Genomic DNA, 72089 nt, shown 5'->3' on the forward strand with positions numbered 1-72089 from the left:
CAGAAACAAATAATACATCATTCTCAAATATACCATTCTTTTATTTTATTTTTAAAAAAACTACATCACGGTCTGAAAAATCACGTGCCCATCCCAATCCCCGAGCCATTCAACATTCCAGCGACATTTTGGCGATGACGGCGACATTTCGGCGACGATAAGACTGTATTTGGACGACATTGACGACAGAGAAACTCAAATCTCAAACAAATTAAGGCTTTGTGTTTTATGTAAGCAATTCATCAATGAAATTTTTATAGTTTAGGATTTGATACTCTTTTTGTTGTTTTAGATTGAGAGCTTTGTTAGATTTGAACCAGAAAAATATGTATCTTACTCAATGAAACCCTGGTTTGAATTTATTTTCGAATGTTGAAGATGAACGTCAAACTCTACTAAACTGGGTAAATTGCAGTAGATTAGTAGAGAAGTAGGGTTGATGTATGCAGTAGAGCGCTAGAGTAGACCTGTAGAACAAAATAGACCTATACAATAGAGAGTAGTAAATATGATTTATCTACTAAATTTCTATATTAAATTTATCACTAGTATTTTAATTTTTAATTATTATATTGTAGATAATGACGGAGACTACGATAACGGTTTATTACAATGGAAAGTGGAAAGAATAAGAAGGCTTGCATCAATGGGAAGAAGAAGGCTTGCATCAATGTGAAGAAGAAGAAAGTTTGCATAAATTGTTCTAATAAAATTTGTCATATGACTTTATTATTCTATATGAAACTAATTAATTCTAGAAAAAGTACACGAACTGAGCCATTTAAAACGTTAATATTGTAAAGTAACCAACGTTTCACTAAAGTTTCAATTATAGCCATTTTAGATGATGTGGACGTTTTACTAAGAAGTAAATTTACGTGACTAACCTTTGTATGCTTTCTATAAAAATTGGCAAAAGTATGCTGGAGCCAGCGTTTGAAACAGAACAAATAAGGGATATAACGCATTACTTCTTAATCGTATAGGTCTGACTATTTTATTACCATTTAAATTCAATCACTTACGCTGAGATGATATATTGATTAAAGGAAAGTAGTTATTTATAATTTAAATGAAATTCAAGCTCATGTAAAATAGGCAGTTATGTATTTTTTTTTTCAAAGAATAAATTTTATTGTGTAAATATCGAATTGAATAGCCGATTTTCTTCTATGTGTTCATCTTTTTTTGAATTTCATAAGCGGTTCCTTTGCTTTTCTGGTTTGTTTATTTTATGTGTTAGAGTAAACAACACGGAAACTGGAAATCGCACAGCTAAACAGATCAAAAATACAAACAAAGAAATAACTTCCTGCACAAGCAATCTAGAGTGATTGAGCGCCAAGAACAAAAAAGAAGAAAATGGACGCGAGGATTTATCCTGGTTCGGATCAATACGATCCTTCTCCAGCTAGGACACGAGAACTCAAACTCCACTATGCTCAGAAACAATTACCCGCAAGAATCCACACACAAACTGAGTCCCCAAAGAATAAAACCCCGAGTTCGATCACAATCCGATCGTTCCTCAATACAAGAATCACTTAAGTGTTTTCCTAAGAACCGGGATCCCAATCTCGTTCTTCTCTCTCTAGAAAACTCTCACAAGTAATTCTCTCACTTATTCTTTCTATGTTTGTTTCTCACGAATGAATCTGATGACCGTCCAAGTCTAAGCCTTCTAGTACTTATAGCGCATATCTATATCTGAGACGGTTATTTCTAACTGTCTTGCTGATGTGGCTCTGACTTGGGCTAAACACGTGTGATGTAGCTGACCACAGATCTCACATTATGCTTAGATATTTATTTAGATTTTTAATACGCCACGAGTCCTCGGCGATACTCCGGCAGATTCGTGTGGTGGACAAAGGCGGCGTCGCGCGTGGCGCTGAGATTGAAGACAAAGGTTAGAGCTGTAATGTAGGGTTTTTTGTTTTTGTTTTTTTGTTTTTTTGTTTTTGTTTTTTTTAGAGAAAAGCCACGATCCTCAAAAACATGAGATAAGCAATCGGACCTAATCATCCCTTCGATCTCATCGTCGATTTCGTCGAAGCTCTTCTAGATCGAATCAGACGAGTTAATCAGGATGCCAGCGTCGGAGTCATTGATAACCTCCCAGTCGTTGATCTCGCCGATGTGTGTTTTTATAGATTTTTGAAATGTTTAATAATACTATGGTTAAAATATGTTTATTTCTGTTATTTTGAAAAGAAATCCAGATTAACCACATTTTACAAACTGCGGGTTGATCAGGACGCCAGCGTCGGAGTCGTGGAGAACCTCCCAGACGTTGAACTCGCCTCTGTGTTTTTTTGTTTTTAGGATTTTTGGAATTTTAATAATAATATGGTTAATTTATGTTTATTTCTGTTATTTTGAAAAGAAATCAAGATTAACCACATTTTACAAACTGCAGGTTGATTAGGACGCCAGCGTTTGAGTCGTGGAGAACCCCCCGGACGTTGAACTCGCCGCTGTGTTTTTTTTTATTGGATTTTCAGAATTTTAATAATAGTATGGTTAATTTATGTTATTTTGAAAATAAACCCAGATTAGACACAATTTACGATGACTTTGTTGACTGTCTTATTAGTAGGACTCAAACATTGGCTACTGTTTTATTTTCACTAATTTAAACCACACAAGGGTATATTCGATATTTCATAGTCGTAAATTTCAGTAAATTGCTAGATTACAAAATTTACTAAACGCGGGCTAGATCTTAAAAACCATGTTTCAAAATGGCTACGTTGCTAATTTGCTCTTAATTCTAATTAATTGCTCACTAGTTTTAATTAAATATATAATATGACATATTATATATTAAACTCATTAATTTTAAATTGTTCATATCACTTTTTTATTTTATATGAAACTAACTAATTATATAAATTTGTTTATTAATGTTATAGATTTGTTCACTAATTTTAGGGCCGGCTAAACAATTAGCCAAAATAACAACCCTACTTTAAAATTATAGTCCAACTATTTATATATTTAGGAAAATAGCCAATTTATCATGACAACATTTCAATATTTCAATAATACCCTTAGATTAATATTATTAACTATCATAGTAAATAATATCATCCATAAAAAAAAAAAATTAGTAAATCTAATTAACAATAACAAAAACTACAGTAAATCTTATTTGTCGTAACAAGAATAATAGTAAATCTTATTTACCGTAACAAGAATAATAGTAAATCTTATTTATTGTAACAAGAAAACAATAAATCTTACTTACCGTAACAAGAACAAAAGTAAATCTTATTTACCGTAACAAGAACAATAATAAATCTTATTTACCGTAACAAGAACAATAGTAAATCTTATTTACCATAACAAGAACAATAGTAAATACGATTAACCGTAACAAGAATAACAGTAAATCTTATTTACCGTAACAAGAACAATAGTAAATCTTATTTACCGTAACAAGAAAACAATAAATCTTATTTACCGTAACAAGAACAAAAGTAAATCTTATTTACCGTAACAAGAACAATAATAAATCTTATTTACCGTAACAAGAACAATAGTAAATCTTATTTACCGTAACAAGAACAATAATAAATCTTATTTACCGTAACAAGAACAATAGTAAATACGATTAACCGTAACAAGAACAATAGTAAATACGATTAACCATAACATTTTTTAGTTAATCTAACAAGAAAAATATCAAAGATGAGGACTAGTTAATCTATCAGTAAATACGATTTATTAATTATATCCGTGAACAATCGATGACAATAAATCCGACACTAAATTATATTAACCATTGAGTAAATCATTCCTTATAAATTATTGTCTTGCTTTAAAAAATTAGATCGATATAAATTATGGGTTGGCTAATGATTTTAACAACTTTTTTTTTCTAGACAATGCTCGTGTAATTGGGAGAAATCTCTCTATCCATATTCAATAGCGTAAATTCATTTTCATTACACATTTAAAAAAAATGGACTTTAGAAAACGCAAAAAGTGAATCATACTAATTACGAATTTACAATACAGTAAAAATTCACAGTAATGTTACAGTTAAACCTATAATTTTACAAAAATATACACATATAGAAACGCAAAGAAGAGAACGCACAACAAACAAACGCAGAAAAAAGGCGTTGGTTGGTTAGGGTTTGCAGATCATCAAAATTCAAAGCAATGCGCCGCCGTAGCTATCCTTGCACTGCGCCAGCGCTGCCGCCGTCTCCTCATCCGTCGACTTCGCCGCCGGCATCCACGAGATCACCGCCATCGCCGCCGCGGCGTGGTGCGACGCCGCCTTGATCGCCGTCGCGAGGAGCGACGACGGATCGTTTCGGCCGGCGAGGATGAACGGCGAAAGAGACGAGAGGCACAGCGCCGGGTAGTCTTCTTCTTCTCTGAATCGCCGATGTTTGATTTAGGGTTTCGGAGAGAAACCTTCGTCGACAGAGAGAGTCGATGAAACAGAGAGCGATGTTGAAGCTGACCTTGCAACAAAGCCGAAGAAGAAAGAGACGCCATGTTCGAAGCTCTGTTTGGTGAAGAATCCGGCGGGGAAACCCGGGCAGTGAGAGTCCATCGCGGAGAGCTTCCATGGCCGGCACGGCGTCGAGAGCGTGATCAGGGAGGTCAAGGAGCTCGGGGAGAGGAAATCCGATGCCGATTCTTACTCGGAGTTTCTGAGGCGGAGAAAGTCCTCGGAGAAGAATTGCATTTGGAGACGTCAAGTAATCGAGATCTTGTTCTTGGTGCGTTCTTTGTCACTGTGAATTGGGGGTAGGTATATTTTGGGGAATCCTAACTAACGTGGGCTATTCCTCTAAATAAAATAATAGTCTGGCTAGTATTTTAAATTCCCATTTATAAACCGGCTATATGCTAACAAATCTCCTAATTTTAATTAAATATATGACATATTACAGATGAAGCTCATCAAATTTTAAATTGTTCATATGACTTTGTTATTCTACATGAAACTAACTAATTCTAATATATTTGTTTATTAATGTTATAGATTTGTTCACTGATTTTAATTAAATATATCATATGGCATATTATAGATGAAGTTCATAAATTTTAGGATAAGTTACACCATTACCCCCTTCAACTATGATTCTGATAACGTTTCAACCCTTAAATTCTGAAATCGTACATGACAGACCTTGAAATTCTATATCGCAACAAATTTAATCATTCTGTTAAAATTTACTTCTTCACGGTGTGAAACCATTAAAAGTAAAGAAGTATTTTTTTCTTCATTATTTTTTTTAGTTTTTATTATTATTTTGGTTATATATAAATAATTAATAATCAAATATTTTTATTAGTATATCTCTCTCCAAGTTTTCATGAAATACACAAAAACATATGTATACATATGCATAAACACACACATACAATTTTTTTTTATTTATAAAAATCGGTAAATACACAAACACACACATACATATTATTTCCAAGAAAATCCAGCATTTCGCTTTTAGCATATTTGATTCACACATCTCTCTCTATATATCTCTCCAATCTACAATTCACCCAAATAAAAAAAATTTATGAATCCATTGTTAGCTTTTAGCGAATCCAATCTATCTCCGTCTTCGACCAAGAAAAACCAGAAAATGAAAAAATTCAAAATTTGATGGCGACATAACTAAGCATAAAGAATTTGGGAGGGAGAATTGACGGTGAGAGAAATGATGAGGCCTTCTGATTCTATTCCGTCGGCGTTGGTGAAGAGAACGACATGATTTATAGTCAATTCTCAGTAGCAAAGACGATGACGTTTTTCTTGTTATGGCAGTGGAAACTTGGGGACAACGAGTTTGAGTATGGAGGAGGCAAGAAGGTTGGGTTCACCATGGTCGTCACTATAGAGAAAGAGGAAATTTAAAGCTCTATTGAAGAACTTGGTTGATGAGAATGGGATTGAGGGATTGGAGACCGAACATATGAAAAAAAAAATATGAGGGATTTGATGGGAAAATATTTGGAATTTTGATTAAGTCCAGTAATAGAACTCCATTGGATATTTCTCTATGATATTAAACATCATGGGTAATAAAATCAATAATAAATGAAGGAATAAATATATGACAACACATAATTTTTGTTTTTAGCAAGTTTAAATAAGGGTATTAATGTAATTTCACTCAAATATCAATTCACGTGCTTGAAACGTGATCCAAGTAAAGACTTCCATTAATAAAACTTGACAGAAGGATATGTTTATTACAATGTAGGATTTCAAGGTCTATCATGTAAGATTTCATAATTCAATGGGTGAAACGTTATCATGTTATAGTTGAATGAGCAATAGTATAATTTATACTAAATTTTAAACATATATTTAGCGATATAAGTCACAAAAACATAAGTATTTGTATTTTAGCCAACGTTTTGTAAATTTTTCGTAAATAGCCATATATGTTTCATAAATAGCAAAAAAAATGACGTAATTTACACATATTTACTAAAAATTTACCCTGCGTAAATAAATTTACGTTGCTATTTACCAAAAATTAACAAAACGTTGGCTATTTAAAAATTTCTAACATTTCATATGGCTATATAGCCATTGGACCCAATTTTAAATTGTTCATATGACTTTGTTTTTCTACATGAAACTAACTAATTCCAATAATAAATTTGTTTATTAATATTATAGATTTGTTCACTAATTTTAATTAAATATATCATATGACATATTATAGATGAAGCTCATTAATTTTAAATTGTTCATATGACTTTGTTATTCTACATGAAACTAACTAATTCTAATAAATTTGTCTATTAATGTTATAGATGAAACTAATTATAATTAATTGCTCACCAGAGAATTCCTTAACCAGAACCTACAAAATCAGAGGACCCCTCCATCAGAATGTTCAAAACCAAAAGATCACTCCGGGAGAATATTCAAAACCAGAGGATCTCTCAGTCAGGACTCCCAAAACCTGAGGATTCTTCCGTCATAACCCGCAAAACCGGAAGACCCCTCCGCCAGGACCATCAAAACCAGAGGATTCCTCTGCTTGAACCCACAAAACCGGAAGACACCTCCGCCGAAATCCCCAGAATTAGAGGATGCCTCCGGTAGAACCCACAAAACCGGATGATCCATCCGGTAAAACTCACAAAACCGGAGAATCCATCCGACTAAGTTTTCGTAACTTTCCACACTCAAAATCCTGTAAATACCCCCGCCCCACCCCCCCAAAGGGAGAATGAATTTTCAAGGGAACAAAAAACTCACAAAAGCTCTCAAAACATTCAAAAGATCGGAAAAGACCAAGAAAATTAAGAAGACAAAGACGGAGAAAAGAGAAGAATGAATCAAGACCAAGAGAAGAGAACGAATAAAAGAAGAATCCAAAGAGAAGACGAAAAATCCGAAAAGAAGACGAGAAGAACATAATCACCAATCCGAAGGACTCTCAAGAGGAAGCAAGCCTTCACCACTCTTTCGAGATTCAAGGAAACGTGACTCCCACAACACGAGATCGAGACACGTTGCAAGCTCGCATCCCGACGCGTGTCCCATAAATGTAATCCGAGAAATCTCATTAACAATGTTCACCTACTTAAATACTTCAGTCAGTGATACGGTATTTCAAGAAATAATAACTTCAGTTAATTTCGTCATGGTAATTACATCGCCTTTGATGCTAACTCTTACGTTCTAACAGACGGAGATAAAATGTATGTACGAAATAAATAATTTGCTAGACTAAGGTGCTTAAAATGCAAAAAAAAAAAAAAAAAAAGACAAGAAAGGTTTTCACGGGCGATTAAAACCCTCGATGCTCGATTACACTGGTGTATAATGTATAAATATAATGCCAAAAATCGATTATTTTCTCACGAATTGTACTGCTTAAAGAAACAGAAATCTCGGAGCTTCGAGTCTATTTCTTTCATTTACTTGAGAAACTTCTGGGTAATTTCCATTTGACAACATCTAAGAATTGATTGCTGGGCCTAGTTAGTTAGCTTCTCAAAATTTTGTGTGATTGAAAATAAATAACGTTGTCGTACTGTTTGTTGTTCTACTTTTCTTGCTTCTTCGTGTTCCACGTGCACAAAGTTTTTAATTTTTGTTGGGGTTGGTAAGTAATTTTTTTTTAATTTTTTTTTTTTATTGAATAACAATACAATATTTGATCTGATTAAATTTTAACCTAATTTAATAACAAATCACGCAATAAAATCATGAGCTTATTATTTGTTGGATAATCTTTTTAAAGTATATCTTTTTATGTAGAAATCATTAAAAAAATATCTGTGTTAGTAAATCATTAAAAATCGAAACTCAACTATACGCTAGCACCTATAATATTATGTAGAAAATTAAAAGCATCTACATGTAATTTATTGTAGACAAGGGTTTAGACGTACGTGTCTATTTTTCCGAAAACAACAAAGAGTATTGAGTGTAATTCATTCCTACTTCTCATGGCTATCATAGAAGATACTCTTTTTTAAGGCTCTTAATCATTAGCTCCATACTCTCTCACCAAAAAGCATTGTAAGCTTATTACAGTTTTGAGTTAAGTTATTATATGTTTATCATGATCATGTTGATCATCATCATCACTGCACATAGTAGCGATTTTCATTTCATCCACATGTTTTTAAGTGTTTAGTCAGCTTCGCCTTATAACGTTCTTGCTTAGTTTCCATGTCTTGAAATGTTCTGATTCTCAGATCATTATTGTTTGTCTTTTTTGTATGGCATAAAAAGATTTGAAGCCGCGAAAAATATCAGTGACCGAGAATGAATTTTTTTTTTTTTAAGTCATTCTCGGTCACTGATATATTTTTGCAGCTTCAAATCTTTTTATGAAAGAAGGAGTAGTGATTTGTTATCCTCTTAGTGAAGTTTAAGAGATGATTGTTCCTTATTCCAACCATGTAGAATTTACACATGGCTCAGTCTGTAAATACAGTCTCTTCTTGAGACTATCATCAATTCATTCATTACTGATAATTTTTTTAAAAACAGGATTTAAACTAATCCAAACCATGTGGAACAAGTATCTTTTGGTGGGCATTTACTTGTTGGCTTTGACGTGTTCGCTCGTTCCGGCTTCCTCGGATGGCCTGAAGAGAGTCAACTTGAAGAAGCGAAGCCTCGATCTTCACACCGCCAGGCTCAAGAGAGAAGAGGCTCGGTTTTCCGGCGATAACTCCGGCGAAGATATCGTCCTCCCTCTGAAGAACTACTTGGGCGCCCAATACTACGGAGAGATCAGCATCGGATCGCCACCTCAGAACTTCAGCGTCGTTTTCGACACTGGAAGCGCCAATCTTTGGATCCCATCTTCGAAATGCCTCTTCTCCGTGAGTCACTCGTTCATCGGACTAACTGGAACGTCAATTAATGGCCTTTCAACTTATATTTAAAATGATGTTTTTTGTTATACGTAGCTCGCGTGCTATTTTCACCCGCGGTACAAGTCGAGCAAGTCGTCCACGTACACCAGTATCGGTAAGAACCCCTGATTTTATTAAGTTTTTTTTATTATGAAACTACGAGTTGAAAAAAAAAATTATGTGTAAATCAGGAAAACCTTGTGAGATAAAGTATGGGACGGGATCGATATCTGGTTTCGTCAGCCAAGACAACGTTCAAGTTGGAGATATTGTTGTGAAAGATCAGGCCTTCATTGAGGCTACAAAAGAAGGCAGTCTCACGTTTTTGCTGGCCAAGTTCGACGGGCTAGTTGGGCTTGGGTTTCAGGAGATTTCGGTTGCGAATGTCACTCCGATCTGGTATGTTCCAACATTATTTAAAGAGCTTTTGATAACCATGCTGTGAAGAGAGTGGATTTATTCTTGGAGTGTACTGCAAGGTACAACATGGTTCAGCAAAACCTCGTGAGCGAAGACGTGTTCTCATTCTGGCTCAACCGCGATCCGAAAGCCGAGTTCGGAGGAGAAATCGTTTTCGGCGGCGTTGACGAAAAGCATTACAAAGGGAAACACACTTACGCTCCAGTCACCAAAAAGGGCTACTGGCAGGTAAGTCAAAGGAACAGCCACGATAATTTTCCATTTTTATCTTGAAGGATCAACAGAAAAATCCCTCTGATCTGTGACTTTTTTACTTCTTCTCTTTCTTCAATGGTTTTTCAGATTGAGATGGGAGATCTTCTTATTGGGAACCGGTCAACAGGTGATGAATCAATGTCTATTAAATGAAACTGAAAAAAATGGGCTTCAGATACTAATAATCGTCGGCTATTTCAGGTGTTTGTGCCGGCGGATGCGCTGCCATAGTCGATTCGGGAACATCCTTGCTCTCTGGTCCAACGGTATCTTCGCAAGTCCTTTACGAAAAAAATGTCGGTATTATCGGAAGTAGAGCAGCTTTAACCCACTATTTGCAAAGCAGAGTATTGTGGCGGAGATCAACCAGGCAATCGGAGCAAAAGGAGTGGTGAGCACAGAGTGCAAACTGATTGTCTCGCAATACGGAGAGCTGATGTGGAATCTACTCGTTTCGGGGGTGAGTTTCTCTCTGAATTATTCTCTTGACCGGAAAAAAAATATATCTTGAAATCCTAATGCTTTGCGGGCACGAATTCAGGTCGCGCCCAACAAAATTTGCGCCCAGATTGGCGTGTGCTTGATCACAGGCGACGACAAGTACACAAGGTTTGAAAAAGTTTTTCGCCCGGCTGAAATGTTCTCTTTGATTTATTAAGCTATTTACTCAGTGAAAACCGTCAAATTGACAGTACCGGCATCGAAACTGTGGTCGAGAAGAAAGACCGAGAGGAGAGCGTTTCAGCCCGTGCAGACCCGGCACTGTGCACGGTCTGCGAAATGGCAGTTATTTGGTTCCAGAATCAGATGAGACAAAATGGAACAAAAGAGAAAGTTCTGAGCTACGTGAACAAGGCGTGTCCTTTAATACCACTTTGGAATCCTCTTTTCAACGCTTGTTTTTGTCTGATGATGACCCGTGAGCTGTGTGTGTGTGTGTGTCTCAACAGATCTGCGAGAGCCTTCCGAGCCCAGCCGGAGAATCAGTGATCAATTGCAACCGCATCTCGAGCATGCCAAACGTCACTCTCACCATCGCTGGAAAGCCTTTCCTTCTCACTCCCGAGCAGGTTAGACTCTGAAATCACCCACAGACAATGACAATGAGCAAAGTAATTCATGATCTTAAGCCGATACTATTTTGGATCTTTTTTTTTTCTTTTACTTTCTTTCGCAGTACATTCTAAAGACCGGAGCGGGAATCACTAGTGTCTGCATCAGCGGGTTCGCAGCTTTCGATGTTCCTCCTCCGAGGGGTCCTCTCTGGTATATATAAATATATATCATTGAAAAACAGAAACTGTATTGTGGTTTGATGTGATCACATCATGGCTGATAAGAAATGGTGTTCTGTTGTTGCAGGATTCTTGGAGATGTGTTTATGGGGGCTTATCACACGGTGTTCGACTACGGCGATCTCAAAGTGGGCTTCGCTGAAGCTGCTTAAGATTAGTTTACTGCTTTTTACCAGCTTCTTCCCCTATGTGGTCTTTGGAAACTTGTTATAACTAGCTTGGGATTTCTCTTAATGCCATGGCATAAATGTGACCGTTTATGTTGGTCACAGAACTTCTATTGGTATAAATAATGTCCGGAGATTATGTTGTAGATGCCATTTTGGGGATCTTAAGCTATCATGTCAAGATATGTAGATACAAGTGAGAAATGATTTTCTTTAGAAATACCACACCCACAAGAAATGATGCGCTAGAACGAGCTTTCATATATTAAAAACAGTGGCACTTAAAAATATCTGCCATAACCAGCTCTAGTGGCTAATTTGCAAAACCTTTCAGTTGGCCATTCAAACTCGAAATTAGTACCGAGAACCACAGGTACATTTGGCATTCAACTTACACCAGGAAAACAGTCAAATACAAGCCAGCTCTACTTTAAGGTATTAATAGACACACCGAGTAAAAAAAAACACGCATTTGTTCACTTTTCTTCGTCACTGTCGTTGCCAAAGATTGAGGCAACAACCTTTTTTGGCTTCTTTGCAGTACTTCCGATTGAGATCTGTGTCAACATAGATGATTCGGTATATGTGAAATTGGAAGACTTGCGAATTTTATATTGATTGTTACGAGGTGTTGATCAAGAGGTAAATAAACACGCTTTAGCAGGGACTGAAGATTAACCTTAGAAGAACCGCCTTTCGAAGAAAACCCGAATTTTAAAGCCTTTCGTTGATCTTGAACGGCAAGTACGGACGAAGAACTTTTCGGTTCAGCTGAAACCGGGGTCAAACCGGACTCCTCAGGCTTCTGCTGCTGCTTCTGAGAATCAGCCCTAGTTGGTTTCGAAGAAACAAAATCATAACAAATTTGGTTAGGCAAATGTAACACAAAATAGAATTTGCATGGGCTAGCATTATTTTCATGTCCTTTTCATCCACTCCAATCCTATCTATTCATGGGCTAGCATTTTACTGTTACCCTTAAACTAACTATTATGTCATGTCCTAGGTTAGAACACGCAATGCTTATATGAAATGTATAATGGAAATAAAAATCAAGAAGAACCCATGTCGTAAAAGAAGAAGGAAAAAAAGAAAAAAAATGAAATGAGCAGAGCAAGTTAGATTGTAACATTTGAGCAAGCTTAGCCATTTCCCTTTCTTGCCGTTGCTGCTCTCGTTTCTGGCGGTCGTCCTTGCTGCTTGCTCCGTGCATTTCTCTCATCTCTTTGAAGCGCTGCCAATAAAATAAAATAAAATAAAACTCTGGTAAAATAAGATACCTTGGCAGGATCAAAAGGAAATTTAGTAAGGATCCAACATCGGAAAGAAACATCACGTATAAGTTGATGCTTTAATGCTCCCATTGCCAATTGATTTCGTGATGGAACATTGTGATACTTAAACAAGCATCCGATTAAAAATTAACGAGATTTGACTCAAGAAGAGTAAGCTTAAATAACCAACGTCTTGAGGGGAAACATTAAGGATACTTAAACAAGGTCACTCCTACAATCTATTACCGATTGGAACCTCGTGACACTCAAACAAGATTAACACTGTTCGAATTTGAATTCGAAGTCACTTTACCTTTCTGTGATTGTGGTCGTAGGAACTAAGGTGGGCCTCAAATTCCATGGCAAGTTTGTACTGCTTGTGGCAGAGCTCGCAGAAGAACACCTTTCGGATCTCCTTCACCTCCGTTTGAATCTTCTGCTCGCGTTCTGCTAAGACCTGGATTTTCATAACGTGCACGAAGCAGGCAGTGGAAAGCCGCCAGGTAATAAAAACTGCACAAATTTCTCAAGACGTTCCAAAATCCATGGTCCGTTATGAGGATTCATTTCTACAATTCTCTCCTAAAAAAATACTATTCATATGATATGCCTTCTGTTACTAGACTCAAATAAGTTATCATCCCGATACATTTTTTTTTTTTTTTGCAGATTATGAACATACCTCTCGTTTCTTTACGTTTTCCTCGGTCTCTTCAAGCTCCACATCGAGCTTTCTTCGCTGGATATTTTCTTCGGAAGTAAAATAGTCGTCCTCCTCTTGCTTCCCGACACCAAGCTTCGCGTCTCTAATCCCTGATCTTATCGGCTCGATAATCCCTACATGATCAACGTGGAAACAGGTCAAAGACTGAATCTTTGCTCAAAATGTAAGAGGCTAATTGAATGATGTGTTCTAGCCCAATAATTATAGTACCTTGCTCGTCCTTCCCTAGACCTTTGCCTTTCCAGCCCATCTTCTGAAGAAGGCGATACCCGACATTCGAGGAATTCAACTGCGTGTCCATCGAAGCCCGTTCAACGTGTTCTAAATCGACGTTCTCGGTCGGTCTGTGGTTGATGGGCAACCGAAACTCGCCGGCTAGATCTTCGATGATTGATTCCTATACACAAACCAACTTAGTCAGGTAACCCAAAAAGTGTCCTTTCCTTGACAAAACCCATAATTTGAAATGACAAAAAAACGAAAAGAAAAAAAGAGAGAGAGTATACCTGATCCTTCATGGCTTGTTCATGTCTACCATTGAACCAACGGTTTTCCATTTTGTTACACCTAAAAAAAAAAAAAAAAAGATTAACAAGAGCTCGAATCAGTGAAGAATGCTCTAGCGGGATATTTTTATTTTTTATTTTTTTTTATTTAGGTGACAAAGTAAAATTTACATACAAAAAAGTGACGGCAGACCAGAACTCAAAGCGCAAATGATCGAATGTGGAATGATTAAACAAAGTCGAGACAGATGAAAAATAAAAACCTCGGAGCCAGAAAAGTGATCGAATTCACTTACACGAAACAAGAGCATACAAATGAAAAAAAAAAAAAATCATAAATCATTCCTTGGTTGCACTTGCAAAGGAGTCCAATTTTACCTTTGACATGGAAGAAAAAAGTGTTCGTTTTTGAGATCTCCACACCGGCACGCTAAACTTTTAATGGTCGATGCGAGAAGACGATGTAATTCTGGCTGGGCTAGCCCATTTTTTTTCATTATTTTATTTGGGCTCAACCTCCCTTTATTTTCAAGGAAAATCAAGTGTTTAAAAATTGGGTATTGTAGCGAAATAGCCAAAATGAAACTATGAAATTTGTTTTTAGCCTATGTTTCACAACTTTTAGGGAAATAACCAATAGACTTATGTGGCAATAATTAAGGTCTGATTTACCCTTATTTATTAACAAATTCGTCACTTTCTCTCTCTTACTTTTTCCTACACTTTTTTTTTTTTACATAAAAACTTTAAAAAACCATATATATCTCATATGAACTCGAAATTGAGTGATTTCAAATCCTACGGATTCGTGACGCCGAGATCTTCAAAAATAGATCCATTGTGTTTGATGAAAAATCATGTTTAATACCATAGATGTAGAAAAATCACGTTACTACCTTAAATATAAAAATAACTGGAAATTTTTTAAAGTATCAAAAAAATAAATGGAAACGTAACTATGATGCATTAAATATAATTTTTCATCAAACACAATGGTCTATTTTTGAAAATCTCGACGCCACGAATTTGTAGGATCTGAAATCACTCAATTTCAAGTTCGTATGAGATAGATACGATTTTTTGAAGTTTTGATGCAAAAAAATTATTTGAAAAAAAAATAGGAGAGAGAAAGTGACGAATTTGTTAATAAATAAGGGCAAATCATACCTTAATTATTGCCACATAAGCCATTTGGCTATATCCCTAAAAATTGTCAAACATAGGCTAGATCCAAAATCACATGTTTAAAGTGGCCTAGTACTTACAAATCTCTTAAAAATTAGGTAAATATTATATTAAAACGTTTGAAATTGCTATATAATCAACGTTTCGTAAATTTTAGATAAATAGTTATAAAGATGACGTGACTTAATAAATAGAAATGTCTATTTACCTAAGATTTACGTATGTAAATATATGAAAGTAGTTATTTATCTAAGATTTACAAAACGTTGATTGTTTAATAATATCAAACTATAAAAATAGTTATTTATCTAATGGACCTTTTTTAAAATATCGAAAGTTTTAAATAGTTAATGAAATTAAAGAACCATAAAACAATAGACAGATTTTCATAAACGGTTTTGTAAATATCAAAAAGCATAATTGTTTACGCGAAAATGTATTTTTGCAATAAATATTTAGATGCTTGTTGGATGGTATGCATAATATTTCCATTTCCGTAATAATATAAGAGTGTCAACAATTACTTCCAATAAGATACATTGTTTGCAAGGTTCAGCTTACCGTTACCGTTATCATACCGGGACTTCAATTTTGGAGATGAACCATTTACTGGAGGGAAAACTGAGGGGTATTCAGACAAAAAAAAAAAAATCGGTACCAGCATGAAACCGCTTATCGTAGAAAAAATCGGCAAAAACTGTAGAAAACCGATAGGTATTCAGACAAATATTTTACAAAAATAAACATATTTTTCATAGTTCATACTTCATAGTTCATACAACGAATACATGATATCAATTCATCATCACAAATCATCAAATCATCATATTCAACTCAAGAACATCATCTCATTAAACAGCATAAGCATCTTATTCATCTCAAGAGCTTCCACTCAAGAACATCATAATCATCATATTCATCATCTACAACATAAAAAAAAAAACTCAGATTTGGATTAAAAATCAACATTTTAATTCGGATTAAACTTAAAAATACATAGAAATTCATACAAAACAACCAATAAACTCATATTCATTACTAAAACCCTTAAAATCATGGTTTAAAATAAAAAATTATAAAAAAAAATGTAAAAACCTCAAAATTTGAGAAACCCCCGAAACTTACCTACCGAAAATCAAGGAAAGTTGACAAAAAAAAGCTGCGACGAACGAAAACCACCGGAAAAACATTGAAAACCAATAGAAAGTACTGAAAACTATCGGAAAGCCTCGATAAATTGGAACAGAAACGGTTACTAGCGAACCGGTACCAGTCCTCTTCGGTAAGGCGGTTGTTGGTCGGTTTCCGCGGGAAGTCAAACCTTGTGTTACTCGTTTTTATTGCATTCTAATTGTTTAATATAAATAATTAACTTTAACAATGTTAACAACTAAATCTGCTGTAGTATAAAGAATTGCGATTTGAATAATCCGGGTTCGAACCCCAGCATCGGAAATCTTCTGTTACAAGTTCACTCTCAGACTAATTAATTTTGCATGCCTTTAAATATTGGTCCATGTTATTTTATTTTTTTTTAGAAAATAACGCACATATATGTGTTTAAGTGAAATGTCGAGTTTAACATTTGATTTTCAAAAATGTCGAGTTTGTACATTTCGTTTATTTAAAAAGACAAAATTATACCGCAAAATAAATAACTGTGCTTCAAATCATCACTTTATTGATTTTTTGTTTATTAATGTTGACTCTGATATTTATATGTAAACCCCATTTTACAGTTATTCATTCACGCCTTATAGCCCCCCATATGCAATTTATTTAAAAATAAAAATAAAAAACAACCCCCGATCCCCAATTTTCAAATTGAATTAAATCAAAATAGACTAATAAATTCGTACATTATTAAGATTAGGAGTATTAAGTTGTTGTCGTTTATCTTGAAACGACTTGTAGTTTTTTATGTCTCACAGTCTGATTGCCTACGTGGATGTAAAATCAGCTGAGAAGGTTTATATACTGTTTTGTTCGTTCGTTCTTTCTTTCAGTTCAATAAAATGTTTTTCAGTTTTTCAAATCTTCTTCCTGTTGTTCTTCGCTTTCTCTTCCAAGAACTCAGGAATGCGATATGGTATCAGAGCAATCTTTTTCCGCTGCTTGATCACTCTTTTCTCTTGACTCTTCGATCCAGATCGTTTTTTTTCGATAAGCGACCATGGAATCGAACCAAGAACATTCAGGGATTGTTGCGAAAACAGAGCAGATCGTCGATCCGGTGGAAAATCCTTTTTACCTACATCACGGCGATAATCCAGGTGCTGTTCTCGTTCCACAATTACTCACCGGCGACAACTATCCTGGTTGGAGTCGATCGATGCTAATCGCTCTCAGCGTCAAGAACAAGTTGGGATTTGTTGACGGAACGCATCGGAAACCTCCGCCAGAAGATGCAAGATTCAACTCGTGGAATAGGTGTAACAATATCGTCGTCTCATGGATCCTCAACTCTGTGACTAAAGATATCGCTTCGAGCATCCAATTTGGGGATTCCGCGGCCGCCATTTGGAAGGATCTTCAAGAACGCTTCGAACCTCGCAACGGACCAAGGATCTTCAAGACGCTTCGCGAATTGGTCAACACCGTGCAGGATTCGAGATCGGTCACGGCTTACTTCACTCGCATCAAAGCACTATGGGAGGAATTTCAAAGTTTCAAGCCTAGCTGCTCTTGCGGAAAATGTACGTGTGGAGCGATCAAGAACCTGGCTGCCTTCAATGAAAATGTCTACGTCATGATCTTTCTCATGGGATTGAACGACACTCTCGCCAACACTAGGAGCCAAGTGCTTCTCATGGATCCTATCCCGCCAATTAACAAGGTGTTTTCTCTTATCACCCAAGAGGAAAACCATCGAGAGGTTGGCATAAATTCACAGCACACAGATCAATCCAACATGATGGCCATGGCTGTGAAAGATGACTCCAACGCCAAGAAAGCCAACAAGAAAGATCGGCCCTACTGCACGCACTGTAAGATTCTTGGACACACCGTGGATAAGTGTTTTAGGATTCATGGATATCCGCCAGGATACACACCGAAGTCCAAGAATCAATCAAGCGCGGGAGAAGGCAAATCAGAAAATCGAAGTGGCTCCATCAATGCCCTGACAGATGATCAGTGTCACCAGCTCATTGAGCTGCTCTCAAACAAGCTCACCAGTTCCAACAATTCGTCTCCACATGAAAGATCCACTGCATAGGCAAATCTCGCCTCATTCAATACAGGTTTTTGTTGTTCTGTTGAAACATTGAACTCTTCTAGCATTTTCAGTAGAACATGGGTTTTAGACTCGGGTGCTACAAAACACATCTGTAGTCAAAGGTCCATGTTCAAATCTCTGACCTATACAGCTAGATCGTCGGTTACCCTACCTAACAACAGTATCATTCCTGTCCATTTCTTTGGAGACGTTGAAGTAAACTCTAACCTTATCTTGCGCCAAGTCTTGTTTGTTCCAAATTTTAGATTCAATCTGTTGTCAGTGAGTGCGCTAACTGAAAACAGCGATTTATTTGTATCCATCAATAACAAAAGCTTTGTTATACAGGATTCTTCCAAGGAGAAGATGATTGGCAGGGGTAAGAAGGTGAATGACCTATATGTGCTGACCAACAAGCAAGAAGGTGTTGAAGCACGAGTCAACACAGTCTCGGCTAAGGTCTGGCACAGCCGCCTGGGTCACCCATCACTCAAGAAGATCATCTTGCTCAAGGATGTCCTCCGGTTTAATTCTTTACCCTCTATATCAGATCCCTGTAATGTTTGTCCTTTGGCAAAACAACACAGATTGCATTTTTCCATTTCTGAACACAAATGCAATAAAGTGTTTGATCTCATTCATGTTGATGTATGAGGACCTTTTCACACCATTTCTCATAATGGACACAGGTTCTTCCTCACCATTGTTGATGATCACAGTCGTTTTACTTGGGTTTTTTTGTTAAAAGCTAAGTCTGATGTCACCAGGATTATTCCAAATTTTATTGCTATGGTTGAAAAACAATTTGATAATCCTGTGAAGTGTTTTAGGTCTGATAATGCAAAGGAATTGTTATTTGTTGATTTGTTTGCTTCTAAAGGTATTGTGCATCAGTTTTCCTGTGTTGAGACCCCACAACAAAACGCTGTGGTGGAGAGGAAACATCAGCATCTTCTTAATGTTGCTCGTGCCCTTTTATTTCAATCCAATTTACCCATTGGTTATTGGTCTGAGTGCATCCTTACTGCAGCCTATTTAATTAACAGAACGCCTGCTAAGAACTTAGACAACAAGGCGCCATATTCCCTTTTGTTCAATCAACAGGTTGATTACCACAATCTCAAGGTTTTTGGGTGTTTGGCCTTTGCCTCCACCCTTAAAGGCCACAGATCAAAATTTGAGCCTAGAGCTCGAAAATGCGTTTTCATTGGTTATCCCAATGGAATCAAAGGTTACAAGCTTCTTGATCTCAACACTCATGAAATTTTTATTTCTAGAGATGTCATATTTCATGAGTTGATTTTCCCTTATCATGATGCAAATACTAACCTTAACAGCTCCAATCTTGCTGTTTTTGACACTGTTGTTCCCCCTAACCTTAGTTCATCTACTGACAATCATTTTGATGATGCCACCCCTATTCGAACTAACATTCATAGGGAAGAATTCACTCAGTACCCTACGGATACAGAGTTGCAATCACATGAGTTAGATGACATTCAAGAGTCAGATGACACAGAGCTGCAATCACATGAGTCAGATGACACTGATGTTGAACTCAGACGCTCGTCAAGGCCCCACAAAACACCTTCATACCTCCAAGACTATCACTGTGCCCTCATTGATGCAATGACTGCGTGTTCCCGTCCCAACATCACCTCGCCTCATCTTCTTAGTCATGTTTTAAGCTATGACAATTTAAGTCCTTCTTTTAAAACTTTTGTTTTGTCTGTCTCTACTTGTTTTGAACCAGAACACTACCATCAGGCAGTCAAACATGAAGAGTGGAGGGCTTCTATGGATGAGGAGCTGGATGCTATGCGAGCTAACAACACTTGGACCTTGGTGCCTCTTCCCGCAGACAAGAAAGCGATTGGCTGCAGATGGCTTTACAAAAATAAGTTCCATTCTGATGGGACTCTGGCTCGGAGAAAAGCGCGTTTAGTAGCTAAAGGATATACCCAACAAGAGGGCCTGGACTACACCGAGACCTTCTCTCCAGTGGCCAAGCTTGTCACAGTCAAAACCCTCCTGGCTGTAGCAGCTTCACAGCAGTGGCACCTAGCCCAAATGGACGTGAACAACGCGTTCCTCAATGGAGACTTGGAGGAGGAAGTCTATATGGCTCTGCCACCCGGACTTTCTGCTCAGGGGGAGTCTAGCAAACTTGTTTGCCGCCTCCACAAATCCATCTACGGTCTCAAGCAAGCTTCGAGACGGTGGAATCTGAAGTTTACTGAAGTATTGATGGCTTTTGGATTCTCTCAATCGAAAGCCGACTATTCCCTTTTCACAAGAGGCAGTGGTAACACGTTTGTGGCCATTGTCCTATATGTTGATGATATAGTCATTGTCGGTCCCAGTCATAGCGTCATCGACTTGGTCAAAGATCATCTCCGGGCCAACTTCAAGGTTAAAGACCTAGGTGTACTCAGGTACTTCCTAGGTTTAGAAGTTGCAAGGTCAAAGCAAGGGATACTCATCACTCAGAGACAATATGCACTCAACATCCTCAATGATGAGGGTCTCTTAGAGTGCAAGCCTGCTAAGACGCCCATGGATCCCAAAACTGTCCTCAACAGTTTTGATGGTGACTTACTGGATGATAGGTCGATTACTGCTTACAGGCGCATGGTAGGTCGATTACTCTACTTGACCATCACTAGGCCGGACATCACGTTTGCCGTTCATCAGCTGAGCCAGTTCATCTCAGCGCCACGTGTACCACACCAACAAGCTTGTCATCATCGCCTGCGTTATCTGAAAAGTCAGCCTGCGCTTGGTCTGTTCTACTCCGCATCTTCTTCCCTGCAGCTTCGTGCCTTCTCGGATGCGGACTGGGGGAACTGTCCGGATACTAGGAGGTCGATCACTGGTTACTGCGTGTTTATTGGTGACTCACTTGTTTCATGGAAGTCTAAGAAACAGGCTACAGTATCTCGGTCTTCAGCAGAGTCCGAGTATCGCGCCATGGGAGCAGCAACAAGCGAATTGTTGTGGCTTCAACAGCTTTTGCGTGATCTCAGTATCACACAGACGCAGACGACCTTATTGTTCTGTGATAACCAAGCGGCCGTCCATATTGCGTCAAACCCAACCTTTCGTGAGCGAACGAAGCACATAGAAGTATTGACTGCCATTTTATCAGGGATCAGCTGAAAAATGGAGTCTTGAAGCTCATGGGTGTTCGTTCTGCTCTGCAAGTTGCTGACATCTTCACAAAACCATTAGCGTCTCCGAGTCTGAATTCTCTTCTGGGCAAGATGGCTCTTCGCAATGTCTACGCGCCGTCTTTGAGGGGGAGTATTAAGATTAATTAGGAGTATTAAGTTGTTGTCGTTTATCTTGAAACGACTTGTAGTTTTTTATGTCTCACAGTCTGATTGCCTACGTGGATGTAAAATCAACTGAGAAGGTTTATATACTGTTTTGTTCATTCTTTCTTTCAGTTCAATAAAATCTTTTTCAGTTTTTCAAATCTTCTTCCTGTTGTTCTTCGCTTTCTCTTCCAAGAACTCAGGAATGCGATATACATACCTCTCAAACGGAGATTTTGATTCCTGGATTTCACGCTCGAATCAGTGATTAATGATTTTTGAATGTCGATTTTTATCATTTCCTTTGCATGTGCTCTCCACGATATTTTAGAGATCGTTATTTTTATTTGTTTATTTTTTACAATAAATTACGGGCCGGCTAAAGAACTAACCAAAATGACACCCCTACTTTAAAATTATAGCCAAACTATTAACATATTTAGGAAAATAGCCAATTTATCATGACAACATTCCAATATTCCAATTATACCCTTAGGTCAATATTATTAACTATCATAGTAAAAATATTAACTATAACAAAAAAATTAGTAAATCTAATTAACAATAACAAAAACTATATTAAATCTTATTTGTCATAACAAGAATAATAGTAAATCTTATTTACCATAACAAGAACAATAGTAAATATTATTTACCATAACAAGAAAACAATAAATTTTATTTACCGTAATAAGAACAACAGTAAATATTATTTACCGTAACAAGAACAAAAGTAAATTTTATTTACCGTAACATTTTGTAGTTAATCTAACAGGAAAAATATCAGAGATGAGGACTTGGTTAATCTAAAAGTAAATACGATTTACTAATTATTTCCGTGAACAATCGAGGGCTAACAATCCGACAATAAATCATATTAACCATTGAGTAAATCATTCGTTTCTATGGTAAATATGACTAGTTAATCTAACAGTAAATACGATTTACTAATTATTTCCGTGAACAATCGAGGACAATTAATCCGACAGTAAATCATATTAACCATTGAATAAATCATTCGTTTCTATGGTAAATATAACAGTAAATCCGATTTTATTTAGAACGAAATACCTACGATATACGCAACATTACAATTCTATTTTTCACAAAAAATTCTATATATTTTCTCATATCAAAAAATTCTATATATTTTCTCATATCAAAAGAAAATTCTATTTTTCACAAAAAATTCTATATATAATTTCAAAAGTGGTTCAGGTCCCTTAACCTCCCTTGACCGTCCGAGCGTGTAGCACGTGGGCATGATGTGCTGGTAGTTAACGATCTTCACGAAAGCCTTAACCTAGATTTCTTAGCCGTCTTCTTCGCCGAGTCGCGACGAACCACCTTGGCTGGGTATTTCTTGATCCCAGCAACAAAGCAGTGACCGTATGGACGGTCGCGAGTTCCATCGTCGAAAGTGTGTAAGATCATCTTAACCACCTCGCTCTCCTCCGTCGCCGCCGAGATCTCACCGGAGCCGTCGCCTCTGCCGATATCCGCCGGCGCGCGGTCGTAATTCTGCTGCGGCGGCGACGGAAGACCAGGAGAATCGCGACTCCGACGATCTCCGCAGCGACTCGGCGGAGGAAAAATCCAGACTCGACCGGACTCGCGCTGAGAAGACGAAAGCCGCCATGGAACACTTCTCCATCTCCGTCTCTGAAGACGCCGAGACCGATCGATGATTTCCTCCGCGCGAAACGGAAGCGGTCCAGGACAGCAGTCGCCGCTGCTGCGGCGGCGCCGCCGGAGAAAGCTAAGCCCGGCGATGGATCGGCGGTTGATCAGCGGAGGCTGTGGGTGAAGGATCGATCGAAAGCGTGGTGGGACTAGTGCAACGGACCGGACTTTCCAGAAGAGGAATTTCAGAAAATCGTTCAGAATGGGGAAATCGTCGTTCGAGCTGATCTGCGAGGAGCTAAACTCGGTGATCGCCAAGGAAGACGGCGATGGAGTTTATGACCGATTGCTGAAGCCCCGCGATGGCGATCATCCAGATCGGGTGGTCGTGTTGGTGCTCCGCCACCGACAGAGATCTCCAGCGAGATCGGGCAGAGAAAAAATGGGGGGTGAAGTTAGAGAAAGGGGCATTTTTGGTACTACGTGTAATATTGGCTATTTAGCTAAATAAACTAATAGATTGGCTACTATTTTAATATCACCTCTAACTACAAGCTAGTTATTAACAAATCTCATAAATTACATATAGGGCTATAATGAGCTACTGAATAAGGATATGATGAGGTTTATATAAAAATATCAGAGTCAACATTAATGATAAATCACTATAAGAAATATTTGTGACATAATTATTTATTTTAAGATATAATTTCGTCATTTTAATTAAACAAATGATGCAAACTCGATATTTTAAAAAATAAAAGGTTAAACTTACAGAGTATGTAATGTGTGTCATTTTCCATTTTCGGAATATTATTGAAGTGTCAACAATTAGTCCAAGAAGTTATAGCACAAAAAATTGCGATTGGAATAATCCGGGTTCGAACCCCGGCAGCGGAAATCTCTTTTTAATTTTGTACGTTTCGTTTTTTACACAAATTAATATTGATCCCTTTTGGTCCCTGTTTTTTTTTTTTTAATCGTTTGTCACCTAAATTCGTAATTCTTTTTTTTTTTTCACCCTTAAATTTGTATTTGTAATCTTCAACATTTTGCTACACTTTACACAGGACTATATATTGGAAGATATAATAATAATTTTATTTATTAGTCAAATAAATCATATATCAAAACCATTATTAAAAAAGATAAATGCAATCTGTTCTCCAACTCTCACCGTCAAATTACGACAGCAAAAACCCAACCTTCAACTCCAGCATCAAATTGCTACTTTGCAAAATAGTAAATCACATAAATTGAATTTTTATTTGAGGTTTTTATTCGAATTCATTGAAAGCCGATGAGGTCCAAATACGGGGTTCGATGTTTCTTTGACTTGCTATGATTTATTTATTTTTTATTTCTTTTATGTTAACAAAACTCGCTACGAGTTTCACGCCCACTTTTTTCTTGCTAAAGATTCTAGAAACATCGATTTTAATATTTATTTTTATGTATTTACATGTGTAAATTAACGTAAGTATTCCACCTTTTTTTATTTAAATTATGAAATAACAAACTAAGAATGTCATGCCATGTTTCTGACCATTTATCTAGTAATTACGAAAAAATAGTTATATAGTAATGTGAAAGTATAAATATCACTAGTTACCTAATTATTTGTTTATTTAAAAATAATAAAATATAACGTTGTTCAGGTCTCCGCCAAAGAATACCTGCATTGATGAAGAGGTATATCCATATAATATGTGATGTTGCCATGTTTTTGCATTGTTTCATCCATTATGCTTCATCTTTTGCAAGGTTTTTATTTTTATTTTTTTATTCTTTATTTTATCATCTTTATTTCATATTTGCGGTTTAAGGAAATCCTATTTTCATGCTCTATTATTTCAGGGTCGAATGTTACATATTTCCTATATTATTGTTAATTAAGCTCAAGAATTGAGACATCCCTCAAAATAAAGCATGGGTAAAGTGAAATGTGGGACAAGTATATTGAAGTGAGATTATAATTTTGAGCAAAAAAAAAAAAAAGATGAGATTATAATTACTTAAACTGAACTTCTTATCATGATTGATAATAGGGCACTGCGACACATATGATCTTTAAATACGGGTCATTTTGGATTCGACTAATCGAGTCGCATCTAAACAGCCTTTCGATACGATTTGTCGATCCAAAGCGATCATCAAGCTTCAGTAAAATCAAATCAGTTTAAGTGAGATATTTAACTTTTGGATGTGACGTAGTGGAGGCGCTATGAGAATTAATTTGTTTTGTGATAGTAGACTGGATCGAGAGGTAGAGTAGAATCGTGTTGACTATCACATTCACAGTTATTTATGAAGTTGATAAAAATAGCTGGTTAATTTCTAAAATATTAGCTGGATTGAAATTTGTATGTCTAAATTCAACTATTTGCTAGAGTGTGCAAAAATAATTTAATTTTAGTAGTTAATGTGATCAAACAAACGTTTGTATGATATGCATAACTTGCCATTTCCGTAATAATATTAAAGTGTCAACCATTAGTTCCAATAACTTAAAAACACGGACTCTTTTCTCTCTCTTTAAAAAAAAAAAAAAAAAAACCAGCAAACCCTAGTTTTTAGAGGCGCCGCCGTCGCCCCTCCGGGACCCGGCCGCCGCTGCGGTGGTGTGTTCCGACCTGGAGGGAGCTTACAAAGTTTTTCTTCTTCTTTTTTTTTTTTTTTTTTTTTTTTTTTTTCAGATTTTTGCTTGTTTTTTTCAGATCTTCTCTGCATCTTTTGGGTCCTTGCTCGGACGTTCCTCTTCGCCTTGGTCGGCGCCTCACGGGCTCGCATCCGTCCCTCCGACGCTCTCCTCGGGCTTCTGTCTTTGGGTGGCTGTTTGTGGTCTCAATCTCCGACGACGGTAGTTCTTCTCCGCCGCTCGTGTTGGGGATTTGGCTGCGATTGGGCTCTTTGCGGCGTCGATCCTGGACGATGGGAGTTATGCTCCACCTTTCTGTTGCTTGGTTTTGTGGTGCGGGTTCTCGGAGGCTGAGGCATGGCGGCTCCGTTTCTCGTCAATGGAGCCTCGTTCCCTCGGCGACGCCCATGCGGCTTGTTTCCCCTGCGTCGTCAACGGTGCGCCTTGGAGCCTCGACGGTGATTGGGGCTTCGCTCCCCATCGACGGTGGTGCAACTCCTTCCTCGACGACAACAGGGCGACTCGGTGCCTCGACGACTACGGAAGGGCTCGGATCCTCAGCAACAGTGGTGCTACATGGCTCTTCGGCAACAACAGTGCTACGTGGCTCCTCGTGGTCAGCATCCTCCCATCGGTTCGGTGTTGAATCTCGTGTGTTGGACTCTGATTTTGATGTTAGATTTTCTTTTTAATTTCAGTTTTAGTCTGTGTGTGAAACTTGTTTATTTTTCTGTCTGGTTTGTTTTGGACTTGGATTAGCCGTAGTCTCATCTCCCGTAGTGGATTTCCTGTTAGGTTTTGATCTATGCAGGTTGAAGAGCCATCTTATTCGTGATCATCGGACCGAGGTTGGTTGGATTTTTCCATCGCTAATTTTTGGGTTTTTGAACGAGCCTCTTGTGTGCTCTATTTGTGCTTGTAATTCTTCGGAAGTTTGCACATAACGTACTTTTACCGGAACTTAGTGTTAGATTCACTTCGACTTAGGTCTTGGTGACCCTTGTATTAATGTGTTTTTCTCATGTATTGATGAGTTTTTTTATTCAATTTTAATGGAAAATCCGTTCTATTAAAAAAAAAAAAAGTTCCAATAACTTACATTTTTGTCGTTTCCATTGCGTACCAATTTGTTAATATAAATAAAACAGTTTAACAGCTTTACTACATAATGATCCGGGTTCGAACCCCGGCAGCGGAATTCTCTCTCTCTCTCCTTTTTTTTTTTTTTTTGATAAATCGGAAATCTCTTTTTAATTTTTTAAGTTTCGTCTTACATTAATTAACATTGCTTGCTTTTTATATTTTGGTCCCTGTTGTTATCTATTGCAAGGTTTTTGCATTGTTTCATTGCAAGGTTTTTATAATTATTATTTATTTTATCATCTTTATTTCATATTTGTGATTTTAGGAAATCCCATTTTCTTTCATGCTCTATTATTTCAGGGTCGAATTACATATTTCCTATACTATAGTTAAGCTCAAAAATTGCACCGACCCTCAAAATAAAACACATGTAAAGTGAAACGTGGGACATATATATTGAATTGAGATTATAATTACTTAAGCGTTATACGCTTCTTATCATGATTCATAATGGAGGGAGGCGGTACGAGAATTAATTTGTTTTGTAATAGTAGATGGAATTTAGGAGAATCGTGTTGGCCATCGCTTATACTTTTTTGTTGGTCAACCTCAAGCTCTCGCGCGAGCTCATACACACACACACACACACACACACATATATATATATATATATATATATATATAGATATATATGTTCTTACACTTGATTAAGAACGCTGCATACATACCACATTACCACCATAGCAGTACGTGAGAGCGAAACACAGACTGTACCAATGAAGCGTAATGGTCAATGTGAATTTATTATAAAACTACGTGCTATATAATACGCTTAATCGTGTTTAAATTGATAGCATAGCATCACCGAATATCCTAATATAGTTAACTTTAGCGAAATATTTAATTACCTGAAAAGATATCAGGTGTGACATGTCGCACTTAATACCATTTCACACCATAAATGTGAATTTGTAATAGTGATTTAAATGATATAAAGCCGAATTAAAAATGATATTAATTCATTCGATAGAAGTAATATTGTTAATATTGTTGGATCGCATTTAAGATTATATAAGCACTATGGAGAGAAGTGGTAGAGGAGTAGGAGACGTGCAACCAGAGACGAAGTCAGGAATTCAAGTGGGAGGAAGAGCTAATGTGCGAGAAAAAGTTGAAGGAAGACTAATTTGTAAATTTTTAAGGTAAAAATATTCTCTTTATTTCATATTTTTGATTTAAGGAAATCCCATTTTCTTTCATGCTCTTTTATTTCAGGAGCATATTTCCTATATTATGGTTAATTAAGCTCAAGAATATTGCATCGTCACTCAAAATAAAGCACATGTAAAGTGAAATGTGGGACAAGTCACTACTACAAATTGTGGATTTTACAACACTTAAAAACTGTTGTGAAATAATTCTACAACACTTATGTACCGTTGTATAATCCAGTGTTGTAGAAATATTCTACAATACTTAAATAACCGTTGTAGAATCTTTGGGATTCTACAACGCTTAGCTAACCGTTGTAAAATACTGGATTACACAACGGTTAGCTAAGCGTTGTAAAAATCTTTACAACGGTCTTAGACTGTTGTAAAATTCCTAAATTATTTCACTTCTTCGTCGCGGCGATGTATAACTCCCGCCGCGACGAGATCTTTTACAACAGAACCAGTATGGGTTGTAGAAGATCTCGCTGCGACGAAATTCTACATAGCCGCAGCGAGGAAGTGAAAATACAAGAGAAATTTCTCGCCGCGGCTACGTGCTATCGTCGCCGCGCGAGATTTTCTACAACGGAATTAGTATGCGTTGTAGAAGATCTCGCCGCGGCGGGAATTATACATCGCCGCGACGCGGAAGTGAAAATAAAAGAGAAATATCTCACTGCGGCCTCGTGCTATCTTCGCCGTGGTGAGATTTTCTACAACACATACTGGTTCCATTGTAAAAGATTTCGTCGCGGCGGAAATTATACATCGCCGCGGCTAAAAATTCCTATTAAATATCCAATTTTTCGCCACGACGACGTGTACATCTCGCTGTGGTGAATCATTATACAACGGGATTAGTCCCGTTGTGTAATGATTGAATAATATTTTTTAAAAAACTCGCCGCAGCGAAAAATTCCAGAAACTAGCATTAGAAATCTTGCCGCGGCTATACAAATATCTCCGTTGTGTAATCCACTTGTTGTAATACTAGTATATTGAAGTGAGATTATAGTTACTTAAGCGTTACCCTTCATCGAGGCGCTACGAGAATTAATTTGTTTGTGATAAAGAGTAGAATCGTGTTGACTATCACAGACGCGCTTATTTATCTATTCATTTTTATTCACTTGATTAAGAACGCCACGTACGTACCACCATAGAAGTACCTGAGAGCGAAACACAGGCTGTACCAATGAAACGTGATGATCAGGGTGAATTAATTATAAAACTACGTGTTATATAATATGCTTAATCGCGTTTAAATTAATAGCATAACATAGCATCACCGAGTATCCTAAAGTTGATGAGTTGAATTTTAAATAACGATATTAATTTATTCGATAGAAGTAATATTGTTGGATCGCGTTTAAGATTATATAAGCAATATGGAGAGAAGTGATAGAGGAGTGGGAGACGTGCAACATCACTGCGTGTTTATTTATTTATTTTTCTGGCATGGCATCGTCGGCTCTATAAATAAATTTGAATAAATAGTATCAGAGTGGTCCTCGAGCTTCCTAATTTCAATGGCGATATCATCTCTCTCACTGATCCGATTATTATTCCTCTTCTCTCTTTCACTCTCACGACCAGCTTGCTCTCTCAAACCAGGAACCCCTAAAGCCAAGCCATCGGATCTGATCTCTCTCCTGGGGACCCACCAGCAGTACACATCGGTCAACTCCAACGTCGCCGAAGCACTCCGTGACTGCTTCAAATTCCTGGTCCCTTTCGAAGCCGACGAGCAAATCGCATCGGTTTCTGGTTCCGGCCAAGATAATCGGAGGAGGTTGTTGACGGAGAGCGAAGAGAACGAGCTGATCTGGCGGCCGCCAAACTCGGTGCTCGACCTCGCTCATATCGGCGTTAACTCCAGTGGCAGTCGCGCCGCCATCAGAGAAACTCTCAACCACACTACTCTATTTCCCGTTAGTTTCTCTCTCTTCTCACTTCTCATATATAACCTTGTTTTCTTACTCTATATTTATATGTCTATATAAGCAACTGGGTGATTCTTTTGTATATTTCATAACGCTCTTTTAAGAAAGAAGATTTTTATATAATATATAAAATAAAACGATCGTGTATATCTACGTAGGTGAGTGACTGAGATGTGTTTATGTTATGTTAATGAAAGGTAAAAGTGATGAATATCTACCTATGTATTATAGGTACGAATGAAGATAATATAGCCAATCAGATTGAAATTTTTTCTATGTTTGTAACTTGATTTTTGTTGAAAGTTGCATTATTAATTACACAAAGATTATAGTACGTATATAATATAGCATAAAATATGTTATGTAGGCTCTACATATTTCATTATTTATTTAACTTCTTTGATATGTTAGTTAATTTTTTTTATGTACACTGCCACCTGGATAAAAAAAATTAGACAATGAGTATAAATCATTTACATATATATTTTTCTATAATATTCAATAAATATTATTATTATTTACTTTGTTACACCTATAATAAAGCGCGAGTCTAATATCTAGTATCTATATATACAATGCTATATCTGGTGGTTGTTTAAAGGTACCGGATATTGAAGGATGCAATGCAGACGGTTGCAGCCTCTGCCCACAACCCAATGGGAAACACTTCATAAGTGAGGTATGGATTGTTTTAGGCTTTATTGTTTAATTGTTTTATTTATGAGAAAAATAATCTTAATAATTGTATACAATTTGAAAATAAAATACTATTAATGTAAGGATATAAAAGTAAAACAAGCACTGTTTTGAAAATGTTACACTATTTTCTAGTCTGATAGTTAAAAATTATAACTATGTTTTTAAAATCATTATTTCTTGTAAGACCTACTTATAGTGTTTGCTTAAGGCCTCATAATTTATCAGCCCGGTCCGAGTCCTAGTCAGAAACGATTTTTTATTTTTTTTTTTATTTTTTTTTTTTATTTATTATTATTATTATTTTTTTTTTTTATGGTAAATCGAAGGAGTTGAATTCGTATATGCGGTTCTTGTTCGAACTCATTGTTAGACGAGGTCCTTCTGTTGAGTTAAATGTTGCGCTCACTCGCTATGATTTATTCCATGGCCACCTTTTTCTCGCTAATGACACTGGAAGGCCTGGTATACTGTGAGTCTCATCTTCATCTTCATTCTCTCTTGATGATTTACATATCTTTGGATTAATTTTATTTTATTATATGTATTTATTAACATTATTACAAGAAAATATATAACAGATTAGGCTACTTATTAAAACATTAACATTGCTATTTAGCCAACGCTTCAAATATGTTTTAAATATAGTCATAAATCTGACATGGCAAGTTAATTTTTGTTATAGTTTGGATAGTTGTTTACTATTAATTTCTGTTAATGGTTATTTTCACAAAATTAACAAAACGTTGGCATCAAAATATGAGTTTATACATTAGCTACAAAATCTTTATTACAATCTAATATTGTTCAGGTTCCATGCCAAAGAATACCCTGTATTTAATGACGGTGCATGGCAGGGAAATTGCCAAACGGGTAAGCCTTGCAATATATCATCAATCATGCGTTATTGTTTGTTAGGTTTTTAGCTAATCTACTTCAGTGCAAATAAGTGAGTGTAATTTTTAGTCGAAATAAGAAGATTGAAAGCTCAACTTTTGAATATTTTGAGAGAGAAAGAACGCGACGGTTAAGATTTAATTAGTCACTTATCCCTATAGTCGAAATAAGACCGGCATTTTTTAATCGTGATTAGTGTAGAAATATGATATTGATTGATTATCTACATAAATGGGTAACTCACGGATTTATTTTGTTGTATTTATGATTGTTTGTGGTCCACTTTTCATCTTCTTCATGAAGAAGTTTTGAATTTCGTTTGTACTATTCTTGTAAATTAAATCTCTGGCTTTTATCAATCTATCCATTTGGTGATCCCTTTATATAAAAAAAACAGAGACTATAAAATTTAGGTTTCCGGGGAAACTGGCCAGTTCTTTGCAAAAAACTGCTATCTTTCACATAAATTGCTGCAACTTTTGTATGACCTAGATAAAATCAAACAGTTTCTTTTTATGATAATGCTAGATAATATACTTGATATTGTTGATTTTAATTTGAGACAATTAGGTCAATGCCCAATAGTCCACTCTCATTTTAAAAAAGGTCCATTATGTAAATAGTCACATTTACAGTTTGACATTGCTAAATAGTCAACGTTTCGTAAATCTTAGGTAAATAACCATTTTCATATATTTACAGACGTAAATCTTAGGTAAATAGTCACTTCCATTTATTTGGCCACGTCATATTTATGGCTATTTACCTAAGATTTACTTGGCCATATAGCAATTCCAAACGTTTTGGTTGGTTATTTACCTAATTTTTTGTTTTAAAAAATAGTTAAAGTTTCATTTTATTAAAAAATTAGCACACCAAACTGAAGTAAATTAAATAAGTATATTAAATTAAATGTTTTAATTAATTTAATTTACTTCGGCCTGACCAAAGTAAATTCAATTAACTGTTTTAGTTATTTTAATTTATTTTTTAATAGAATCTAAAAAAAACTAAAAAATTGGTTAGTTGTAACAAGTGCATCTTAATATTAAGTGATACGATATTTATATGTTAAAACTTGTTTTTTATTTATGTATTTTTTTTCTTTTTTGTATTACCCATGGGGTTACGTTGGACGTTAATCCGGGTACCACTAAAATCAGAGTTACTGCGTGATATGAGGGACACTTATTATGGACATTCACTTTATCAATGGTAACAGTTCCAAGCTATTCACATGTTTTCAAACTCTGTGATTTCAGGGAGTAACATTCCAGACGATCGTATGGTGAACTTGCGGAATATTCTCTGGTTGGCTCCATTGCCCAACATCCAAACTAGAGAAATTGAAGCACCGGGTATCACCATTCATCTAATCAATTTATATGTTTATTTATTTTAGCCATTTAAAGATGGATTGAAACATGGTCAGATTAATTTTATGTGAATTCATCGGAACCAATCGGATCTCATCGGAAATTTTAATCACGATCGGAAATTCTAGGAAATTATCGGAAATCTTTTCTATTTCAACATGATTTTCATCGAAAATAATAGTTGAATTTTATCTTAAACTATCGTATTTCATCGGAGATAACGTGAAATTGCAGAATTTTTTTCAAGTTTAAAATATGAGAAATTTCCGAAACGTAGTGTGATAAGTCTTCAAATTATGTTACAAGTCAATAGTTTCATATATTTGATTTATATGTATATTTTGACCAAAATACTCTTAAAACATAGAGAACAAACTTAAAGGTTAAAAAAATAGTCTTTCACACTATTTGATTTAGATATTTTTGTAGATTTTGTGAAGGTGTTTTTTCTCCCACGGGTAAGTAAATTATTATATGCTTTGAATTGTTCTATACACATTGAAATTGAATTTTTGACACTATTAGGTCATAGACAGAATTTCATGATGTTAAAAAGGATTCGTATTTATATTGCATAGGATTTGAAATTTTATACGTTTGTCTTCGTATAAGAATAATATGACTGCTAACTTTGGAAACCATCCAAAATAATATCATCTTACTAATGATAAGCTAATTATAAGGGTAATTGACAACTAATTATATTTTGTGATTATATTCTTATTATTATTTACATATAGTTTAGTTTGTGATATGACCTGTTTAGTATTATACGATCTTCAACTCAAATGATTTTTAATCAACTTGGAAATTTAAGCTTTATGTTTCCGATCCAAGTTTGTTTCCTCTCACTTGATATTTTATAAAGATGACTTGTTATATTGTTTGTATAGGTGTGTTGGTTGTGCTTGATGCTCGTCCGGGAGGAATAATATACAGAGATATCATAAATCAAGAGTATCGTAAAGCGAGGGCGGTATACGAAGGTTTGGATTAATGTTTTACCTTTATTTAATGGCTTGTTTATGTTTCTGCAAGTTCTACTATTCTACCACTTCTAATACATTGAAAGTAACACACACTAATTCTTTGTTACGAGCAGGGAAGTTTGGTGTCGTCCCATTGAATATCGATTACTTGAATGTCGGAGATGGAGTCTATGAGCTCTTTGTAACCAGCTAAGCTTCTCATGGCGTGGCGTTACTTCTCCAATTATATATGTTTAATTTTGTCACTTTTCGTTATAATTAATTATCTTGGGGAATTCTATCAAGAACTTGTTTGTTGTTCTTCTCAAATCTCAATCATTTCAAGTGCAATGGGGCATAGTTGTAAGCCATTTCGTCCCCAAAATAAGGAGGTGATGGATAAGAAAATGTTTAATATACTTTAGTCTAAATGAATTTCTGAACAAAAAAGAAAGTCAAGTTTACTTTATAGCAACCTGATTAAAATAATAACTAAAATAAATTACAGTGACCTGACTTTTTTTTAAAAGCCAAGCTCTTAAAGGAAGGCTCTTGGTAAAAATAATTTCATTTAAATTGTTGTTTGATCAATCAAACGTTTGAATGATAGGCATATTGCCATTTCCGTAATAATATTGGCTTGTCAACATTAATTTTGATTACTAATAAATTAATTATTAATTACACATCACCTCCAAAGTGGAGATCGTTGCTTCAATCTCCACTAACAGCGAAGTTGTTTTAAAATAATAATAATAATAATAATAATAATAAAGCTTAACAACATTAATAACAAAATATTCGTCGTAGCAAAAAGAGATGCGATCCTTGCTTAAGATTAATCTGGGTTCGAATCCCGGTGCGAAAATCAACTTTTTATTTAAATATATGAAATATTTTGTTTGTTTCGTATTGCACACTTTTAAATTTTGGTCTCAACAACTCTTTTACTTTTTAATTGTTTGACCCTAAATTTGTAACTCTTTTTGTTGTTACGTTGTGTGCTGACTTATTTTTTACTACAAGTTGTTAAGTGAAGATGTTGGACAACATGTCTCAAGATTTGTGAAGACATCTTTCTCTTTATGCGCATAGTGTAATTCTGGCAAGTTTTATGTTTTGCCAGAACTTATCGTTGAAGACTTTCTTTATTGATCTTCACGCGTTTATGGGTAAGGAAAACCTAGATTGACTTCCAGACTTGTATGACTGCTATAAAATCCGAGTGCTACCCCCTTAGCAATTCTTTGACGCTTTATCAAACATTTAGAGTTCATAGACGTGCATGATTGACGGATTGAGAAACTATTTGTTTAATAAGAGCAGTGTAATTCTACAAACACTATTCCAAATGTCTGAGTGTCTTTGAGATTGAGTTTTGTGATTGCGTGATTGAAATCTTCACGCGCGGTGATATTGAAGCTGACCAAGCATCGGAGCGTGCTTGAAGAATGAAATTAAGAGGGGTCTCAAATTCAGGGGGAATCCTTGTTTTGGTAATAACTTGTAGTAATAGTTTTAGGGCATTGATTTCGGGGTTGATCATATAAGTCCTTTGTTTGTACTATTGACTACTTGATAGTGAAATCTTTTTCACTGGCTGAGAGCTCTCAAATGTAGGTGACATTGCACCGAACTAGGTAACCATATTGTGTGTCATTTACTTTACGCACTGTTTATTTTACAGAAAATTAGGAAAATAACCAACTTAAACATTTGACATTGCTAAATAGCCAACGTTTGGTAAATTCTAGGTAAATAGCCGTAAATAATGACGTGGTCTAATATATGGAGGTGACTATTTATCTAAGATTTACGTCTGTAAATACATGACAATGATTATTTACCTAAGATTTATCAAACGTTGGTTATTTAACAATGTCAAACGTTAGTTGACTATTTCCTAATGGACCCTTTATTTTATTATTCATTATCTATATTAGAGCAAGTTGTCGGACACATTGACTTTACTTTGTGTGCGACATCTTACCTCTCTCTCTAAACATAATTTCATTTTTTAATCTTCATTATTTAGTTACGTAACACTAAACATTTTTTAATCTTCATTATTTAGTTACGTTACCCCTCTCTCTCTAATAGTATTGGGTGCGACAAATGTCACACCTAAAAGTATTAGGTGTGTAATTTTTATATCTGGTGCGACACTGTCGCACCGAATACTACTAAACATTAGCGAAATTTTTAGTCATCTGGATGAGTTTCCGGTGCGACATGTCGCATCTAATATGTGCTTAGGTGCGACATGTCGCACCTAATACCATTCCGCACCAGAAATGTGAATTTGTAGTAGTGTACAATGTATACACGAATGTATTTTGGAGGATATCATAATAGTATTATTATTTATTAATTAAATTATTTATTGAAATCATTAGAAAAGATTAATTATAATTCTTTCTCTATCTCACTTGTTATCCTTCAATTCTCATCATAAAACATGATAGCTAGTTTCGGCTAGTGATTATCCCACACATAACTCGGTTGAAAGGTCCTAGATTCAAGCCTCATGATTCATAAACTACAGAAATGCATGTCGGTCTCCTTACAATTGGAAGATTTATCTTTCAACTTGATGCTAAAAAAAAAAAAAAAAAACTCTCATCCACAAATCCGACATTTAGCTCCGTCATCTTTTACACCTACTACTTATTTTGCTTTGTGTTTTTTTTTTTTGAATAGTACGGATTTTCCATTAAAATAGGGTAAAAAAACCCATCAATACAGGAGAATAACACCTTAGTACATGGATTACCAAGACCTAAGTCAAGGTGAATCTAACACTAAATTCCGGTAAAAGAACGATATGTGCAAACTTCCGACAACGGGAAGAATTACAAGCACCAATAGAGCACACAAGAGGCTCGTTAAAAAACCCAAAGAATGGCGATGGAAAAATCCAACCAAACTCGGTCCGATAACCACGAATAGGGTGGCTCTTCAACCTGCATAGATAAAAACCTAACAAGAAATCCACTACGGGAGATGCGACTACAGCTAATCCGAGTCCAAAACAAACCAAAACAAAACAAACATAATAAAAATTAAAACGATCCATACTCCAACCAAGAACCCTGTAGCTAAACTGAAAACAAAAAACCAGCCACCAAAACAGTAAACCAACCACAAAAATCGGTCCAAACAACCCAGATCTGCGAACCTTCGTCACTCCTCGAAGCGCCCCGCGAAACTTCCCTGGACCCCGCCGCAGAAGTCGGCTTCCTCTTCGACCACCGTCACGATCTCGGGGTTGAGCGCACGCCGCGCCGCCACGAGGGCGTGGGGAGAGCGCGCCCTCCTCAGCGCCCCCGCGCAGCTCACCGCCAGGGCCTCCTCTTGGCAGAGTCCCAGGGCTCGGGGGGTGAGGTCGGAGGCCACGGCGGACTGGAAGGGCACTCCCATGAGCCTGGCGAACTTTTCCATGCGGCGGCCCACCACGGCGGTCAGGGCGGCGCCGTCTGCGGTGGGATCTAGCACGGTGAGCCTCATGGCGGGAGTGTCCTTGTCGGAGGAGCGCGTGGCGAGGGCCTCAATGAGGGTGGGCCACTGGGTGCAGAGGGTGGCGCCCAGGTCGAGCACGTGGAGGGCCTCCAGGAGGGCGGCGTTGGAGGCCGCGTGGCCGAAGGTGGTCCAGGGCGTGACCTCCTGGAACTTGAGGGCCAGGGCGCGCGCGGAGTGGGCGGTGGCGGAGAGGGCGCGGAAGCGCGTGGGCCCGCAGGCGGTGGCGCGGCACAGCAGGGAACCGGGCGGTGGCGAGCGGGTTCGGCGGCGAAGAAGCGGAGAAACGGCATCCACTGAGAAGTGGGTCACGTGGAGAATCGCCCTCCCCTCCGGACCGGAGCCGCGACAGTGACGGCGTCCGAACTCAGAGGGGCGGCGGCGGCGATTTAAAATTAGGGTTTCTTTCCCTGTTCTGTTCCGAAGAGAGAGAGCGACCTGGTGCGAATAATTCCTATTTGCTGTTTGTTTTTGCTTTGTGTTTTTTTTTAAACGTGCTTTATTAAACCCTCTCCGAACGTGCTTTAATAAACCCTCTCCGAATTTTCATGAAAGGGAAGATTAGTACAAGAAAAAGTACCCAATGCATCTTATTAATCACCGCCATCCGCCTCAATTTGGTATTACTTTGATATAATGAAAAAATTGCCCTATCTAATTGACAAAATATATCCTTAGCCATTCGAAAGAATTATTTAGAAATTCTTAATTTTCAACGATGATTAATTATCTTCTAAATTTCAAGATTGGAGAAAAAGTATTTCATGTTCTGTTGTCAAAATAAGAGGAATGTACATCTTATCCTCAAATAAAAATAAAATTATTTGTGTCAATGCACAACAGTGGTCCACAATTTTTTTTCGTTTTTTGTTTTTGTTTTTGATTTTCGTTGGTTTTTTTTTTTTTTGTTTTTTTGTTTTTTTGTTTTTTGTTTTTTGTTTTTGTTTTTGTTTATTTAGATAATAAAGATTGCACATGTCGTAGCACAAGGCCAGGTACATGTTCTATTGTCGAGACAAATAATAAGCACATAAATATGTTGATGATGTAAGTTTATTTATTTTATATCTTAAATATTGTACATTTTATGCTTAGCTTCTTTATTATATAATTAAGAATGATTTTTTTTTTTTACAGATAATTAAATAGTTATATATTCTATATTATTATCGTTTTTCATTAAAAAAAATTACATTTGAGCCTCGAAAACTTCTATTTCAATAAGGCTCCGTTTGTAACCCGGAAAATAAGAGAGAAAGTGAAAATAATAGAGAAAATGAAAATGTGAGAGAAAATAATATAAAAAGTTAAAATTCTAATTGTGTTTGGAAGTCATGAAAAATATGAGAGAAACTCGACGGGAAAGTAACGATGAGACCAATGACGGAGCTAACTCAGGTCCATGGTGGGTTCCAGCCCCCCCTCAAATTTTTTTTATTTACATTTTTGCCCATTTTTAAAAAGTTTTACATTTTTTACCCTAAAAAATTTACACTTTTGACCCATTTAAAAAAAAAATTCATTTTTACCATGAATTTTTTTATTAGCCCCCCCTAAATTTTTTTTATTTATATTTTTTGCACATTTTCAAAAAAATTTACATTTTTACCCTAAAAAATTTACACTTTTGACCCTTTTAAAAAAAAAAAAAATTCATTTTTACCATGAATTTGTTTAATTAGCCCCCCCTCAAATATTTTTTATTTACATTTTTAGTCAATTTTTAAAAAATTTTACATTTTTAACCCTAAAAATTTACATTTTTGACTCATTTAAAAAAAATCATTTTTACCATGATTTTTTTTAATTAGCCCCTCCAAATATTTTTTATTCAAATAAGCCCCCCTATTGAGCTTTCTGGCTCGGTCCCTAGACGAGACACACAAATGTGATCCCCTCATAGACAAATTTGGAGAGATTCTCATTTTCCATTTGATTTTCGAAGGAAAATGAAATCCTCATTTTAGTTATACATTTTTACTCGCATTTCCAATCATTTTTTTTTCTACTCTATTTTCCTCAATCCAAACAACCTAAGTAAAATAGGAGGGATTTCCATTTTCATTTCCCTCTTATTTTCCGGGTTCCAAACGGAGCCTAAAAAACTACAAATCAAATAAGAATACGAAAAACAACATAAAAAATATCTACCACTTTGAACTATTAATTTAAAGTAAGTGATAAGTGTAAATGAAACGGAGGCCACCATTTTCATGAAGTGAATATGGCAAGATTGAAATAAAAATAGTATAAAATTTAATAACTTAAATTTGAAGATAAAATAAACAAATTAGGTGGGTTAGGAGGATAAACGCTCTATGTGAAATTAAATGTTTGGCATATGGATTCAAAATTAAGTCAAAAACCACTTTCACTCAAAGAAAGTGGACAAGGTCAAAACTATATAGTCAAGCATTTTAATACTGAAAATTAAATTAATAAATAATGAAAATTAAATTGACCAAGAGTACATGATATGAGCATAAATTACACAATAAAATATATATAACCTAAAATGAGCCGGGTTGAAAACTAATCGAGCATAAATAGAAACAGGTCAAGTATAAATAAGATTGGACTAACCCAATCGCTTCTCTCGAAAAGACTCGAAAAATGCCAAAATTACGTTGTCCAAAATTCTTCTTTAGAACACTATAAATAAATTTTTAAACACCTATATACAAGCAATTTACTATTGTAGTAATATGAGTGACAGTTAAAAATTATTGACACCATATATTTGGATAATTTTGTAAATTTTGTTGATTTTACACAAATTTTGAATGTTAAAAAAACCTATTATTTAGCCATATTATATAAACAAAAAAAAAAATCAAGTTTAATTCACAACTTAAATATCTTGATTGTATCCGCTTTCTAGATCAAGGTGCTGATTTTAATATTAATTACTCTAATACATGATAAGGAAAGACAATAGCGGCTAACTTTTTGCTAAACATTTTTACTCCTAAAAAAAATACATGAGTTGGAATCAGTAAGAAAAAAAGATGATAAGAAAAGGCTTAGTTTACTTGTAGTCTAGATTAATTTACCTTAAAAAAAATTTAAAATTTCCTTTATAGACGAGACAAACCGAGGCCTGAAGCGAAAATTAATTATTAAGCCTTAATTTTTTTTTCAATGCAAATAGATTTTTTTCGTATAGATAGACCCATAAAAGACTAAATAAAGATTAAAAAAATAGATTTTTTTAGTGCATTGTTCTATTTTAATGATAGTTTTAAGAATTATAAACAATTTAAAATAAATATGTTTTAATAGGTAGAGGGGGCAAAATTGTCTGAATAAAAAGATGAGAAATCAAGATACCATAATCATAAAAGATGAGGATTATTTGCGTCAAAAACTTTGAAATATTATGATAAAAAATACTATAATCTTTAATTTGGGTAAATTTCATAACTAACCTAAAACATGGCTCACTTTTCATATTTCACTAATATTTTCAAAATATTTTACTAGTAATCATTTCTCTTTGTTTTTGACAAAAATACCCTTATGTTTCAAAAATTTAGTCAACAATTATTGAAATTTGATCACCAATTATTGAAATCTGATAAAAAAGTATTGAAATCTAATTAACTGTTATTAAAATCTTATTAACTATTATTGAGATGTGGTTAAAAGTTAATGAAATTTGGTCAATAGTTATTGAAATATGGTTAACTATTGAAATCTAAATAACTGTTATTGAAATCTGGTCAACAACTATTGAAATTTGGTACTCTGGTTAACTGGTATTGAAAACGATTATTTATGAAAATTAAAAGGTTCACCGGCTAATATTGAAAAAATTTATATAAAAAAAAATTACTTTCGACTATTTTCACCTTTAATTTTAATTTTGACTAATATAATCCAACAAAAAAAGTAAATGATTTTTTCTTTTTATGAAAAATATAATGGGCCTTTTATAACAATTCACTGATTTTGGGCCTTCATCCAAATTCATTGAATCCTTTAGGAAAATGGCCGGATCTACTACTCAATTCAATGATTTGGACCAAAATATAGAGTTTCTTGTTTTGGACACTTTTAGTAGTTACTTAAGTGAGCAAGTACATATTTCCCTAACCTTCATTCTTCACGTTATCTTCTTCTTCTTCTCTCCTCACCCGCGCGACATTGGAGAGCAAACAGAGCAAGGAAAAAAAAAATTACAGACCACATCATCCAAGCTCTCTTCCCGGCCGGCCACCCAAAATCATCACCACCACTTTTTCTCGCCTTCCTTCTTCCTTTCCTATTCTCGTGCGCCACCACCGAGTCTCCTCCATCGCGCGACTCATAGCCACCGATCCTTCACCGCGCGCGCGCCGGCCGAGAGAAGGGAGAACGCCGCTGCTGCCGAGGCCCAGCTTGGACGCGCACCTCGACCACTCCGATCATCTTCTCCTTGCTTAGCTCTCTCACATGGATCGCTGCCAAGGAACGAGCCCAGGCGCGCGACCACCGAGTCTCCTCGAGCGCTCGACCGCCGTGAAGTGTGCGCCGCCGCGAGCTAGGAGAAATGTCGGGAGGGAGAGAGAGCTTGTGGAGGAGGCCGGATTTCAGGAACATAGAGAGGTGATGAGATTTCTTCAGATTGGAATCCATGTTGATTAGGGTTAGGTTTTGATTTGGGGGTTTTGGTTGTGAACGTGTTTTGATGATTTTAGTTGAAGATTTGAATTGCTTTCGGTGATGATTCTTCTGGTTATGGGTTTGTTCTTGGTTTTGGACGAGTGTTGTTTTGGATTGGGTCTTGGCCGTGAGCTTGGTTTGCTTGTGTGTTTTTGGCTGTGAGCTAAGGTTGGCCGTGAGCTTGGTTTGCTTGTTTTTGGCCGTGTTTTACGTTTTGGCTGTGTGGTTCTTTTGGTTGGGAATTCTGAAATGTGTTGTTGTTGTTGTTGTTGTTGTTTAGTGTCTTGTGATAGAAAATCTGAGCCTCGGGAGTTCTTTGTGTTTTAGTTGATGAATCGCTCAGTTTGATTTGATGATTGATTTGGAAAATGGATTTGGGAGTTGAGATTTTAATCGAGATTTGATTTGAGATTTGATATTTCATTCGGGCTCGGGTTTCTGTTAGTTAATTCTGAGATTGAAATGTGGTTTTTTTATGACGAGTTAAGTAATTTAGAAATTGACTCGATGTTCATTTCTGAATTTCACAGCTCAGTCGCAGATCAAGTCAAAGCGAGCGAAAATCGGCGGAAACTGAGCGCGTCGAAGCCAAAGAGTAGTGAATTCAGAAAAAGATATTAAAGCTCGATCTCACTCGTGAGTCGTTTATCGCTTTATAGCGTTAGACTCGAGTTTTAATTTTTGGATTTGAGATTGTATTCAGGGATTATTAATTATTTATTTAAGAATGTTCGAGAATTTAAATTCTGGTTAATTAATTCAAAATTCCCGGTTTGTATGATTTTTCGGATTATTCATTTAATTTATTTAAGACTCATTAAATTCTCGAACCCCTGAACCGACTCGCAGTGAATCCCGATAATGAACCTTAAGCTCGTCAGCTTCTCCCGATGAGCTATTGTCATTTATGTTTAGGAATTAAAGACGTAAAAAAGACATAAATTACTGAAATTGTAACATATAATTAGTCATTCATCCATTATTGAAATACACTCCAAGTTTCAAAAAGACATATAATTAGTTATTAAACTATAATAACTGAAATTAGTTCCAAAAACACATACAACTATAATAAATCATCCATTCCTCTCGGACAAAGGAACTGGACTATTGCATGTAGTCTGGTTGTGATCAACTTCTCCACATCGCGAATACTTCCTAAGAATAGGCTCTTCCCCTTGAGAATGTATCCGTCTCTTCTTCGGTCTACTGACGACACGTGATCTGTATGTCGGAGGCTTGTCTCTCATTTATACAACAAATATGTTCACTCTCATACCTGAATAAGAAAATTAAAAAATCAGAATAAATTTAGATTGATATGTATAATTGTAATAAAAACTTTCATAAATTGTAGACTTATAAGTCTACAATTAACAACAATTGTAGATATCGACGTCTAGAGTTGTAGTAACTGTAGACTTATAATATCTACAATGAGACTATTTGTATATATGTATATCTACAATTACACCAATTGTAGATATACATGTCTACAATTCTTGTAATTGTAGACATATAGGTCTACACTTTGCGAATTTTCTCGCACACGCAAGTGCACGTGGTCGCAATAGTAATAAATCGTAAGAACGAGTCGATCCCTCGAGGATTAGCTAAATAAGGAATCTGATAATCACAAGCTAATATAGAACTAAATATAAGTGATTGGATTGTTGTCACAAAATTTAACTAACACGTCACAAAATTAAATAACTAGTTGCACAAAAATTTTATTGGATAAAGGGAAGGATTATGGTTCACGGGTTCACAAAACAACTTGGATTCGCTGAATTAAGAAAAGAAACAAGCTATTGAGATTCACACTTTTCACTACTCATACTCAATTTAATAGAATTGGTAGATCCCTCTCAAGCATCTAACAACCTAAACCGATACCGGAATATCATCTTTCGATCTCAACTCCTTACAAGCACGGCTAGCATAAAAACAAGAGTATTCTCACGAGTCTAGAACAACCTAGCTATATCTAGCCTAGGAATGAATTCTAGTAATCCACACAAAAACACGACAACCTAATCTTACTCAAGCATTAGAGTTGAACATAAAACAAGCATGAGTTCATGACATTCATACAAGCATTAAGCATAGTTATGGATTAAGTAAAAGTGATGAGAAAAACAACAACCTAACAATTCTAATATCATGAATCCTACATCGTAATGAACCCGCTACACCATAGCCCTATATGAGATTAGTTCATATTGATGACTATGACAATAAACATACACAAAGATGAACACAAGAACAATGAAGCAAAAGACATCATACTTGAATTAAAAAAGAGTAAGAGATAGAGAATAGAACACTGTTTAAAGTCGTAGCAATGGTAGAACTCAGCAACTCAATCCTTGTCTTCAAATTTGAGCTACAAAGTATGAACAAAATGCTGGAAAATTTCAACAAAAGAAGAAAAACTAAAAGATGAAAAAGTGTTCTTGGTTGATTCCCTAAAAAATCCTTTCATGCATGACTTCTTCTGAAAGTATTTGTGTTTTTAAGGTTGAATGAGGTTATTTTCGGAGCCATATGGACCTTTCATTTTGATCCAATGGCCAAAATTCGCTCAGAAACGCAACATTGGAAAATGCTGTTTTTGGGACCGCGCGGCACGCCCTTTTTTCTGCGCGGCGCGCAGTCCATTTTTCCGGCTTCGCGCGGTCCGCGCGTACGACTTTGGAGGCGAAAACGGCGAAATTTTCGTCCGCGCGGCGCGCGCTTCCGGTTCGCTGCACACCACTTTTTAAACGGTCGTAACTCCTAGCTCCGACGTCCGATTTATGCAAATAAACATGTGTTGGAAAGCTAAGAGGGAGCTCTATCCAATTCTTGAAGTGGATCATCCAAAATCATCATTTAAAAATCCCAAAAATCCTGCGGAATAGGACGTCGTTCCTTGTTTTGCTCCAAGTTGTCCAAATGTGTATGAATCTCCTTTAAATTGTTCAGAATCGTCACATGATGCGCTAATAACCTCCTCAAGACCCAATTGACCTCTTAAACATGAAAATCACTCATAAACACACAAAAACTATCAAAAACACTTGAGGACTCGTTAGTTTGTAGTCCGGGAAATAGGAGTTTTACGCGTAATAAACGCACCTATCAAATCTCCCCAAACTTAAACCGTTACTTGTCCTCAAGTAACAAAAAGAACAAAAGCACACAAAAGAAGTTATCTAAACAAAACGGGTAAAGCTTAGACCTTGCAATACTCAACCAACTCGTGTTTGCCTCAATTAAAATCTATAGACTTACATAAACCCGGAAACCCACAATTTTAATGTTCAAACCAACTACCAAATGAGATAGAAATCATAAGAGCTCATGTTACCTTAGACCGTTTTCAATGCTTACCCGTCTCGTGAGCTTTCGGGCACCAAGTCTCGTAGGCTTTCCAACCTCCATCGAGAGAACATAAAAATCGAAAATGAATAGGAATTTGTTTTGATTCAACACACCCATATGCCCCATCTTCTCCCTTGATCTCCACTAATGTGCACACATCATATCTAGCCCGTCAATGAGGTCTTAAAAGGCTTGTAATGTTCAAGGTAAGGTCAAAGGTATGGAAAGAAAATTTTAGTGGCTCAAACATCAACTTTAGCGACTCAAATCTCACCCAAAAATACAACCCTCACACGAAGTTCACTCACTCACCCATCCCTACGTTCTTGGCATCAAATTTCGCCCAACGAGAATGTTTTACTTAGTGTTTTTATTTCCTGTGTTTTCCCTCCAAACTTCGGCTCAACAACAACAAGCGACAAGTCTCTAAAACAAAAACATAGAACACGACGCCAAAATAGAAATATATGAAATAAATAAACACTTTTTTTTCTTTTTTTTTTCAGATTTTTTTTTATTTTTTTTTCGGTACAAAACAATATAAATAATCACCGGCGTGGTGTGTCTAGTGGACAATGTAATATGTAGAGACGAGTCGGAGAACATGTCATAAAATAGAAAGAATTCAGTCAACAATGTGACTCAAGAGTCGCTAAAGTCAATGAGGTTCTTTGTGGGATTTTCAAATAATCGGTTCGGCTTTTTCTGACTAAGTATTGAGAATGGATAGTGTTTGGCCTTTTGTGAGTGGATTCTAAAAGATAAACAATTATGGGTTGGCTTTTTGGCTTGACGGGCTATTCCTAATACCTAAATCATCCTTGCTAGATCAATGTGCACTCAATTTCGCTTCGATTAGGGATCAGATAGGGTTCTAGTGTGTTCGGTGTTCTCTTTCAAACGATCAGCTAGACTACTCTTCAAGGTTTCTTAAGCTTCGAGACATGCATTATTTGGGTCTAGTATGGCAACAATAGAGCTCAACAACTTCTTTCACACAATGTAGTTCATAGGTTAGACTCCAAATCTAAGGCTTAAGATTATCAACATCCTTGGCAAACACATATGAATCAATCAAAGCAAGCAAGCACTTAGTTCTACCTAAAAACACAAAACAAAACTAAAAACAAACAACCTAATAATATACAAAAGTTCCCGCAAGTCAAGAAAAAATTCCCCTCAAACTTAGGATGCTACATTGTCCTCAATGTAGACTTGAAAAACGGGGAGAAAAGACTTACCTTGCGAGGGTGGTGAACGCCCCTACTCGCGACCTTTTTACTTAACGTGGAGGATCTTCTTTTTCCTCATCTTCCAATTTCGATCGGGAGGCCTCGTCCATTGATTGACCCATGTAGGAATAAGCGAGATAGCATGATGGTTCTCCGAGTGTGGATAACTCGGCGGCTGTGGAGGCGTCGGATCGCGCCTTTTCTTTCTCCATGGAGGCGGTGATGGACTCTTCTTTTTCCTCCACGACGGTGTCTTCCTTCGTCTCCAAGGAGGTGGTGGAGAGGTGGACGAATGTGGCCGATGGAGATCACCACGGATTTGTTCATGCTTGGCACAATGAGGCACATGGGTTGGCCCTCATTTGTGGTAGTTTCTCCGCGTTTTCTTGCCACCGAAATTGACAAGCACCGAGGAATTTGAAGATTCCAAGGAAGGTCTCCTTGAGGAGCTTGAAGCTTGTGACATGAAGGACAGGGAGACCATGCTTCTCAAGTATCGGTGATAAAGTGACAACGTCAAGGAGACGTTGTGGGCATGTCTTCTTTGGGAGAGAGAGCATTGGCGGTGGTGAAGTGGGCGGTGGGTTTGTCGGTGAAGAATACGACTGAGAAGAGGTCAAAGTTCATTATACTATATTTTTTGCTGAACGTGCTCAAACCCGACAACCCAAATTGGCTGTGTAAGAACAACATTTATTATGTGTATTGCATTTCGATAAACTTTTTTTTAATGTATAAATTGATTGTATTTTATTAAGGTACCGAACATGAACTATGTCAAGTTGGTGGACAACTTGGACAAGTTCAACCAACACCCTTGGGAAAATATGGCCTGAAATTTCCTCCATAACAAGATAACTGTGAAATCCCAATTTTTTTTAGCTTAATTAAAAGGCTAAAATATTTTTTTTAGCTTAATTAAAAGGCTAAAATATATGTAAAGTATGTTTATGTGGTATGCATGCTTTAGGGTATTTTTTTTATTTAGTATACTCTTTAGATTACAAAATATGGATATAATATATATATAAGTTATATATCATAAATAAATAAGTTATGTATGCATACTTTACATATATTAATATATATATATATATATATATATTATAACATATAAATTAAAGTTAACGTGTATGATGTAAATAGTATATATATATATATATACATATTACTTTACTTTATATAAAGTAATATAATTAAGTTATTATACGTTAGTTTTATATATATAAGTTACTTATATATATATATATATATATATATATATATATATATATATATTAATAAGTAAAGTTATTTAATACAGCGTTTTATATACATATATAAGTCAAGTTATATATAGCATGTAGCAGTTACGTTTTTATACATTTATATAATATATAATATACATCAGCGTGTGTGTAGTGTAGGTTTTAATAATATTAATAATAATAATTAATATATTAATATTATAAGTAGGATTATGGTTTGGGCTTTTACGGTTTGGGTTTTTAGGGTTTAATTAAGTCATATTTAAACATCGCTTCCTCTTCTTTTAACGCTTCTTCTCTGCTCTCCCTCCCCCATCCCTCTCTTGGTTTGAAAATTCGTAGCTCCAATTAGGTATGCTTTCTTTTCTCTCTCGTTCGGATTCCTTGAAAACGGTTTCTTAAAACGCTTTCCTTGGTTTCAAAAAGTATGGTTTTGCGTTGATTCTTTTTGGAAACGTTAGGTTTATGTTTCTTCTATCTAAATCTTTAATCGAAAAATATTTTTATGAAATACAGAATATTTTCCGATTATTTTCAAATCAGTGTACAAACCTGAGACCTGTTCCCAATTTTCAGACTTTAAACGCTTACTGTGAATTCAACAAATTTGGTTTTGCGTTGATTCTTTTTGGAAACGTTAGGTTTAAATGTTTTCTATCTAAACCTTTAATAGAAAAATAGTTTTATTAGATACAGAATATTTTCTGATTATTTTCAAAACGGTGCGCAGACAATTTTTGACAAAAATTTTAAAGTTAGATTTTAGCACTTCTTTTATTTTTAATAAATAGTTAAAAATTTATTTTGGCCGTGATGCCTTTACAAAAAGTTATCAAAATTATATTTTATACGTACTGGAATTTTTACAGAAGTTTTCTCAGAGTTTTAGTTTTTCACCGAAACCTTAATAGCCAAGGGTATTTTGGTAATTTCACTTTGAAAGTCGTTTTTGAAAATTTCCAGAACCTGAGTTGTCTTTAAAACTTCTTCAACAATAGCTTAATAATTTTTTCCCATCGATTAGGTTCCGAGCCGCGTAGCTTTTCCGACCCGTCTAGTTTTCCCGAGCCGTCATCGACCAAAGGTCGTAATTTCCGAAACGAAGGTTAGAATAATCTCACTGCAACATGGATTAGTTAAAAAAATATCCTAAGCATTATCTGATATGAAGTATTTATGTATTGTGTGAATTTTTGTGTGTGTGTTTGTACGGAATGTGCTTGGTATGATATGATATGACGATATGTGAGTTTATGTTATTATCTTATGCTGTGTATTAGAATATCTATAACACGTCTTATCTTTCTAGCTATGTTATCATTTATGTTTTATCTTATGTCGCTCATGCTTTTAACGTAATAAACATGATTAATAAGTTAAGTAAGCAAGAGAGTCGTACCGCCTCGAACTACGGAGATAACTAGAGGAATTTCTCGAGCCGAACTACGGGCTCACATAGAGAGTTCCTCATATGTTTATGTATGTGACGGGGCGTTCTATGGGAGGTCGCAGCCCCATGATTCGTTACCAAAGTGTACACTGAAATCGGTACGGCTACTCTAGGGGACCCCCGAACTAAAATACGATAGACTTTTAATAGGGTATCTTATGTCACGGTTAAATTTAAAGTACTAATATCCGGTTCATGCATTTTATTCTATTGCTTCTGTTTTGTGAGTTATAGTTATTCTCGCTGAGCGTTAGCTCACTCTATGTATATACGTCCGTGTTATAGGTAAACAACATATGAACAAGTGAGGAAGGTGGATCAGCGGCGGCGATAGTGAGAGGGTTGGGTTATGGTTGCCGTTTTCGAAAATAAAAGACTTTCGCTTTACTTCCAGTTTTTCAATAATCCAAACCCAAGGTTTTAGTTTTCATGGTTTAAGTTATGTTTTTCAATTCCGTTACAGGTTACGACTTTATTTATGGTATTGTTTTACAACGGTATTTTTGGGTTTTAGTTTCCGATTATGCAACTTTGACTTTTTGGTTGTTTTCGTTCATCAAGTTTTAAATGAAAATTTATTTTTAGGTTATGAGTTTTCAAACTTTATATTTTAAGTTATGTTTTTAAGTTTTCTTAAATTTTCTTAAGTTTTAAAAAAGTAAGATAAGTAAGACGGTCCGAAAAGTCGGGTCGTCACAATAACAACCTACATTTAGAAGTCAAGTTCAAGGGACACGAGCAAGGTCAGACAACAAGGTTTCTTTTTGCCTCTTCATATATTGGCGTACGAGTCTTTTCCCATCCTCTCAGAGCAAAAAATCTTCCATAAAGTTCTTGAGACCGCCACTCCTCTCATGCTCCGTTGGAAATCTGTGTTTAAGCTTTCTGCGCTTAAAATGCGAGACATTTGTTTCTCAAGCTCGCAGGTAAATCTTATTTTGATTTATGATATATATGATAGCAGATTGTTTAGTATCATGTCCTTCAATTAATGTACTAGATTATTTACACTCACTTGGCTCTTCCACTTTTGCAGAGAAAATAAGAGGTGTCCAAAATCAGACGAAAAAAAGTCAAAAAATCCAAGAAATAGGTGCCTATGAAACTGGCGACGAATACTGACAAGCATTCCCAGGTTAATTTAAACAAAATGAGCGTTTACATTTTTGTCAAGAAACACATGTGTTCATTGACATCTTTGTCAATAAATTATTGAGTTTATTGACATTTATGTCAATAAGTACATTTATGTACTATATTGATGTGAGATGTTTTTCATTCTATTAGGAGCGGTTGCGTGCTTTAGAGAATCTGATCGATGTAAAGTCTGATCTGAAGGACATTTATGGCAAAATTCACGAGCTAAGCTAAATTGTCAAGGACCTTGATGAGAAGAGCTAATTGATTTTTCCGAAGAATAAAGACGAGGGACAAGGAGAGAAACAGGGTGAAGATGAAGAAGAAGGGCCTTTTTTTTGCACCCCAAGCCTTCTAATATGTCATATAAACTCCAAAATATGTCATCATGTAACCAAGATTTCTTTCGGTTTATAATTCTTTTGACGAGGATCCACAAGCTTGTGTTTCACAACATCTCCTACAAATAATGACATGGCCTTTGGATTCCTTCTCGACTCCTCGAAGCATGTATGATATTATTTAAATAAACACTGTGATTTTTTTTATTGATATCAGTGTCAATAAATCATAGTGTTTATTGAAATTAATGTCAATATATTACAGTGTTTATTGAAATTAATATCAATAAGTAACAGTATTTATTGAAATTAATATCAATAAATACTGTGATTTTATGTTCAGGCTCATGCTATGAAAATGATGTGATAACTTCATTAAAAGAGTGAAAAATAACAAAAAATTAGGTAAATAGCCAACTAAAACGTTTGGAATTGCTATATAGTCAACGTTTCGTAAATCTTATGTAAATAGCCATAAATATGACGTGGCCTAATAAATGGAAGTAGCTATTTCCCTAAGATTTACGTTTGTAAATATATGAAAATGGCTATTAACCTAAGTGAAATTCTGATTAGTCGAAAAGACAAGATGTCGTACACAATGTGTTGACAATGTGTCCGACAACTTGCTTGAACACAGATTATGGATAAACAACAAACAGTGCAGTAAAAGAAATACAAACGATATGGTTACCCAGTTCGGTGAACAACACCTACGTCTGGGGGCACGCTGCCAGTGGAAAGGATTTCACTATCTTGTAGTCAATAGTACACACAAGGTTTATATCTGATTACAATCAACAAATCAATAAAAACCTAGAGACTATTACCACCAGTGATCACCTAGTCAGGGACTCCCCCTGAATTTGAGCTCCGTCTCAATTCTACCCTTCGAGCAACCTCCTGGCTCGGATGACCTTTAGTCTTCAGCTGTTCGTGAACCTTCAATCACGAGAACACAAAACCCAACTCTCACAGACACTCAATCTTTGTGGAATAGTATTTGAGAGAAAACACCGCTATCAACAAAACACACAGCCTCCCAGTCCGCCGGTCTTGCACGTCTAAGAGCTCTGAGTGTTTTATCAAAAGCGTCAAGGCTGCTAAGGGGAAGCGCATGTCTTTTATAGAAGCTTTACAATCCTGGAAGGTATCTCGGGTTTCCTTACCCGGCCTCAAGCGAATATCACATAGTTAAGTCACCAGCAAGGCAAATATCGTGCAATGAAGACAGCAGCGAGAGATATCTTGCAATGAAGACAGCAGCGAGGCAGATATCTTGTAATGAAGACAACAGAGAGGCAATATCTCAGAATTAAGACACTAGCGAAGTAATCTGTCAAAACTGAAAACTTGCCTGAAAAAGAGTCTGCACACAGGAGGCGAGATATCATACCAGAAGTAGAAACATGATGACCGACATCTTTCCTCATAACTTGCACTAAAAAATAAAGCCAACAAAAAGTGTAAAAAGGCGTAACAACAATCTCCCCCTTTGGCTATTTTTTAGGCAAGCACTTCCGGGAACAGTTCTCATACAAGCGTCATGACCAGAGAAGAGAGTCAAAATAAATGACTTCATGACGCCTCTCCCCCTGATTGCCTCAAAATACCAAAGGCAAGGATCAAACAATGGCCTGAAAAGGATGAGAACTTGAACAAGCAGCATTACAAAATCCATCAAGAGAGAGAGATTTAAGCCAAATCACTGTTGTCACCATCATCCCAGTCACTATCACTATCTTCTTCACCATCTTGAGACTTGTCAGCATCCTCAGAGTCTTCCGCAGCATCAGAAACATCAGACACAGTGGCTTGGCCCGGCTGAGAAGAGGTAGCTGAACTAGGAGCAGTGAGATCTTTGACAAGAGCTTCGCACTTGGACTTCCTGTTGGAGAGAGTCTCGATGGTCCTTTTAAGAGTCTCAATCTCCTCTCGAAGTTCTCTCAACACAGTTCTCTGAACTTCCTCTGTCATTGTTCCCAAACGAAGTTTGCTTCCTGAGATGTCAGATGTCTCGACAGAAGGTCTGACAAGATCTTGAGCATGTTTCCCTTCAAACAATTTGGGACTGAAGTTGAGAGCACCAGGTCGTTTGCCCACCACATCTGAACTTCTCAAGATGTTCTTGTTTTGTTTGAGCAGGATGCCAGTGATGAGAAAAGGGAAACCTATGGGAAGCTTCACTGCAAAAGACTTGGCATGCTTTGCCAAGTGATCAAGCACAAAATCACCAAAATCAAATGAGGAACGGGTACCTATCTGGTAGATTAGGCGAGCCAGATCCGTCTTGATACTCGACCCATGAGAAGAGGGAGCCCAATTGGCGATGCCGATGTGGTAGAGGATAGAGTATTTGGCAGTGAGCTCGGCAGAAGACAAAGTCCCCTTGGAAGGCCAGACTTTGGTTTCGTCACCAGTGATTTCTTGATCAATGATGTCCAGGGGTGGAACCCTATCGGCAGTGATGATCTTCCCCCGACCAAGGTACTTGTTGATAACATCAGGAGAGATCTCAAAACAATGTCCTCTGACGAAAACCTTCCTGAACTCTGCTTCGTCTGGAGTATCGAAGGATGGGGAGAGATTGACAATAAATTCCTTCACCAAAGCCGGATAGAAAATCCCAATGCTTGTGACAGTCCTGAGCATCTCAGCGTCGTGCAGGAGCTCCATGACAGCATCAATCTTGAGAACACCATCTTCTTTATGGAATGAGACATTGTTCATGGGGCAGCAGGGACATTCTTCGGGAGCTTTTGCCCTCCCACGGATCTCTTGTTTCCTAAACCAAGAGAAATCACTGGTTCTTCTTCTTCTTCAACCTCATGGTCCTCGGCAATAGGAGACAAAGGAGTCTGAGCCGACTTCTTTACACGCTTTTTTATCATGCCCACCTTTTCTTTCTTCTTCTTCTTGGCAGGGATATGAGTAGCAGGAGAGCTTTCTTCCAGAGACTTTATCTTTTTCTTTCTCTTCTCCGACAGAAGAGTGGCGATACAGACGTCATCATCTTTCTGAACCTTCTCTTTCAGAGAAGCAAGAATATCCTCTCCATCGTCCTGGACTTGATCAGTCTTCCTTTCTTGCCCCAGAGATGATGTTGGGACATCTTTCGCGACTTCTTGAACAACCTTGTGAGGGCTCTCAATGGGAGATCCTCCAGGAGTCGCCTCATCTTTTCTTCCAACTTCAGAAGAACTGCTAGAGCTTGCATCTCCGGTGATGTCTGCGATCGAGAGGGTGGCTTTCTTGAGTATTGCACTTCTAGCGGCGGAGAGAGAGGGATTCACAGGAGGAATTGATGACCCAGTGATTGCACCTCCGGCTTGACCATCGGCGCGTTCACTGGATCGCAATCCTCGTACCCTGACACCGTGCTTGTTGCTCTCCGGTCCAGGTTTCTTCGTCTTGACATCTTTCACTTTCATTGTGGCCTTCTCTTTCTTGGAGGGAATGGTTGTGTTAATCCCGCTTCTGGTACCAACCATTTTGAAGAGAATTTCCAGGAAACTGCCACACAAGTAACCGTCGAGAGGGGTGAAAGTGCAAAAAAGAGAAATAAAGCTCAAGAACAGCGATGAAAAACGGGAAATTTCAATATACGAATAAGAGGTAACTTCCCTTTCTTTCTCGAGAATGGAACCGTCTGCATGTATGAGAAACTGGGAAGTATTAACACAACGTCGTGGCATGTAGTGGGCTTTGATCCATCTTAAGCCCAAGGAAATAACAAGTGGCATTTTAGCCCGGCAATTCAGTCGAATGGGCCAACCAGAAAAATGGGCCCATGATAAAACTTCCAAGACAAGAACGCGAATAAGAAACAGAGAAATATCAGCTTTGACAACACAGATGATAAAACCAATAATCCCTCCGATAAACAGTAATTGCTATTGCTCAATAACGCACAATCCTAGAGAGGATCTGAGATTTTCAAACCGGTTAGCATCCAAAGCCTTGGTGAAAATATCTGCGAGCTGTTTTTCGGTGTGAATGTATTCGAGTTTGATCTTTTTATCTTCCACAAGATCTCGAATGAAGCGATGTCTGATCTCAATATGCTTGGTCTTACTGTGTTGAGCAGGGTTCTTTGAGATATTGATGGCGCTGATATTGTCGCAGAATAATGTCATGACATCTTGTCCAACATCATATTTAGCGATCATCTGTTTCATCCAGAGGAGCTGTGTGGAACTGCTCCCTGCAGCGATGTATTCAGCCTCAGCTGTGGATAAGGAAATGTAGTTCTGTTTCTTGCTGAACCAGGAGATGAGATTGTTTCCAAGGTAGAAACATCCACCAGAGGTACTTCTTCTATCGACCGTGCTACCTGCCCAGTCAGCATCACAGTATCCCACAACCGTAGAGGAAGTATCATAGGTATATAAGAGGCCAAAATTGGCAGTTCTGGAGATGTACCTTATGATTCGCTTGGCTTGAGCTAGATGGCTAGCTTTGGGATTGGCTTGATATTGCGCACACACACCTACATAGTAGGCTATGTCTGGTCGGCTGGCAGTGAGATAGAGAAGACTACCAATAATACTCTTGTAGATGCTTTGATCAACATATTCTCCATGCTCATCCTTAGTGAGTTTAATGTGAGTAGCGGCAGAGGTCCGCTTGTGAGAAGAATTTTCCAACCCAAAATTCTTCACTAAGTTTTTGGCGTACTTACTTTGGGAGATAAAGATACCATCATTCATTTGCTTGATCTGAAAGCCCAGAAAATAATTAAGCTCGCCGACCATACTCATTTCAAATTCAGACTGCATTTTTCGAACAAAAAGGTCCACCATCTTGTCCGACATTCCTCCAAAGACGATATCATCAACATAGATTTGCGCTATCATGAGGTTGCCATCCTCTTTCTTTATGAACAGGGTTTTAACAATGCCACCTCTGGTATAACCATTATGCACAAGGAACTGAGTTAGTCTTTCATACCATGCCCGAGGAGCCTGCTTAAGGCCGTAGAGAGCTTTTCTGAGTTTGTAGACATGTTGTGGTGAGCTGGGATCTACAAAGCCTTTGGGTTGGGCCACATAGACTTCCTCATTCAAGTACCCATTGAGAAAGGCACTTTTAACATCAATCTGAAAGAGTTTGAAGTGGAGATGACAGGAGATGCCAAACAAGAGTCTGATGGCTTCAAGTCTCGCAACAGGGGCAAAGGTTTCATCAAAGTCCACACCTTCCACCTGTGTATAACCCTGCGCCACAAGTCTAGCTTTGTTTTGAGTTATATTGCCATGCTCATCAGATTTATTTTTAAATATCCATTTGGTTCCAATGACATTCACATTGTCAGGCTTAGGAACTAGCTCCCAGACTTCATTTCTTTTAAACTGAACAAGTTCTTCTTGCATAGCATTAACCCAGTATTCATCATCAATAGCCTCATTTACATTCTTAGGTTCAATCTTAGAAACAAAGCAGAGATTACCAATCATCTCCCGATAGTTTACATGAGGTTTTGGGCGAGTCCTTATTCCTTCACTGATTTCGCCAATCACCTCATGAGCAGGGTGATTTTTCTGAATTCTTCTGGAAGGAATTCTTTGTTCAGTCTCAGGAGGTGTTTCTTCATCCGGAACAATGTCGCTCATTTTGTCATTAGCATTTGTCCTGACATTAGGACCTTAAGAAGAGATGTCGTCCAACAAGTTCTCAGCAACAGTCCTGACATCTGTGTTACTAGGAAAAACTTCATCTTCATCATTAGTACTGTTAGTAACATCATGATCATCGTTTACCACCACATTTATAGATTCCATCATAGTCTTAGTGCGTTTGTTAAAGACACGATAGACCCGACTATTTCTAGAGTACCCAAGAAATATACCTTCATCACTTTTGGGGTCAAATTTACGTAGAGGATCCCTGTCAGCAAGGATATAACAAACAGAACCAAAGACATGGAAGTATTTCACATTTGGCTTTCTCCCCCTCTATATTTCATAATGAGTGATGGAAGTACCTGGACGAATAGTAACTCTATTATGAATATGGCAGGCAGTATTGAGAGCTTCAGCCCAGAAATGTGGTGGAATGTCTTTGGCCAACATCATCACTCTGGCCATTTCTTGAAGGGTTCGATTTTTCCTTTCAACATTTCCATTTTGTTGTGGTGTGATGGGAGCAAAGAATTCATGGGCTATTCTTTCTGCAGTACAGAACTTAGCAAAGCTCATATTCTCAAACTCCCTCCCATGATCACTCCGAATTCTGATCACTTTGCCTATGCTTTCTCCTTTTTCTCTCTGAACCTTCTTGCATAAGGCTTCAGAAACAGCAAACGTGTCAGATTTCTCGCGAATAAAATCAACCCAAGTATACCTGGAGTAGTCATCCACACACACAAACACGTATCTCTTCCCTCCAAGACTCTCGACCTGCATCGGTCCCATCAGATCCATGTGGAGAAGTTCCAGAACACGAGATGTGGTAAGATGTTGCACCATCTTGACCTATTTTCCAATCTGGCATTCACCACAGATTTTTCCTTCAACAATCTTTAGATTGGGGACACCGATAATGACTTTCTCAGAAACAATTTTTTGCATGCTCCTGAGATTCAGGTGACCAAGCTTTTGATGCCACAGCTTGGTTTCGTCAACCTTGGTCATGAGGCAGTTGTTGTTTGGTACAGTAGACCACATGTAGCAGTTGTCACGAGATCTGGTTCCTCGCATAAGTTCATCCTGTTCCTCATTAACCACCACACACTTATCACGAGTAAAATTGACACGTAAGTTCATATCACAAAGCTAACTAATACCGATAAAATTAGCAGTAAGTCCTTCTACCAACAAAGCCTCAGTCAAGCAAGGCATACCAGGATAGTTTAACTGACCTTTACCCAAAATTTTGGCTTTTACTCCATCTCCAAAGGTAACATGACAGTTAGAGTAAGGTTTCACGTTGGTCAGGAAGGTGTGATCACCTGTCATGTGGCGTGAGCAACCACTGTCGAAATACCAGTCACTCCCGGTGGACGCACTCAGAGATGTGTAGGCAATATTGGCATGATAAGACGTATTTTTTACTCTCCATTCCAGCCGAGTAAAAGGTTATCGGCGAGGTAGGGCATTCATGTGAATGGATTTTTGCTGTCGGACATTTCTCCCGTATAGCCGATAGCAAAAAGGTCGAATATGGCCCTTTCTACCACAATAATGGCAGACCCAACGAGATCTGTTGACAAGAGACCTGGTTGATCCAGAGGGATGTTGTTGATGTAGATCCGGGAATTTGTCACTACCAGATGGTTGAGGCATGTTTTACGACATCTGGCTAGCCTGCTGTTGGGGTACAAAAGTGGTGTGGGATGATGAAGCACCATGAGTGAATCCAAGACCTTCATGTTCTTTGCAGGTTTGCCAATGGTGAGGATTTTGTCAAGAATGTTAGTCCCGAAATTCAGCATCCTGACAGATTTAGTCATCTGATCAAGTTCTTCATTCAGCCGACTGATTTCTTTCTTCAGGTCTACAATGGTCTCTAGAAGCCTTGCCTTGTCTTCAGTCAGAGTGAGGATAAGAGCACTCTGTTTGTCGAAAATCTGGGATTCCTCAACCCATTTGGTGTGCAGAGTATTGTATGCATCATTCATGGCGTCGTCAGAAAGTTCTTCCTCTAGAACAAATTTCTGGGAGCATTCACCAAATTCATTAGTAGATTCATGTGTGTGAATAGAAGTAGTAAAGGCCACAAAGTTACTTATCTGATCGGAGTCGCTATCTTCATCTTCTTCATCCGATAGAGTAGAGTTGTACCCATTTTTTTTGTTTCTTGAGGAAGTTGGGACACTCCTTCTGAATGTGTCCGAAACCTTCACATTCATGACACTGAATACCTTTCCCTTTTCCGGAGCGTTCACCACTTTTACCATTCCTGTGAGGGTTAATATTCTTCTGGAATCTTTGTTGGAAATTGTCCTTGACATCTTGCGAGACATTTTTCCCATTCATCTGATTTAGTCTCTTCATAACCCTCCTATAATTTTTTACCAGCATAGCTATAGTGTCGTCAATATCATTGTCAGAATCCGAGTATACATGTTCCTTTTGTTCATGAATAGAGCTTTTGAGGGCCATCCATTTGTGTTTCTTCTCCGTCTGTTCCCGGAGACCAAGAACTACACGACATCAATCTTAATCAGGGCGCTCTTGTGGAAGGTATTTCGAAGAGGTCATCCTTAACAACTTTCGAATAAGAACATGTATAGTCGTCAACAAACCGCAACCATGTGATCTTTGTAAAAAATTTCTTACTAAAAGGCTGAGCTTCACCGCCAATTTAAAAAAAAACAACGCCTTAGAAGACGAGTCCTCGTATTGTCCTCTTGCCCGTGATATAATGTGGCTGACTATCTCTGAAGAATTGGTTACCTCAAAAACATCAATGAAATGCCCAAAACAAGACTGTCTGAATATATCTTCCTCTTTGTTAGACATTGTTTTCTTGATGGTATCATTGAACTTCTGAATATCGCCCAAAGTTGAATGTATTCTTGATAATTTGTTTTTATCTAGAATTCTGGTCCATCCCTACATGACAAAAAAATCCCGAGAATGTAAATAGCATTGAACTATAACAATGTCAATATAAACTAACTAGTTTATTCACATCAATATCAATAAACTGCTAAATAACAATGTCAACAACTGAATAAAAAATTACTAACCTATAACCCGATCCCCTAAAATAACACAGTAAACTTAAAATACCAATTTAAATGTTTGTCTTGTATGTCATTTTGACCTGCACATAATTGTCAAAATTCTGCTCACCCTATTCCAATTTGTTTTTGCGCACCCTATATTTCTGCAACCAGCAGTGGATTAACCTAATACTCATCTATAAACTCAATGGGAAAATTCTGATATCCAAAACCCATACAAATGTCTGATGACCAAAGGTGTTCTAAAACCCATACAAACCTTTGATGAGCAAAACCCATACAAATTACTAATCTTTTATTTTTTAGCGGAGGAATTTTCAGGAATGGGCTTAACCTCTGGCTTATTGACGATGAAATCGTCCATGAAATCGGTTTCAGATTCGCTAGTGGTAGTGTCTATCTTCGCTTGCTTCGCTGCAAAATTTGGCGATCTTGATAGTCGCACCTTCTTCTCTTCGTCTTCGCAATGCTCGAATTTGAACCACAGAATGTCTTCACAGTAGTCGGGTTTGAACCATCAATGCTGGGATTCAAGACGTGATGACTTCTACGCACCGGGGAAGATTTCTTTGTCGCTGGACTTTTTTTGGGTAGTGTTACAGTTTTCTTGGTCGAGGGTTTGGATTTATTGGCAAGAAGCTCGAAGCGTGGTGGAAACGAAGAGAAATGCATGAAGAAGATGTACAGTTGTGTCTCAGGGTTTCGAGAAAGAGAAAGGCATGAAGAGAGAGAAGAAGCATGTTGGTGTTTAGTCTCATTTTGAGAAACCGTCTAAGTTGTTGTTTCAATTTAAGAAACATGTGTGTGCGTGTTTAATTAATTTGTTTTTATTATGACATATTATAATAAAAGAGAATCCAAATATTAAGGATACGAATGTAATTGCCTAGCTTATGTAGTCATAGATTTGGATTAATTTAGACATATTAGATTTTGGTCTAAAAATAATCATATATTAGGTATAATCTCAATACTCAATGCTACTAGTTAAAATTATCTTATTCTATTTAGTTATTAATTTCTGGATTAGACTAGCCAAATGATATGTTGTGACACATGGCATTCTCGCAGTTTGCTCGATCTTTATTTTATGACAAATTATGAAAAGTAAGCATTATTCTTTTGCAACCAAAAATCTCTAGTACGGCTATTATATGATATTTACCCAAAGGAATAAAGTATGTCTAGCAGTGATTTTAATAATCAAACGCCACTAATAATTAGTATTTAGTTATGGTAAACTTTCAGATAATTTAAAAAAACTTACTACGAAATAAGTATTTGACTGAAATTCCATATGGATTGTATGCGATCCCTAATGGGCCAATATAACATGCTCTTTGATTATATTATTGTTCTTTATTAGCAAGTTCGAGTATTGAAGTAGAAGCTTTTCCAAGCTGATAACCACAAAAATCTCCAAGTCCTATATATATAAATTTAACCCTCTAATTCGTATCCAACCTAACTTTCTCTTTCAAAGTTAACCATTAATCTGCCAAATCTTAATTATTTGTTGTCTTCTTTATTTGTGATATTATATAGCGTGTGTAAATAGAACTATATACGTCGGTAAAATAATGCTAAACAATGATATTGTCCTTTTAGCTAATTAAAGCATGATTGTGGTCGTACATGTTCATATTATAACTAACTAGTTCAGCCATAAAATTCCATGTGAAAAGGATCGAACTGGAATTAGAAGAAGAGAGCATCGAAGTTTCTTGAGTTAATTTAGTAGGTATGCCAAACTATCTTATTGATTATTGGCAACAAAAAGAAAAGCATTCTAATTTTTTTATGTTGGAAAAGAAGTGTCAAGACTTAATTAAAAATACCTTTAAGGGAGACAGCTTGCAAGCAAACTAACTTACTATATATGAAATTCCAAAAAAAAAAAAAAAACCTTAGTATATATGAAGGAAACCCAAGTTTAACAAAACGGTAGTACCCATCGCTGAAAGAAAGAAAGAAAGAAAGAAGCAAAACATAAAAATTAAAAATAAGAAATGTATTATAATATTGGCGTGCATCAATTCCTTCTCTGTAACATGTACCAATACAATACATATACATGTCCCCACAAATATATAATAAAAAGGAAAGTTGGAAGGCCTCTCTTTTATCACTAGCTACCGTATATATTTAGATACAAGATACAAACAGTATGCGTTGCTGCAGAATATTTAATATATTTTAGTCTAGAGGAAGAAATACATAAAGATATGTGTAAAAATAGGTTTGAAAAAATGTATTTAAAATTTTTTGGAGGTATTTTTATCTTTCTGATAAAAAAAATATATTTAAAATTTTTTGGAGACATTTTTATCTTTCTGATAAAAAAAAATCGTTACGAGTGAACACAACTTGTATTTAAGGTCCAATCTCTTATTTTAAAAGAAATTTTTTCAAAAAACGAAAATGTTCATTGAACAATATGTTTTTGTGAGTATAGATGATTCATATATATATATATATATATATATATATATATATAATAAATATAATGTTGCCCTTTGTCTCTCGACTGTCCCACCTCTTTTTATTTTTATTTCTAATTTTAGTATCTTGATCTATATATTCTATCTAATCAATAATTAATTAAGGTCATAAGTTAAAATAATAAAAATAAGCTTTAATTAGCATGCCAATCATACATGTTTTTACATGCGAGAATCCCAAATAGTGAAACATGTTACGTGGTAATCACGTTGTTATTTATTATATTTAAACATGGATTGCATAAAATCCACGCTAAAACGTCTTTCTAAAAGGTTTACAGGCTAATAATACATTATACGCCGCATGTTTTTGTAATCTCATCGATTAGTTTTGCATGTAATAAGAACAACACAAAATCACTTACCAAGTAGTGAACTACTAATCAGGGATATCTGTGGATCACAAAGAATTTTCGATGAACAGTACTTTCACAGTAAATTAAATTGCATTATATATCTTATGATAAGAAATAACAAAAATTTAAGATCAGGACTTTATGATATCTTTTTTATGGTTCCATTTCGATAGAACAGGACGTGAAATTATCATGATGTTACCGGACAATGTATAGCTCTTTGCTTTGAAGCTAAAAAGAATGGCTGAATGAAGAGGAAAATGCTAGGAAAGACTAGTCATCAGCGAGTCTTCAAAATTGAGCGAACAAGGAGAGTAATTTCTTGTACAAAGAAGTCAATGAAAAACTAGAAGAAAAATATTAAAGTAAAAAATCTTTTTGATTTGGTCTACAACAAAATATCCACGCAACTTCATATACACACATCCTAACCGCACATAATCTTTATTGATTCTCCACCGTTGGATCGTCCTAGATCACAAAGCCCAAACTCCTAGTATAAATACATGCAAAATGTACGCAACAATTCCAATAAACAAAGTACACATCTTTCTCCAAATCCCATTCTCATCTCATCTCTTATTCTTATATTAAGCTAAAAATATTCGAGCCTCAATTAGGGTTTAGTAGTGAGAGTACTAAACAACCAAAATTATGGGAGGTAATCACTACTACACCAACACCAACAGCACCAAGCAAAATAAAAGCTCATCGTCGTTCTTCGGCTTGTTCAAGATCAAGAGAAATCGACCAAGGGTCGATGAATACTACGGCGCAGAAGAAGCGCCGAGCAATAGAAGGGTTTGGCCAAGCGACGAGGACAAAGGTCGATGGCCAGTGGCCATGCCGGGCATCGATAGGAGAGCCGAGGATTTCATTGCCAAAATCCATAGAAACATTGCCACAGATTCCGAGCCAAAGACGGTCACTCTTCCCAGCTCCACCATTGTCAGGGCCTAATAATAAGGCCTAAAATATATGAAGTAGTAATATGGCATATGAAATGCATATTCTAGAGTTCGTTATTTAATTGTGATTTGTTGTTCATAATATATTAGTGTCCTCCTTTGTCGTTTCTGTATTTGCAATAATTGAAAGAAGAAAGTTATGTTTGGATCAAATAACTAGATCATTTTGTTAAATTCTGTTACTACACATTTGTATATGTAATATGACTTAAACTAAAACCATTTTATTTTATAACTTTGTAGTTGTACTTTTAAGGGGGGGATTAAAAAATCACTCATATTATACTATAGGCAAGTAAAAGTTGGTGCCTAAGGCAGTAAGGCTCTCGATTGGAATGAGTTCCAAAATTTTAAATCCAGCAAAATATAACTCAAAGATCAAGACTTTTTTTTTTTAATATAAAAAATTTCGAATTTTCAATTTAATAGATCCCAAATATTAATTCGCTTAGTACGTACCCTAATGAGTTTGAATTAGTCCTATATATATATATATATATATATATATATATATATATATATATATATATATATAGAGAGAGAGAGAGAGAGAGAGAGAGAGAGAGAGAGAGAGATTGATTGATTGATGTCTAACAGTCTAAGTAGTTCAAGGTGGTATTCAGAATCAAAATCATTGTCTTACATGAAGAAGTAGGGTTTCGCTTTGGTAACACTTTAGGGATTTGATTAGATATACTAACTTGTTTAATCTACTTTATTTTCATTGTGCATTACAGTGATGATCGTTTTTATAATATCATGGAATAAGCTCACAACGTATATAGCATACGAATATATATTGAGGCAACTTTGCTTTTATGTATATCAAGCAAAATTAAAAGGTGTAATGGATATTTTCCATGGAACTGGTCAATAATAATAATAATAATAATAATAATAATAATAATAATAATAATAATAATAATAATAATAATAATAATAATAATAATAATAATAAAGAAGAAATCGATTATAAATTATAATACAAGTTTTGTTGGACTTTCAGATAGTTAATAATGTGTATATGGATTAAAGTTAACAAAATCTCAATCCTTCACATATTTTGGTGTTTTCACTCTTTGTGATTGTATTTGTTTACAATCTTAGGGCATCTTCAATGGGTCTCTCATCTTGAGGGTCATCAAACTCCAAAATAAAGAATTAATGGCCCTCTACTCCAATGAAGACTTTCAAATTTATCTCTAAAATTTATCTATATTACATATTGGTCTTTAATATTTAATAATATTAAACATTATAATACATCCATAAATAATAATAAAACATACACAATATAGTGTTACATTTTAATAAAACATAGATGAAAATATGAAATTACCAACAAAAGATAATAAAGCATACTTTAAGAGCATAATTTTTTCCAAATTTAATTTTTTAAATTGAGTGTTAATTCATTTAGTTTTATACTCATACTGTATTAGTTTGTGTTAATTTTAATATTAATAGCATGTGTTATGTTTTTATTTATTCATCCACTATTAATTATATCAAAGTATTAAGTTAAAAGAACTTAATTATAATATATTTATTTTTATGTATAAAAAAATAAAATATTTTTATCAAAATTTAGAAAACGTGATCAATTTTAACAATTTATACAACATAAAAAACTAAAATATAATAACATAACAATTTTTTAAGGTCTGAATAGTGTACACTCAAATTTGAGAATCTGATGTTCAAATATTTTAAATGAAGTTCTTATGGTCCCCATTGAAACACCAAAAATCCTCAAAATGAGAGTTTAGCGCGCGATCTTTATTAGAGATGCTTTTAGATATTTTTTTTTTAATTTTTATTTTACTACATTGGTTGGTTCCCATAATTAATTTCCAGAATTCATAATACTTTACATATTCAATTATTTAAACTTAAAAACATTTCTACACTTAGATTAATGTAAATAATAAATTATATTTTATCCTTGTAAGTGGTACCTTTATTCATGAATAGCATCGCACTGGAGGTAATCTTTGACTCACGTGACTAAACATCTCCTGAGAGCAATTATGGAGCTTTATTCATATGGTGTTATTTATATTTCTTTAATCTTGGGTACCTACTTATAAACAGGTTTCATTCACACTATTGAGGAATATATTAAATTTAAAATTTGTTCGAAGTTGTTTATTTTGCTTTACCTTTTTTATTTATAAAAAATAGGCATCTCACTACTACAATTGAATGATTCTACGAGGAAGATTCTTCGACGGTTAAAATAAGCTAGCCGTCGCCACACATCCCCTCTTCGCTGCATTTCTATCACCGCCAGCCCGCTCCTCGTCGCATTCGACCTTCAAAGTTAAGAAAAAAAAAATTACTCTGTAGAAAATAATGGAAAATAAAGAACACAAGGATAATGGACTAGAAGAAAGAAAGAGAGAGGGAAAGAGATGCGACAAGGAAGAAGACTACTCGAAGAAGAATGAAAATGTTATCAATATGAAAATTCAGATTAATTATATTCACTATCAAGTGAGGGACTTCCTGTAACCAAATGAGTCTTATCGTCTATGGCAAAGAGCTAAAGTTACTATACTAAGAGTCGCATATTGGCTTCCCAATAGATACCGAGACAACTCAACTCCTAAAAAATGGACACTATATTAGATACATCCAACAAAATATAACCAAACTCAATTTTTAAAAAAGGAGCCAAATATCTATGTTGCAAATAATAGCCCCAATATATTAGTAGAAAGAATAAAATACTAAAAAAATGTTACATAATTACGAAATTCGTACGGCTAAATTTCTTAAATAATTCATAATAAATAAAAAAAATTACCATGTAGCCAAAGCATTATTTTTTTACTATGTTTGTTTATTAATGTATAATTTTATATATGTTCTTGTAGTTGACGCTCTAGACTTATTCACAAAGAAGAAATCTTGGTTACGCCAAGGGCTAGCTAGATACTGATACTAGCTTCAGTAACTCCATTATTTGTGGAATAATACATATAATTCCATGAAGAGGGGTTGTGGTTTCATCCCAACAAATAGTATCATACATAATGCTACATACTTTTCTTTTCTCAACCTTTCACTTCTCTATGGCCTGTAATAAACATTCACTTTTTAGCGGTATGTAAAAAGTTTCCTACAATTCTTCCTTTCTCCCGGGAAAATTATATTCTCGTTACACACCCACACACCACTAACATAAATATGAATGAATGAATTTCATGGAATAAATAAAGAAGACATGGGTGACTGATGGCCATAATAAAACAAAAAAAAAGCCTGAAAACCTAGCAGATTCTTTAACTTTTTTTTTTTTTTTTTTTTTTTTGTGTGCTACATAAACTTGTTACCAATAAATTAACTATAGCACAAAAACAAAAACAAGTAGCCAATAAATCATGAGCTTTCTAAAAGATATTATTCGTGGAATCTCCAGTTATGATCATCACCAAATGAGGGTGACAGTGATGGAACACTAACTAGAGATCAGTCGTTAATCATACGTACTCAATTTAATAAAACACCCATATTTGTACTTCTACTACATATCGCAAGATATATATGTTCATGTAAATTACTCACTTTACTTTTAATCAATCATATTCTTTGCTATACTTTGCAAAAACTCATTAGCTTATGTCGTTACAGTGTCACTCGAAGTACAATATATATCAGATGCTTGACATAACCCACTTGCTGTCTTTGTTCCTTTGCGCTTTCATTAAATATGTTCGTCTCTATTTTCTCCTTTTTTAACGTTAACAAGACCAGGTTGTATATATTTCAATATCTATTATAACATATTATAAAGAGCACAAATTTGATTTTTCTCCTGTTAGTATTCGCCACGAGTGAATGATGAAGACTTATAAGAATGTTTTTAATTTAAAATTTATGAAAACATCCTCGTGTCAATTCATTATTGGAAACTATAATGAAACATGAGAATTGCATACATTAGCTATGATTTCATGAATTGTTTGTAAATAGCAACCAATGATTATTAACAGATGGGCCGGCTAAATAACTAGCCAAAACAACACCCCTACTTTAAAATTATAGCCCAATTATTAATATATTTAGAAAAATAGCCAATTTATCATGATAACATTCCAATATTCCAATACTACCCTTAGGTTAATATTATTAACTATGATAGTAAATAATATCGTCCATAACAAAAAATTTAGTAAATCTAATTAACAATAACAAAAATTACAGTAAATCTTATTTGTCATAACAAGAACGACAGTAAATCTTATTTACCGTAACAAGAACAAAAGTAAATCTTATTTACCGTAACAAGAACAAAAATAAATCTTATTTACCGTAACATGGAAAGTATCAGAGATGAGAATTAGTTAATCTAACTGTAAATACTTTACTAATTATTTCCGTGAACAATCGAGGACAATAAATATAACAATAAAAGTATCAGAGATGGGGATTAGTTAATTTAACAGTAAATACGATTTACTAATTATTTCTGTGAACAATCAGGGACAGTAAATCCAACAATAAATCATATTAACCATTGACAGTTAATAGTATTAAGTGTTTCAAATTCTTTGAGTTTCATTTTCAAGTTAATAGTATTTTTTCGTTGTAAATATTATTTACATTGACATTTAATAATATTAAGTGTCAATGTAAATAATATTAACTATTAATATTTCACAGTTAATATTTTTATTTCCTAGGTTCTTGAACGCCGCCGAGGAACAAGTGGATCGCCGAAGCGACGGCAAGGCCGAGCAGAGGAGCGACGACCAGAACCAGAGGCTCGTAACTAGAGAGGAACGTGTTCGCCGAGTGGATCTTAATTTGTAGATCCGGCGGGCGCAACGACGGTGATGACGCAGTCCTCCGCCGCCCTCGCGGTGCAGTCCTCCGCCGCCCTCGCGGTGCAGTCCGACTCCGGTACGACCAGAAAGGGTCGATCAGGGAGCTCCTGATCATCGTCGTTGTTGACCGCGGCTGCGTTGTGTGCATTGACGTCGCGTCGGGGATCTACGCTGAGGGACCGAGCCTCGTCTTCCATCCCTAGCGGCGTCGGAGATGTCGCGCGCGCTGGTGGGCGTGAGCTGGAATCGGCCGGATCTGTTGCATCGGGCGTCCTCCTCGCCTGAGAAGGCCGGCTCGCCAGCGACGCCCATGGTCCAGAACCCGTTGGCCTTGGATCTCCAGCAGCGCAAGCTTGAGTCATTCCTTCCTCATCCCCGGGCGTCGTCTCTGTCGCGAGAGCTTTCCCTGCCGACGTCCATGGCGTACCTACCGGGAACGAAGCTGCGCCAGAGGAAAATGGGGTGACGGGTTTTGAATTTGACAGAGGTTTTGAGGGAAGCAGGGAAATTAGGTGAGAGAGTGGTGAAATTGGGAAAGGGTATTTTAGGGACTCTAATTTAATATTGGCTATATCCCTGATAAATTCATAGTTTGGCTATTATTTTAAAATCCCTCATAGAGAATGGCCAATTGTTAACAAATCTCTTAACAGATACATATTTTAGTTTCCTATTTAAAAACATAATTAAATTCAAAAAAATTACATGGACTAAGTCACTTGAAACGTTGGTATTGCAATCTAACCAACGTTTCATTTAAGTTTCAAATATAGCCATACATGATAATGTGATTTTATTAATTATTTAACAAAGTACTACATTAACATTTATTTTTTTGGTTAATTTCAATTAATTTATGTTTATTCTACACGCGATACCAAACGTTAGAAGATAAACTTTCGGTTCCATAATATATATATATATATATTTAGTCCAATTAGTTGCGATATCAAGTTTTTTTAGGTTAATTTCCATTTATTTTACCAGCGATAAGTTTTGACTGGCTGAAACGTTGACTAATGATTGGTTTTTATGATTTATGTTATATAAAATTGTTTTTGATATTTCATAACCGTTTATTTCTGTGAATTACTAGATTGCAAAATTTATCAAACGTTGGCTACATTGTTAGATTACTCTAAATTCAATTTATATTTTTAATTGATTCAATTAATATTAATAAGTTTATTTCTTTCCAAAATAATAGGAAATAATTATTCTCTCATTATTTTCATTGATTGTTATTTTATTTTATTATCATTCTAATTTTCTTTAAATTTTTTCAATTTCATAAGTATTTTTTGTTCCTAAATTATTAAAGTTATCATGTTTATTTATTTAGAGTATTGTGTTATCAAATTTAATTTATAATATGCATTGTTTCTTTCATCCTCATTCCTTCTTCTCATTTGTAATCAAAATATACAATTTTTTTTTTTTTCACAATTCATTCGTATTTATATTGATCACTATTACAAATAAAATTCAATAAAAATTTATTGCAACTAACCATTCTACTGGCTCATTTTAAAATTACATCCACAATTTTAATTTATTAAACAATAGTCCATCATCTCGCATAAATTAAATAAATTTTAAGTATTTTTAATAGTTCAATAAATATTATTGTTTTTATAGATGTTAACGGTAGATATAAATGGTAATAAAAAAATATACATTGAACCACAGAGTGGCTAAAAACGAATTTTAGCTTTTGAGAGAGAGAGAGATATAGAGAGGAGACGACGCATATTAGTTCACTATATAGTGATGCCAGCTAAATAGATATTTAATTGAAAACAATTATCGATTCATGAAATTCATTGGAATTGCTTTGGTTTATTTCTTTCTATTTTTTTTTCAATGTATGGCTGTTTGGAACAATAATTAAACATTTGAAAAGTTATTAAGTCTGTCACGACTTTGGATTCTGAGATCCCTCGCAGTCCAATCCACTATCATTTGCTGTTTTATAAGGGAAGCTAATTTCACAACTCAAATTTATATAACCACTAAACTTTCATTTAGTTTTGCACTTTTGACTTTCAGTGATTCTCCAAAACATTTTTTTTCTTCTTATTCCTTGGGTACTGTCTTTTCCTTATGAAAGTTCTTACCTTCTTAGTATATATGATATTCATAACCATCAAATGGAAGTATATAATATTCTGTGGATTTACGGCACATGGATGGAGATATCTTTTGTAAAGTTCATGTGAAAAATCATGGCCTCCAAATTATCATCCGTCATATTAGTCCCTATTAAATTTTGCTTCTTTTTTTTTATTTTTTATTTTTATTTTACAATTATCGCTGTTTGCAGCCTATTAATCATTTTTGTATTTCATAACTATTAAATTTTTTTATTTACCCATACAACTTAAAAGGGCTAAAATGTCACGAGAAATGTAATTTGGGGACTTTACACTTAAAATCCTATTTTCAAATCCTTATTTAGTGTGTTCTAATACGAAATATGTCTTTTCATAGCAAAGTGCTTAACCAAAGGATCGAATTCATATTCCATATGTTTAGTTGAAAGTAAGATATTTTCTTCCCCGCTAAAGCATAGTCACACACTATGCGTCACGAGATATACGTGACCATATATATATATATATATATATATATATATATATATATATATATATATATGAGATATATACCTAAAACAATATATTTTTGTTAACGTAAAAGTTATATGCATTATATTCCTATTCATGTATGTGTGTAAAGTTTGGAATAAATTGTTGGAGTAGCAATCGAAATCTCATATATCAGGAGAGTAGGAAAAAATTATCTTAAATATAAAATTTCCAAACAACATTGGGCTCAAAATGGACAATATCATACTAATGTAGAGTCATGAGAAGGTAACAGTTAAATATAGTGGAGAAACGGAGGCCCTACAAATGATATTAGAGCTACGGTTGAAACCTTGTGCACCGTACAATCATGGAAAGCAAACACAAGTAGTATGGTCACGTCGAACAACTCCATTTATAGTACGTGAAAATGAAAGATTGATGACTTACTATATGTGAAGGATTATTATTTGCCTGTGTTTGCGACCGAGAAGCCAGATACTAAATCTGACGATGAGTGGAAACTGTGTCACCGACAGGTTTGCGGCTATGTCTGCAATGGGTAGATGATAATGTTCTCAACCACATCAATGAAGAGAAAGACACGAGTTTTTGTGGAAAAAAGCTTGAGGAATTATATGTTCGGAAGATCGGAAATAATAAATTATTTTTATCAAGCAGATGATGTGATTGAAATATCAAGATGGCACGACCATGACAGAGCACTTGAATACATTCCAAGGGGTCATTAATCAGTTAGTTGGGATGAAGATCAAGTTCAAGGATAACGTTCAAGGCTTGTAATTACTTGGTACGCTACTAGACTCGTGGGAGACGTTCCGAACGTCATTGTCGAACTCGGTTCCGGATGGCATCATGACTATGGATTTGGTGAATAGTAGTGTCTTGAATGAAGAGATGCGAAGAAAGACTCAAGGCTCTTCTTCACGGTCAGAGGTCCTAATTACGAAAAATAGGGGGATGAGTGTGAGTAGAGGTCCGAAGAACGACGAGCAAGACAAAAGTGGAAGTAACTTGTCTAGTCGTTCCAAGTATTATTA

At 35.9% G+C, this 72089-nt stretch overlaps 6 protein-coding genes across 7 annotated transcripts; 3 read left to right on the top strand and 3 right to left on the bottom strand.

Moving 5' to 3' along the window:
* The first annotated feature begins 8370 nt into the window (after window positions 1-8370).
* Window positions 8371-11723, top strand: LOC149381441 (aspartic proteinase-like). 2 transcript variants are annotated; one of them, XM_089601959.1, is made up of 13 exons: window positions 8371-8518; window positions 8996-9333; window positions 9421-9481; window positions 9558-9765; window positions 9846-10014; window positions 10129-10168; window positions 10243-10307; window positions 10388-10501; window positions 10583-10650; window positions 10734-10896; window positions 10992-11111; window positions 11219-11307; window positions 11404-11723. In XM_089601959.1, the coding sequence occupies exons 2-13, from the start codon at window positions 9016-9018 to the stop codon at window positions 11486-11488; spliced, it is 1500 nt and encodes a 499-aa protein (XP_089458085.1). In that variant the 5' UTR covers window positions 8371-8518; window positions 8996-9015; the 3' UTR covers window positions 11489-11723. The 2 variants fall into 2 exon arrangements, with proteins under 2 accessions (XP_089458085.1, XP_089458086.1); XM_089601960.1 differs by having other exon boundaries at window positions 8461-8539.
* A 61-nt stretch (window positions 11724-11784) lies between these two features.
* LOC149381442 (D111/G-patch domain-containing protein) lies at window positions 11785-14474 on the bottom strand. The gene is made up of 8 exons (XM_089601961.1): window positions 14386-14474; window positions 14008-14068; window positions 13712-13898; window positions 13460-13614; window positions 13091-13234; window positions 12634-12737; window positions 12183-12333; window positions 11785-12060 (listed from the first exon to the last, which is right to left on the bottom strand). Exons 2-8 carry the CDS (start codon window positions 14056-14058, stop codon window positions 11980-11982), a joined length of 873 nt encoding a protein of 290 aa, XP_089458087.1. The 5' UTR covers window positions 14059-14068; window positions 14386-14474; the 3' UTR covers window positions 11785-11979.
* Window positions 14475-17365: 2891 nt separating this feature from the next.
* On the top strand, window positions 17366-18409 carry LOC149381443 (uncharacterized). Its single transcript, XM_089601351.1, has one exon. The coding sequence runs from the start codon at window positions 17366-17368 to the stop codon at window positions 18407-18409; it is 1044 nt and encodes a 347-aa protein (XP_089457477.1).
* Window positions 18410-29813: 11404 nt separating this feature from the next.
* On the top strand, window positions 29814-34517 carry LOC149381444 (uncharacterized). Its single transcript, XM_089601352.1, has 7 exons — window positions 29814-30215; window positions 30829-30906; window positions 31253-31395; window positions 31735-31796; window positions 33083-33178; window positions 34090-34182; window positions 34299-34517. The coding sequence occupies exons 1-7, from the start codon at window positions 29814-29816 to the stop codon at window positions 34376-34378; spliced, it is 954 nt and encodes a 317-aa protein (XP_089457478.1). The 3' UTR covers window positions 34379-34517.
* A 2830-nt stretch (window positions 34518-37347) lies between these two features.
* Window positions 37348-52530, bottom strand: LOC149381445 (protein SHORT-ROOT 2-like). Its single transcript, XM_089601353.1, has 2 exons — window positions 52455-52530; window positions 37348-37976 (listed from the first exon to the last, which is right to left on the bottom strand). Exons 1-2 carry the CDS (start codon window positions 52528-52530, stop codon window positions 37348-37350), a joined length of 705 nt encoding a protein of 234 aa, XP_089457479.1.
* A 262-nt stretch (window positions 52531-52792) lies between these two features.
* LOC149381446 (uncharacterized) lies at window positions 52793-53827 on the bottom strand. Its single transcript, XM_089601355.1, has one exon. It carries the CDS (start codon window positions 53825-53827, stop codon window positions 52793-52795), a length of 1035 nt encoding a protein of 344 aa, XP_089457481.1.
* Between the last annotated feature and the right edge of the window lie 18262 nt (window positions 53828-72089).

The sequence above is a fragment of the Urtica dioica genome, chromosome 11 (genome assembly GCF_054948205.1).
Source record: "Urtica dioica subsp. dioica isolate 48M chromosome 11, U.dioica_male_clone48M_v1_H2, whole genome shotgun sequence".
Taxonomy (NCBI): domain Eukaryota; kingdom Viridiplantae; phylum Streptophyta; class Magnoliopsida; order Rosales; family Urticaceae; genus Urtica; species Urtica dioica.

Excerpts from the sequence above, each read along its gene's own strand:
- LOC149381441 (XM_089601959.1), top strand. The coding sequence starts at position 9,016 with ATGTGGAACAAGTATCTTTTGGTGGGCATTTACTTGTTGGCTTTGACG. Across the intron at positions 11,112-11,218 it reads TCCTTCTCACTCCCGAGCAG|TACATTCTAAAGACCGGAGC; the intron begins GTTAGACTCTGA and ends TTTCTTTCGCAG. Across the intron at positions 11,308-11,403 it reads CCTCCGAGGGGTCCTCTCTG|GATTCTTGGAGATGTGTTTA; the intron begins GTATATATAAAT and ends CTGTTGTTGCAG.
- LOC149381442 (XM_089601961.1), bottom strand. The coding sequence starts at position 14,058 with ATGGAAAACCGTTGGTTCAATGGTAGACATGAACAAGCCATGAAGGAT. Across the intron at positions 13,235-13,459 it reads AAAACGTAAAGAAACGAGAG|GTCTTAGCAGAACGCGAGCA; the intron begins GTATGTTCATAA and ends ATGAAAATCCAG. Across the intron at positions 12,061-12,182 it reads CGAAAGGCGGTTCTTCTAAG|ATCTCAATCGGAAGTACTGC; the intron begins GTTAATCTTCAG and ends ATGTTGACACAG.
- LOC149381443 (XM_089601351.1), top strand. The coding sequence starts at position 17,366 with ATGGAATCGAACCAAGAACATTCAGGGATTGTTGCGAAAACAGAGCAG.
- LOC149381444 (XM_089601352.1), top strand. The coding sequence starts at position 29,814 with ATGGCGATATCATCTCTCTCACTGATCCGATTATTATTCCTCTTCTCT. Across the intron at positions 31,797-33,082 it reads GCAGGGAAATTGCCAAACGG|GGAGTAACATTCCAGACGAT; the intron begins GTAAGCCTTGCA and ends CTGTGATTTCAG. Across the intron at positions 34,183-34,298 it reads AGCGAGGGCGGTATACGAAG|GGAAGTTTGGTGTCGTCCCA; the intron begins GTTTGGATTAAT and ends TGTTACGAGCAG.
- LOC149381445 (XM_089601353.1), bottom strand. The coding sequence starts at position 52,530 with ATGAGGAAAGATGTCGGTCATCATGTTTCTACTTCTGGTATGATATCT. Across the intron at positions 37,977-52,454 it reads GTGTGCAGACTCTTTTTCAG|TGGATGCCGTTTCTCCGCTT; the intron begins GCAAGTTTTCAG and ends CCCACTTCTCAG.
- LOC149381446 (XM_089601355.1), bottom strand. The coding sequence starts at position 53,827 with ATGAACAATGTCTCATTCCATAAAGAAGATGGTGTTCTCAAGATTGAT.